Source organism: Raphanus sativus, chromosome 2 (genome assembly GCF_000801105.2).
Source record: "Raphanus sativus cultivar WK10039 chromosome 2, ASM80110v3, whole genome shotgun sequence".
NCBI lineage: Eukaryota > Viridiplantae > Streptophyta > Magnoliopsida > Brassicales > Brassicaceae > Raphanus > Raphanus sativus.
This window is the reverse complement of record NC_079512.1, coordinates 22,669,699-22,741,549: the sequence shown is the minus strand read 5'-3', so window position 1 is coordinate 22,741,549 and position 71,851 is coordinate 22,669,699. Positions and strand designations below refer to the sequence as shown.

The 71,851-nt window shown below is 30.3% G+C and overlaps 6 protein-coding genes, 1 long non-coding RNA gene, 4 other non-coding genes and 1 pseudogene across 15 annotated transcripts; 8 read left to right on the top strand and 4 right to left on the bottom strand.

The window, feature by feature from the left end:
- Window positions 1–11,737: 11,737 nt before the first annotated feature.
- Window positions 11,738–13,224, bottom strand: LOC130508634 (uncharacterized; annotated as a pseudogene).
- Window positions 13,225–14,751: 1,527 nt separating this feature from the next.
- On the bottom strand, window positions 14,752–16,416 carry LOC108831419 (putative 4-hydroxy-4-methyl-2-oxoglutarate aldolase 3). 2 transcript variants are annotated; one of them, XM_018604965.2, is made up of 3 exons: window positions 16,165–16,416; window positions 15,642–15,711; window positions 14,752–15,546 (listed from the first exon to the last, which is right to left on the bottom strand). In XM_018604965.2, the coding sequence occupies exon 3, from the start codon at window positions 15,514–15,516 to the stop codon at window positions 15,016–15,018; it is 501 nt and encodes a 166-aa protein (XP_018460467.1). In that variant the 5' UTR covers window positions 15,517–15,546; window positions 15,642–15,711; window positions 16,165–16,416; the 3' UTR covers window positions 14,752–15,015. The 2 variants fall into 2 exon arrangements, with proteins under 2 accessions (XP_018460467.1, XP_018460464.1); XM_018604962.2 differs by lacking the exon at window positions 15,642–15,711 and having other exon boundaries at window positions 16,165–16,414.
- An 8,654-nt stretch (window positions 16,417–25,070) lies between these two features.
- LOC108836284 (putative cysteine-rich receptor-like protein kinase 30) lies at window positions 25,071–27,273 on the top strand. The gene is made up of 4 exons (XM_018609460.2): window positions 25,071–26,234; window positions 26,321–26,558; window positions 26,649–26,802; window positions 26,892–27,273. Exons 1-4 carry the CDS (start codon window positions 25,256–25,258, stop codon window positions 27,222–27,224), a joined length of 1,704 nt encoding a protein of 567 aa, XP_018464962.1. The 5' UTR covers window positions 25,071–25,255; the 3' UTR covers window positions 27,225–27,273.
- Window positions 27,274–37,716: 10,443 nt separating this feature from the next.
- LOC108828791 (expansin-A14) lies at window positions 37,717–39,591 on the top strand. 3 transcript variants are annotated; one of them, XM_018602528.2, is made up of 4 exons: window positions 37,717–37,804; window positions 37,929–38,081; window positions 38,407–38,719; window positions 38,815–39,591. In XM_018602528.2, exons 2-4 carry the CDS (start codon window positions 37,943–37,945, stop codon window positions 39,122–39,124), a joined length of 762 nt encoding a protein of 253 aa, XP_018458030.1. In that variant the 5' UTR covers window positions 37,717–37,804; window positions 37,929–37,942; the 3' UTR covers window positions 39,125–39,591. The 3 variants fall into 3 exon arrangements, with proteins under 3 accessions (XP_018458030.1, XP_018458031.1, XP_056858622.1); XM_018602529.2 differs by having other exon boundaries at window positions 37,723–37,804; window positions 37,916–38,081; XM_057002642.1 differs by lacking the exon at window positions 37,717–37,804 and having other exon boundaries at window positions 37,813–38,081.
- A 1,374-nt stretch (window positions 39,592–40,965) lies between these two features.
- Window positions 40,966–50,828, top strand: LOC108837811 (alpha carbonic anhydrase 8-like). The gene is made up of 7 exons (XM_018610826.2): window positions 40,966–41,160; window positions 41,443–41,660; window positions 42,280–42,392; window positions 42,694–42,796; window positions 42,886–43,053; window positions 43,440–43,493; window positions 50,565–50,828. The coding sequence occupies exons 1-7, from the start codon at window positions 40,977–40,979 to the stop codon at window positions 50,646–50,648; spliced, it is 924 nt and encodes a 307-aa protein (XP_018466328.2). The 5' UTR covers window positions 40,966–40,976; the 3' UTR covers window positions 50,649–50,828.
- On the top strand, window positions 46,463–47,554 carry LOC130507898 (uncharacterized). The gene is made up of 3 exons (XM_057002641.1): window positions 46,463–46,635; window positions 46,735–46,844; window positions 47,029–47,554. The coding sequence occupies exons 1-3, from the start codon at window positions 46,580–46,582 to the stop codon at window positions 47,481–47,483; spliced, it is 621 nt and encodes a 206-aa protein (XP_056858621.1). The 5' UTR covers window positions 46,463–46,579; the 3' UTR covers window positions 47,484–47,554.
- Window positions 50,829–51,708: 880 nt separating the features above from the next.
- LOC130508860 (small nucleolar RNA R12) lies at window positions 51,709–51,785 on the top strand. The gene has a single exon (XR_008943044.1). It is a non-coding gene; the product is annotated as a small nucleolar RNA R12 (small nucleolar RNA).
- Window positions 51,786–51,859: 74 nt separating this feature from the next.
- On the top strand, window positions 51,860–51,943 carry LOC130508927 (small nucleolar RNA SNORD24). Its single transcript, XR_008943111.1, has one exon. It is a non-coding gene; the product is annotated as a small nucleolar RNA SNORD24 (small nucleolar RNA).
- A 1,545-nt stretch (window positions 51,944–53,488) lies between these two features.
- LOC130508861 (small nucleolar RNA R12) lies at window positions 53,489–53,562 on the top strand. Its single transcript, XR_008943045.1, has one exon. It is a non-coding gene; the product is annotated as a small nucleolar RNA R12 (small nucleolar RNA).
- Window positions 53,563–53,633: 71 nt separating this feature from the next.
- Window positions 53,634–53,717, top strand: LOC130508928 (small nucleolar RNA SNORD24). Its single transcript, XR_008943112.1, has one exon. It is a non-coding gene; the product is annotated as a small nucleolar RNA SNORD24 (small nucleolar RNA).
- Window positions 53,718–55,921: 2,204 nt separating this feature from the next.
- Window positions 55,922–57,879, bottom strand: LOC108841507 (FBD-associated F-box protein At5g56370-like). Its single transcript, XM_018614266.2, has 3 exons — window positions 56,650–57,879; window positions 56,426–56,557; window positions 55,922–56,345 (listed from the first exon to the last, which is right to left on the bottom strand). The coding sequence occupies exons 1-3, from the start codon at window positions 57,484–57,486 to the stop codon at window positions 56,067–56,069; spliced, it is 1,248 nt and encodes a 415-aa protein (XP_018469768.1). The 5' UTR covers window positions 57,487–57,879; the 3' UTR covers window positions 55,922–56,066.
- A 10,358-nt stretch (window positions 57,880–68,237) lies between these two features.
- LOC108840606 (uncharacterized) lies at window positions 68,238–70,109 on the bottom strand. Of its 2 annotated transcripts, none has more exons than XR_008937647.1 (7): window positions 69,844–70,109; window positions 69,542–69,678; window positions 69,324–69,454; window positions 69,121–69,198; window positions 68,953–69,028; window positions 68,457–68,804; window positions 68,238–68,365 (listed from the first exon to the last, which is right to left on the bottom strand). It is a non-coding gene; the product is annotated as an uncharacterized LOC108840606 (long non-coding RNA). The 2 variants fall into 2 exon arrangements; XR_008937648.1 differs by having other exon boundaries at window positions 68,630–68,804.
- Window positions 70,110–71,851: the final 1,742 nt, after the last annotated feature.

Here is a 71,851-nt window from a genome sequence, read left to right as displayed (position 1 = left end):
GAATACTCTCTATCCTCCTGAAGCGAAGCCACAAACACCACCAAGTCACAGCCGGAAACCGGAATCCAACAAGAGCTGCCGTCGACGTCGGAGAGACCGTGCGACGCAGAAACAGAGAGCCGACCGCTCACCCTCATCGACAAGGTACAGCGCCGGAGACGAAGCCGACCGTCCACCATGCAAAAAGTGCAACGCCGGAGACAAAAACAAACGAAAATCCGAAAAAAGAAAAGAAAAGAAACGAGAAGAAATAAAGAGGCCGGACCGACGGTGGCTTTCGGAGCCCACCCGTCGGCCGGAGACAGCAAGATTCGCGGCGGAGCTCTAGAGAGAAGGGAGAAAAGCTTTGGTAGAGAGAAGTTGCTATCCCTAGGAGGACTTTTGCATTTGTACATATACTATGTATGATACATATTTTTATGTGGAGATCTAAACCAATATCTGATTCGGATTTAGCCTATGTTTTGCGGATCTCAATCTTTTTTTTTATCTCAATCTTAATGTATACTAAATTCTGATCCGTTCTTAGAAAGGGCGGATATATTTTTTTTTAGATTTTCTAATTATTTCAAGAAATTTAATTTTTATATGTTGTTAATATTAATTAAATTTATCATGTGTATTGTTCTGGAAAAATTGTCGTCGTCATTATTTTTGTTAGAAATAAAATAAAAAGTGATAAACACAAAATAAAAAATTCTTGGAAAGAGAAGATGGAAAATGTTTTTGGTAGAGAAAATATAAAGTGGTTAGAGTTGAATAATAATAGTTAAATACAATTATAAAAAGTCGGTTGAAATAGGTAATATTCCAAATGATAATAGGCAATAATTTTTTAAGTTTATTATAGTTAGCGAAAATGTAGGTGATAGTTTGGATATGTTTATTCACAAGATCTCATCTATACTATTATTTGCGAAGTGATTTTTCGCAACGGAGCTCCCACGTTAAAAGTTGGAGTGGTTAAAGTCTATCTTACCCTTAATGAATATTTAAACCAAATTTATTCAATATAATTATTTTAAAATAATATAATAACATATATATATCTATATTAGTATATATTAATTTTGGTTTCTTTAGCTCAGGTTTTCTATATAGCTAGGTTTTATTATTTAAAGGTTTCCGTACAATTTATTATGACTGTATCTTTGGCTGATAAGTAAGATGGAGGAAGAAGAGGTACTAGACTGACAATAAAAAAGAAAAAGGAAACGATCAGTTTCTTTTTTTCTGAAAGAGCATAGTCTGATCAACTTTGTGTCATCTCTTGCTTAAGTTATTTTCTCGAAAAAAGTCTCTTGCTTAAGTTATTATATGTTTGTTTGTAAATTGTAGGTAGTTCATGCATTCTAATTCTGAATTTTTGTTCACATATTCATAGAACAAAAAGGGGTTTTCTTTATTGACAATCATCTCACTCAGTTTTCCTTTTCATTATTTTAGGTTATCGTAAAATTTATGTATTACTATGATTATGGGTAATAAGTAAGATAGAGACAGTTACAGAAGGAAAAAAAGTAGTATGGAGAAGTGGTATTAAAAGACAATAGAAAGAAGAAAGGATATATAGGACTAATAAGATGAAGGTAACTATCTAATCGTTTGATCAACTTCGTATCATCCCTTTCTTAAATTATGTTTAAAGGTATAATTCATGTGCTGTATAATGTTTTCTATTTTTTTGCATCTTCATGGCACAAAAAAGAAAAGATAAAGAGAAAAGAAAAAAAGATTTTGAATTCTATTGAAATCATGATGCTGAGTAATAAGATTAATCCATTCTATATTCGATTATTAAACATAATAAACAATTGAGCAAGATTATGCCCCTTTTTCCAAAAAAAGAAAAAAAACCAAGATTTGGGTGGTTTTGACATATGCTTCGTAGTTATCTTGGAAACATATATATTACCCGCACATGCGCACAACATTTAGGTGGTTTTATGTTTTGCAAAGTGACTTTTTACTATAGAGCTCCACGTTAAACGTTAGAATGGCTAATAATATCGATAGTATTTTTAATAAATTTTTATATATAATTAAAAACAAATTTATTAATTCGATTACCTTTTTAATAAAATAGTTTAACTTATATATTTTTTTGTTATATTAAAATAATTATTTATGTTATAAAGGTTAAAAAATAAGATATAGAACAATTTATCTATATCTTTACTATTATTTGTGAATTTATTATATAGCTAAAATGAATATATATTAATAATGTTTTAAAATAAGATAATATGTATATATTGTGTTGTTATTTTAAAATAATTCTTATAATAATTTTTTTGCGCTCACATTTAAATTTAGAGCGTTAAAAATCTTTATTATTCTTAATAAATAATTAAGTTATATTTGTTAATATATAATTACCCATAAATTTAAAAAATTCATTAGTTTGGTATTCAACATTAATTAAAAGATTCTATATTATATTATCTAAAATATTTTACATCATATATTTATAAATAAATATAATTTATGTATATATGGATATTTTAAGTTTATTTTATGTAACAGAAGATATTTTATTAAAATAAAAGATATTGAATATAAAAATTAAGATTTAGTTAATTATAAAAAATATTTCAAAAACGTGAGAATAATTTTATTCTAAGGTTTTTCAATTTATAGTATATTTATTTAAAATTTTTTAAAACTATTAAGCCCGCAAGTGCGGGCAAAACACATAGTTTAATATATAGCTTAGGAATAAAAGAAGATAAATTATTAGAAAATATTAAAAGAAATATTCTTGGTTACATTGTACTTTTACAAAAAAAATATTGGTATGATACAAATATTTGAATGACAATCGAATTTACTTTGGTAACTGTTTTGAGTATTTAAAGTTTAGTTTTAAATTAAGGAAACTCATTTTCTACATGGACAGTTAGCGGCAATTTAGTTAGGTTTGGTTAATTTAGGAAAACATTTAATTGCTGGAAAAAGATAATATTTCTAAACAATAAATTAATTAAATTCTAAGTGACATCCCCTAGTCTATATTTGAGAAGTGATTTGCCACATGTCTTCTCTACAATCGTTTTCACAAAAAAATTGTGACGTGTCTATTAAGATTGATGACATGTCATATGGTTAAATATGACATGGACAATTACATTTAATGCTAATATATATTTTTGGAAATCTTTTTAAAATATGGCAATAACTCATATATTACATTTAATATTGATTTATATTTTTGGTAAACTTTGTAGAATATGGTAATAACTCATAAATCATCACTAAAATAAATATATTCAAATATGATATTTTGAATTTCGAAATATTATATACTTTTACTTTTATAATAATAAAAAAATTTATTATCTAAAAGTTTCTAAATTTTCTGAATTAAAATAAAATCGTAATATCATTAGTTTCTTTTAGATATCTACAAATTATATAAATTTTATTTAGTTTTAAATTTTGATAACTATACAATTTTATAAGATTTTAGTAATTTTGTACAAGTTGATTTAATAATTTAACCAAATGAAATAAATAATTTTTTTTATCTAAGATTTTAACTTTATATATATATATATACATATATATTCTTAAATATAATTTAAAATAAAAAAATATTTTCTCTTAATTTTATGCTTAATTAATGATATTTATATTAATTATTAGTCAAAATAATGAAATATATAATATTAATAAATTACATTTTAAAATATAAAATTTAACTTTTAAGAAATTCATCAATACACATGGTGCATAAAAACACCTTGATTAATAATTGTGACATAACTACTAAAATTGATGACATGTCTTATAGATTAATATGAAATGGACAATTATATTTAATGTTAATTTATATTTTTGATAAAAATTTTAAAATATGGTAATAACTCATATATTATATTTATTATCGATTTATATTTTTGAACTTTTTAAAAATATGGCAATAACGCATAAATCATCATTAAAATAAATATATTCAATTATGGCATTTCAAATTTTGAAATATCATTTAAATTAAAAATATTTCAAAAATATATACATATTTTAGAAAATTATAAAATTAAATCATAAAATCAAATTAAATCGTAAAATCATAAGTTTCTTATATATTTACAGATTTTATAAATATTGTTTAATTTTAATTTTTGACAATTCTGAAATTTTACATATTTATTTAATATATTTAATTAAAATAAATAGATAGAAAAATCTACCTAAGATTATAATTTTAAACTAGACCATGACCCGCCCGACCGGGCGGGTGTTTATTTTATTTTTTAATTTTTGATTTACACTAAATGATGTATTTGTTAATAGTTACTTGTGATACATTGAGTTCTTTTTGAGTTTTTAGAAAACAATCAAATGTGTGAAAAATATTTTTTTATTATATAAAGAAAGCTTAAAATGAAACAATGATAGATTATATATGAAATATATAAATCAATTTAGTTAATTTAAAATACGTTGAAATAAATGACTTTGAGTCATATATAAATCAATTTAATCGGCTCATTGTTATTACATTTTTGTTAGGGCCATAGTGTTTTAGATCAAATTAAGTTGGTCTAGTGGCTCATGACCGCTCTCTTATTCTAACCAACAATTTTGTTTTGTAACCATTCGGTGTTTAGAAAAAAATTGTGAAGAATGAAAAAAAGAAATATCTCGACTTCGGTGTTCTCCCATGGCGATGACGATTTCAAAACTCATTAATCGAAGGTCTAATGTTTTATCTTTGTGAATCTGATGTTTTTTCTTTACGAATCAAGGTATGGAGTAATTAAATCTCTTTTGAAATAATTGGTTTATTTTTCATTTTGTTTCAAAGTTGTATATTGTTTGCATGTCTAGTTACACCTAGTTAATTAATAAATGTCCATAACATTTATAAAGCAAATCAATTGTTTCCTAAAAATAATGTAGTTAGCAAGAATATAGGCAATTGCCTCATTCTTAACCATTTACTTAATCTTATATTTAATATTGAGTACTCTGCAAGTTCAGTTAAACAGATTTTACTGGGAAAAAACATATATAATTTATTATTTATTAGCTAAATATAGATAGTTAGCAAAAATCATGTCACTATATTAAAGTTAATTAATATTTGATATTGATTATAGATTTGATAGAGTAATAAAGATATTTTGTTTGTGTTCTAAAATGATTGATTTGGTTTGTTGTGAAAGCATAAGAAAAATCGATTTGATTTGTTTTTTTTTTTTGAGAAAGGTTAACAACAGTCGATTTGTGTAGTTGGTTGGAAGCGTAAACATAGATAAATATATATGTAGATCGGTAATATTTTACATAGATTAATGATTTACACTGATTTTTATACAGGTACATCTTAATGTTATATATGAGAAAAAGTTGAAACTATACATATAACATTAAGGTAGAAAATTTATTCATATGATAATTTTTTAGACTTATTAAGACCTAGCTCTATGTGAGGTGAATAAACATTGGTTTAGATGAAAAGGAAAATTCAATTTTATCTTGAAATTATTTTAATAGAGAATGGAAGTTAAATTTTATTTTACGACAATAAATAATTTCGAAATTAATATCTTAGATTTTTTTTTATGATAACAAATATATAATTTCGAAATTTATTTAATATAAGAGAAGTTAAATTTTGTTTTAGGACAACACATTAACTAAACTGAAAAAGACAAACATTAAAATAGAAACTATCTATAAAAAAATAATGTGATAAATACACATTTAATAAACTGGTTAAGACAAATATTTTTATAGAAAGTTTAATTAATATTCTCAGTGGCATGCCATTGTAAATAACTTGAAAAACTAAGGGACATTTTTAAAGTTTACTTCTCTTTTAATAATATAGATAGATATATACATGCACATTCTTAAATATAATTCAAAATAAACAAAACTGGTTTTATCTTAATTTTAATGTTCAGTTAAATCAAATTTATATTAAAATATTGATAAGAAAAAAGAAAATTTATAATATTAATAAAATATAAATATAATTTATATTTATCTTTTAAAAAATATTTTAAAATTCTTTTACTGCACATGGTGCAGGAAAATACCTAGTTGAGTAGTAAATATCCAGGGGTAAATATTGTGCAACTTTAAGGGTTATTTTTTATGTGTACTTCAATTTTAATAGATTAGATAGATTAGATACTTCTTCTTTAGTTGTGGCGACGTTCATGTAGGATAAAATGTCACAATATTTTATGCGCGCTCGCGGTGGAAAATGATTTATTGAGTCGGTGTCTGACTTATCTATCTTATTAAAACAGGAACATTACAACTTCTTCTAGGTGGATTTTTAAAGGTGGACCTCATATATTTAAACTAAATGTCTCATTCTTTATATATAATACGTACCATAGTCTAACTTTGCATTGCTGTATTTCCTTAAATACAATTCTTTTTTTTTGTCCATATTCCATATATGATTTTTACATTTATTACATGTCGATTTAAATAAGATATATACTAAGAATACTAAAAAATATTAATTGTTCTATAATTACCCTATACAATTCATTTTAAATTGATCAGTATATTTTCATTGGCCATATTAATTTTATTAGTACGAATATTAGGTAGATAAGTCATAGACACATACATAAAGATATGACTATTCTTATAACTACGTTGGGCCTAATCTACTTTCTAAAACAAATAACACATAGCTTCATATATTGTATAGAATATAGTAATATTGTATAGTATTATACTTATACAATAATACTAAAAACAAACCAAACTGAAATATAATATATATCGAAAATGCTTTGAACTATTACACACAAAATATATTAGACCTCAGAGATAAAATTCGCTTTGAAATTACGTAATAATTATTTTAAAAAATTAAATTTCGTAATCCCTATATACTAAAGCACAAGTCACTTGCCCAATTAAATTCTAACACATGGCACGTGTTTTGCAAATTAAAAAATAAAAATAAATGCAGAAAAAGAAAATGAAAAAGAACAGTTTCGAAATGTTTTCTTTTGCTTAAAAACAGTTTCGAAATGTTTATAACTGTCTTCCTATATAAAATAAAAGTTAATATTGCTCACACTATACCATGATCTCACGATTTTGGAACGGTTACTTTTTTTATAAGAGATTTTACTCACAGTGCTATAAATTCAAATTCATTTACGTGTGCATTCAGTGTAACTTCCTCAATTATTTACAATGTATCTACTAACTCTTTTTCTAAATGTAATGAAATTTCAGTTTTTCTGACGACCACTCTTGAGTTTACAGTTCTAGATCGACATAGTCTCTGGTTAAACAGTTGCGCAACAATTAGGTTTAGAGAGAACCCATCAAGCGTGATCTATGGAGAAGCTTGCTGAAAAGTTGATAGATGAAAGTTGAAATCCAGGTTAGTATTCCTTTGCTTAATGTTAATTGTTTTCATCAACCTTTGCGTAATGCTAATTTTTATCAACCTTTTTTCTTCTAGACTCTGACAAATTAATTGTTTTTCATTTCTTTCGCTCTTCTAAATATTAGCAAAGTCTATGTATTGTAATGTCAATGTCGTTTTAAATGAAATAAATTAATTCTCGATTTTCTTGAACATGTTTATTTTTTGTGGTGGTGACAATACAAAGTACGGAGCTTAAAAGCACACTTACAAGTAACAGAGGTTTGAGAAGCACCACAAGAAAAAAAAAACAAAGAAAGGAAAATGTGGTGATAACTTGAAAGTAAAAATGGGACCTAAGAAACTCGTGTGGAGAGAAAACCAGAAGGGCTTATGTCTACTAATCAAGACTTAACCTTAGGTTGGTCTTCCTTTGTCTGTATTCCTTTTTCTGTATATGTTTTCCTAATCTTATAGGAACGTGGTGATACTAGAGTTGTTAACTTGTGGATCAGTATACACTTTTGATTTTATTTTTCTTATCAGTGTTATCAAATTTTGTAGATTTACTCAGAAACAAAATTTTTGAGTAAATACAGCATTGAAAATGATAAAAGACGAAAAGAATATTAACATAAGAGAATAGCGGAAAGACTAGATGAGATATTGGCATCAATTATCTACAGAAGTAAGATTGGTATTTTAGTTATGTTCTGCCAGAGATTGCTTTCCCTTAATTTTCATGTACAATTACTTCTATTTTGTTTATTCTGGACAAGAAAATCACTATTTTACCTGCATTTTGGGTCCATATTGGACTGGTACAATATAATTTTTAGGTAGTTTATAGATTTGCCAAAAATGGGTAGTTTATAGCTTATTATTGCTGTTAGATGTTGTAATTTTCTAGGTTTATTGTCCATAATTTCTAGAATTATTTTCCCGTACGTAGTACGGGTACAACACTAGTGTACAAAAAAACATAAGTTTTATATAAAATTTTGTGTTATAATAAAAAGACATAACTCGTGCTTGCAAAATGTTATTTTTACATACGAAAGACAGTTTTGATATTGTTCTTTAAACACAAAATTGAATTATACAAACACGATACTACATAAAACTAAACAATATAGAATACATTTTAAAAATAAAACCCGTGCGGATGTGCATATGTTGAAAATACAAAATATATAGTACTATATATTTTAAATAATACAGAAAAAATCTACTTTACGTTATTATAAAATTTAAAAATCAAATTTAGTAATTAAACACATTGCTTACTTAAACACATTAGTACACATTGTTATTTATCAAAATTTTATATTAATACACATTGGCAATCATGTATAACATTTAGTAAAAACAAAGATAAAAAAAAATGACTCCCACTCGGTCGAGCTATATAATTACCAAAACTATATAGGGTCATGATCTAGTTAGTCTATATAGTTCAATTATCACCAACCAAACTAAACCAGACATCCTTTATATATGTACATATATATTTGGGGGTGTCTATGCTATATATGGTACCAAAACAAGATGTTTCACCTATTGTCATCAGTTAATCAACACACATGGAAGAAAGCCCATCATAATATCTCAAAATATATGGCCCTAGTATCATGCCATCCCGGCCGACCCTGAACGAAGCTTAATAAAACATTGGTCTCCTATTTTTTTTTTGAAAAAAAAGTTACATAGAAAAAAATCTCAAAATAATTTTTAGGTCCCAAAATTTATTCAAACAATTTTTAACTGAAATTTTCAAAATACCACCTACATTCCCATAAATCTCAGGGTCGGCCTTGATGCCATCGATATAACTTATGTGCTTTAATGTATGGAATAATCAATATTTGTGTAATATTTATATTATCTAGCTCTCCCAAAGATGACATCTACCTAATATATATAATTTTTGACTTAGTAACAAACTCAAAAAATTAAACTGTAAAATACTCATCTAACTAATTATATCGACTGTAAATACTAAATATGTCGAAGGAGTTTTGGTTCTAAGTTTATTATTCCCCTTGTTTCTAAATAAGTATCAGTTTGATATTTTTCACATAGATTAAGAAAGTAACGGAAATATATGTAAGTTGTTATTAATTATATCTTTCTGACCAATATTACTTAAGATAAATAAAATTATTTATAAAATTATTATAATGCAGTTGTCAATTAATTTCCAGCTGAAAGTAAGTATAATTTATATTGAAATTTTAAAATGACATTTTTGTAACAAAAAATAAAATAAAATGACACTTATAGTGAAACAGAAGGAGTTCATATTAGCAATGATCGATGGCGATGAGCAGGAACGTCTCTGAGATGTTGGAAACCATAAATATTTTATTAAGATTTTAATAAAATATTTTTTTTACAAATTTGGAGATCTTTTTCAGGGTACATTTTAAGGTTTGAAGATGCCCCTTCTTCTGGTTTGTCACTGCTAAGCTATTGTCTATATTTTTTGTCCAAGTCATCTTCTCTTTTATTTTTGGTCATCTTTGCTCTTTAAGTCCTTTGTGTTAGTTTAAAATTATGCATTATCTGCTACTAATGAGTCTTTTAAAAGTTTAAAATTTTAATTTAACGTTTAACATGTTTTTTATAAATGGCCTAATGTTAGTCACAAATAAATTGTAATTATAGTAGTATTCTAAAATATTCTAAAGTATTCTATATTTCCTCTAATTAGTCTATAATTTGTCTCTATAATAGCATTTAGAAAAAAAAAATATACTTCAGCACATTTCTATTTATTTTTCAAAAATAGGAAATTTTATATTTTGCTCTATGTTTAGAGAGAAAATAGCATTTCATTTTTATTATTCTAAAATTTTGAAAATGTTATTCTATAGAAATATACATAAAATAGATTCCACCTATGTTATAAAATTATTCTTGTAAAAAAACAAAATGGAAATAATCTTTGGACCAATATTGCTTTTCAATATGAGTGGATATGTACCTCTCTTTTTTTAACACTGAATCAATTCATTACTTGGAAACAAAGGTTCAAAACAGAGTTGAAACAAAAGAGACATAACGGAAAAGAGACATTAAACACCAGTAGGTGCTAGGGTAAACAAAGGAAAATGAGATTGTAAGGGAGGAGTTAAACAGCAGCTTCTGTGTTCAGAAGAGTACGAAGCCATGATGGGCCATTACGAGCAACGTAAGAGTGGAGCCTCGAGTCTCTGATGATACTCGTAGCAATTTCCGTCGCAGCCTTATTTTCCGATGTAGGGGCTAGTCTCAGGCACCAAGAATCTAGTCTCTGCAGACATACGTGTATTGCATCGAGCAACCAACGATATGCAGGATATGTACCTCTTTTGATCTGAGATCCTCTTACTCAGGAAAAAATATAAACTGAATTTTTACTCAATTGGTTTGTGGCTAGCCATTATTCTACACCAAGAGAGTGCTTAAATTTCAAACTTGGCGATAAATCTGTAAGTTACAAATTAGGTAGTTTTCTGATTCAAACTTTGATACATCGAGTTGTCAAAATTTTAGATTTTAGAAAAACCGAACATTAAACCGAATTTGAATTTAAATTTAATATGTATTTTGTTTTTTTTTGTTCAAAATATGTATTTTGTTATTATACAAATTGGCTTTAAAATTTTAATGTCTAATCAATGACTTCACTTTGCTTGCGTGCAGGTCATGCATGGTTGGCAAAACTTCGTTTATTTATCCACGCTATTTATATCACGTCCAAACATTTTCTTTATACCACCAAGAAAAACAATTTATTGGAATACCACCATATATCTATATGCATATATTATATTTGTAAATGTGTGAATACATAATACACACATGTAACATGTGATCAACTAAAATGCAAAACAAAAGAAGACCTGGAATGATCAGAAGCCTATGATAATGAGCAAATGGTTTTGAAAATGGGCATGCAATAAATATTTATCCGTTGTGGTTGTCCTCATATATAAACATATGATCATTTTTCACAAATATATATTCTCCTTATTTTATTTTGAAATTGCTTGCAACAAGAAAACAGCTCATCATGGCCAAATGCAACTCGCTTTTTAGTTGTTATTGTTTACACTCAACAGAAGTTTATTAGGTGTATAATAAAGTATTATGTTTTCACTCTATAATAAGGAATAAGGGAGACAAAAGAAAATGAATTGCGTATACATAATGTTATATATCATGACGGTGGCTACGCTCTTGACTACCTCACATGATTTCAACCATATATAAATACATATCCATATATACCTCACATGATTTCAACCATATATAAATACATATCCATATATATAGAAAGAAGATTCATGATGTTAACTCATACATACTTTATTTAAATTCAGTATTCATAACACTATAATATCTTTTGAAGTTTATATTTCACAATCTTTAAAACTAGTTAGACCAAAAGTGAGGGTCGTCTCTTTACCTTTATCAGTGGAGTTCTCAGCATCCTATGAATGTAGGTACTAGGTAGATTCATAGAGACTTCATATCACCATTACTTCAGAGCAGCCTCTTGACATTCTTCTCAACATCTTTATAAGAGAATCATGAAATCTTGAGGTTGAGAATGGTTGATGAGAAAACTTGTTAAAATCTTTCAAACATATGAAGTTTTGCTGGAGAGGAGCAGAATTGTCATGGATTAATGTTGTAAAAGCTTGTGCTGATGTTTTAGACTTGACTCTCCATGTGAGGCCTCTTCTCTTTGGTTAATAACCATCAAATCCTTACCCATTAGCCGCAACACCGGGTTGGAAACTGAAGGAGTCTTTGGCACAGACTTACTCAAGAGATCAAAATCTTGTGTTATCATGTGTGGTGCTGGTCTCCCAAATGTTGATGTATCTTAAAAAACATTTGCTTTTCTTTGGCAACCGGACTTGTCAGTGGTGATGATGTTATGAAGACTAAATGGTTCAGGAGCTGCAAAGTTTGAAAATGCTGAAACAGGTGATTCAAACGAGTTTCTGTCAGTGAGATCATGGGAAGATTGGGCCTGGCTTGTGATAACTGAAGAGTTCACATGGTTTTCAGTTGCATCAGTTTCCATATCCCAAGGACTCGGTAGAAATGAGCCTGGAGGTCCTGGAGTGGGAATGAGATCAACCTCCATGAATGAGCTTCCTCCTCCTGCAGTTTTCTCGTGAATCATGCTTTCATACTCAGCATCTGGATCATTGGTCTTGTCCAACATACTATCATCTCCTATGTTATTATTACTAGTCTCTTCCCAGCCTTCATAATCATTGTCTTCACCAGTACTAACTGAAGGATTTGAGCTTAGAAACACCTCATCTGTTTATTCATTCTCATCCCAATCATCATAATCTGTTGCCAGTTCACGTTCTTGAGTCATTTCAGACTCCCATCTCCCTGAATCTTCTTCCTCTTGATTCTCAGAGAGATCCAACCGAGCTTTCTTTAACTTCAAAAGGCCCTTAGGAGCGGATGTATCCACAGCCATTGAACATCTCAAGGGACTTTTAGTGCTCTTTCCAGAGACTTGGCTCTCCCCAAAACTTCTCCAGAGTTTTGACTGTTTAATTAATGAAGTTAAAACTCTCTCAGATAAATCAACACTCGCATGACTTGAACCTCTTAACACAAGAGGATCTGCTGACAACGATCAAGAATCTGTTACACAAGTGACTTTCTTAAACAATCTTGTGTTACTTCAAGAATCAAGAATGGATCATGCAAATGCATAAAGTTACCAAAAAAACTATGAGAAGACATACCTCTGAAGCATTGGTTTTACAAACAGTGAGTTTCTTGCTTTGAAGAACTACTTTGCAATGCTTGTAATGTTTTTCCCCAAAGTCTTTTCCCTTGAACATTCGTTAGAAAACTTCTTCTCACTGACATCTTCTACATGCTCTCCTAATGAACCAGAAGCTTTCACATTAAACTCAGATAATATCCGCAGGAATGCTTAAAATTTGGAGAATTTGCTAAGCAAAACGGTATTAAGTAGCTGAGTATAATGTTTTAATAACGTTTTTGTGATTATATACTATGGGAACGGTATAATTTACCTCAGCATCGCAAAGTTATAATCAAATACAGTAAACATCCCCTAGACTATATTTGAGAAGTGATTTTGCCACATGTCTTCTCTACAATCATTCTCACAAAAATAATATGACATGGCTACTAAAATTGATAACATGTCTTATAAATTAATATGACATGGACAATTATATTTAATGTTAATTTATATTTTTGGTAAACTTTTTAAAATATGGTAATAACTCATATATTACATTAATTTTCGATTTATATTTTTGGACTTTTTTTAAATATGGTAATAAATCATAAATCATCATTAAAATAAATATATTCAATTATGGTATTTCAAATTTCGAAAAATCATTTAAATTAAAAATATTTCAAGAATATATTCATATTTTTAGAAAATTATAAAAATTAAATCATAAAATTAAATTAAATCGTAAAATCATTAGTTTCTTATATATATCTACAGATTTTATAAATATTTTTTCATTTTAATTTTTGAAAATTTGCAATTTTACATCCTCTAGACTATATTTGAGAAGTGATTTTGCTACATGTCTTTTCTACAATCATTTTCACAAAATAATATGACATGGCTACTAAAATTGATGACATATCTTATAGATTAATATGACGTGGACAATTATATTTAATGTTAATTTATATTTCTGGTAAACTTTTTAAAATATGGTAATAACTCACATATTACATTTATATTGTCGATTTATATTTTTGGACTTTTTAAAAATATGGTAATAACGCATAAATCATCATTAAAGTAAATATATTCAATTATGACATTTCAAATATCATTTAAATTAAAAATATTCCAAAAGTATATACATATTTTAAGAAAATTATAAAAATTAAATCATAAAATCAAATTAATTCATAAAATCATTAGTTTCTTATATATATCTACAGATTTTATAGATATTGTTTAATTTTAATTTTTGAAAATTATGCAATTTTACATATTTATTCAATATATTTAATTAAAATAAATAGATAGAAAAATATACCTAAGATTATAATTTTAAATATATATATGCACATTCTTAAATATAGTTCAAAATAAACAAAATTATTTTTATCTTAATTTTAATGTTCAGTTAAATAAAATTTATACTAAAATATTGATAAAAAATAAAATTTATAATACTAATAAAAAAATTAAATATAATTTATATTTATCTGTTACAAAATATTTTAAATTTTTTTTACTACACATGGTGCAGGAAAACACCTAGTATATACAAGTTTGACTAACCGAACATTGGGAGTGTTTGACTTATAACATTGGTCTTTTTCAATTGAGAGTACTTAATATCAAATTTTCATTTACCAAATCCACCACATGAATCCCCTCTTTTCAAAATTAAAGAAATAAAAAAACAGAGGAGCATCCAAACAAAAAAAATTATTTAGCTCGTCTATAATAAAATAGATGATTAACATTTTTGTTTTTTTTTATTATGATAGAGTACCCAAATCGCTTAAACGATTTCATGTGAATACCAAACCAATTATTAAGAATTCGAAATAAAGCCAGCTTGCTCCAAGAAACAGCAGTAGACTAGTCTCCCTTTTACCACTCATGAAATCATTCTGAATCAAACGGAGAGTTCGGTCCTGGAGATCAAGACACCATCACTATCAGCATAAAGCCACTCTCCATCTCTAATCAAAGTTCCTCCAATATAAACCGGCACATTCTTCTCACCATGACCTTTCTTACTAGACTTGAGTGGGTTAGAGCCCAATGCCCTAACCCCGACATCGCAGTCATTGATCTCATCCACATCTCTAACGCATCCATTCACCACAATCCCTGCCCACCCGTTGTTCTGAGCTAACTGCCCGAGGTTTCCTCCAACAAGCGCGCATCTCATGCTTCCACCACCGTCTATAACCAAGACTCCACCTTCTCCTTTGGTCTCTAGTTGGTTTCTGACCAGGACATTGTCTTCAAAGACCTTGAGTGTCACGATTGGTCCTGAGAAGCATCTTCTTTGGCCATACATCTTGAAGATTGGGTGGAGAGCGCGTAGGTCTCCGTTTGATATTAGTTCTGCGTTGCTGTCACACGCTTCTGCTGTTGCAAATGCAGCCATGGAAGATTGTGCGTGCCGAGCGTGTGTATTCTGCATTTGGAAAACAATTCAAATAAATAAAGGTATTATTGTTACCAGAAAACATATGACAATATTTAACCCCAAAAAAAGTGAAAACCCCATACAAGTTCAAGAGAAGCGGCTGATCAAATCCTCAAGCTCAAGTAAACAGAGCAAGACTCCAACTGCAAACAGCTAAAGAAGTACAATGCTCTGAAGACTCCTAACAACTAAGACTTCTAGGATCAATTGCATTTCATGAATTGATGGCAGTTTGCTTGAATCGCAAGTCTAATCTAGGTTAGATAACACATGCTTTGCGGATTGTTTACGAGGCGAACCAGAAACTATGTAACAACAATAGTTTAAGATTATTTTAACACATATTTTAAGATTATCATCATAAACTAGATACTAAACGTAGCAGATATGTACATAACTTCACTTAGGAAAGAAAACAAGAAATCTAAAAAGTCAAACCCGTTTTTTTGGATCTTCTAACATGAACTGTTTCTGTTTTTGTCCGAAAGACAAAGCTCCAAGTTAACATATACGGCATGTATATAACTAGATTTCACTATACAACAGCTAAATCCAAACGATCACTTAAGCAAGCGAAGGGAGAAGATAAAGATGTAAAAGTTTTACCAGTGAGAGAGAGAAGAGGTCCAAAGCTTTCAACTTTCTGCTACGGATGATTGATTCTTTAACGACGATGTATATAATACAAGCAAAGGATAACGTCAGCGCGCTTCCTCGTGTCAGGCTTTCTGGTTCATTGAAATCCTCATAGAACACTGTGCCACCAGAGCCACTTGGGTCTTTATCGTGAACTTGTCGGTGCGGGTATTTTCAATCGGGTCGGGCCATTGACATTTTTCAATAATTGACTTTTGGTTCGTTCGTCGGATTGTCAAAACGAAGTTCGTTGCGTCAATCTCATATATTTTATACATTTATTTATATTTAATGGGCCTAATGGGCAGAGTGCTGTAAAATTTTAAACCCAAGTTTGTTCCTTTCCATTCGGCTTTCGATTATTAAGTAGCCTAATGCATTAGGCTTTCGATTTGGTTTCAATAAGATCTAAATCGAAACCAAAATCTCATTTTTAGTCTGGTCCAGTTCGGTTTTTTTAGTTCTGGATAAATGTGTCCAAACGGAATATTGAATTACAATCCTATAAAAAAATTAGCTTTTTTTTTAAAATACAAACTTATTTTTATTCGTACTTAATCTTCTTCAACACAATAAAAAGAGAGAATTATTCATCCTCTTCGACAATAAATATAAAAGTGTTCTAATCCTAGTGTTCTTGTCTTAGAATAGATCGAACTAGAGAGAGAGAGAGAGTCGTATGACTTAGAGAGGAATGAATTGTTATTATTCCATGAGTAATGAGTTCCTTATATAGGATTACATAGCTTGGAGACAAAGTCTAATAACTTGGAGTAGGGAACAAGTAATTCTAGAACATTCCATAATAGACATCACACAATATTCATAACACTTCCCCTTGATGTCCATTATGCGTGTAAGATGCTATCTCGTTAAAAACCGAGATTGTAATGTCATAACCGTCTAGAGTTTGTAATGCGTTTGGAATGCTGCCTCGTTAAAACCTTTCCATGGTAAACCCAAAAACCCAAGGTGGTAAAAACGGGAAGCCATAGATAGGAAAAAGAGTACAGCCGCATTACTTCCCCTGAAGTGAACATCACTGAAGGCTTCTCAGTGATCGCATACCAATCTGCTGCATAAGCTTCCTGAGCGTGCATGTTGGTAATGCCTTAGTGAAGAGGTCGGCTGAGTTCTCGCTGGATCTGACTTGGAGTACCTTGACCTCTCCTTCTTTCTGAAGATCGTGGGTGAAGAAGAACTTGGGGAGAACATGCTTAGTCTTGTCACCCTTGATGTAACCATCTTTGAGCTGAGCTATGCAGGCCGCATTGTCTTCGTAAAGAACGGTCGGCTCGTCTTTACCATCCGTGATCCCACATGCTGTCCGAATATGGTGTGCCATGAGTCTCAACCAGACACACTCTCTGTTTGCTTCATGGATCGCCAATATCTCCGAGTGATTGGATGATGTGGCTGATATAGTCTGCTTGACTGATCTCCATGAAATGGTCGTGCCTCCATATGTGAAAACATAGCCGGTTTGGGACTTAGCACTGTGTGGATCGGACTGGTAACCTGCATCAGCAAAATGCTTTCATGATATTCATGGTCCATTCGGATCATATGGTTTATCTCACTTAGATAAATTCGACCATGAATGTCTTTGTATGTCCATGATCTGTCCGGATCATGACATCATCCATAATCCATCCGGATTATGTTCTTGTCCACTATATATCTTATTCATATCTTTTGACCAAAACTCTTTATGAACTTTTAGTATATGTCCACGGTCTGTTCATGAAGTGGCTATTGTGTTATAGTTTGAAGTTTAATCAAAACTAAACCACTTTTTGGTCAATAGGACGTTCCTCTCACTTGGATGGTTTAGGTCGGATTTAAGACCTAGAGGAACTGGTCGGAACAAGTTGGACGGGATGGATTGGTCGGGAACAATGATGATTAAGGTTGAACTAGGTCGAACATGATCCTAGTCGGTCTGGTTCCCTTTGGTCGTGAATCTGATGGATTCTCAGACCATTTGATCAATCTATTCTTGGTACGTTGGATCATAGATCCCAACATTCATATACGGCTAATGATCTCTACTATAGATCATCGTAGTCTCTTCATAGCCTTTCCAAGAATCTATCATCTTAATCATCCTTTCTTTAAGTATAAACACAAGGAATATATTGACTACTATATGGACTGATCTGAAACGTTCTTATAGAACTTTCTACTAAGCATCACTTAGTCTTATCATTTCGTGTGTATATACACGCATGCAGCTGCATTTCAGTCCATGAACAACGCAGGAACGATGTTGTTCTATGAGAACTTCTTTCTCATTTCTCAAGGTATCTTATGTTACCTTTATATCCAGTGATATATCCAATGTCTACTACATCTTTCTTAGATGTCCAGATCTTTATTATTTGGGTAGTAGCATTCACCACATAGGAATTTATTTCCTTGTTCCTTAGTCCCTGTGAGTATCCTTGTGTGATTTAGCCATTCTATTGAATGCTTCATGTAGCAACATGTACGACCACTTGTCTGTATTTTCATGTTCTACTGCTCACGATTTTCTTTTCCTCACAAGACTCATCTGTTCACTGGTTAGATGGCGTCTATCTTATGTATTTGGCCAATACGCCCATCTCATACATTCTTTGGGTTTAACTCCACGTCCCATTTTATTCTCTATGAGTACTCTTACGTGGGTTAGTGATCCTCGCATATCTCTTATGCTCAAGTGCTTTCTCTTTATCACTTATGAGTGTGTGTATGTGTCGACACTTTATATATTATGTTCCCTCGCGTTCTTTCGCGTTCTAGACATGATACAATCGATTGAGATTTTATTATTATCAGGATCATTGAATACTTTGTAGTTTGCAAGGCTACATTGTATGATACATGTACCTTAGGACCGGCCGGTCTTATCTCATTGTCTAGTATGGTTTCTCTTTCATGAACCCGGATCTATCATTATGAGCACCTTAACTTTTTCTATCCGTGGTTCCTTATATATGGAACATACTGGTATATCTTGTATAGACTTCTACAGCAACTTGATTATGTCTCTACTAGGACATTTATATAGTGGTGCTAAGCTGGTATGACTTAGTCATTCTTTCGGGTCTGTCTGGCTATCATTCTTTCTTTGTTTATGGACATCCAATACATATATATCTGGTCCGAGGATCTTTGCCAAGACTTGGATGGTTAAAACCATTCCACTTTCACTTTCTATTTACCAGCTTATAGCTTTCTCCATGATGTTGGATAGTCGGATTCATCTTGTATGTAATCCGTGTACCTTGGCCACAATTTGATCACCTTTGTTTGGCTCATGGTCTCATTGAATTCGTGGGAGAAAGATCATGTTCTCTTATCCAACATATATTCCCGATTTTCATCTCATTCTTAGATGAGGTATTCCATCCTAGATGGCACATAGGTATGTGGTGGTTTATTCATAAAGTCTTAGGATGGTCTATATCTGGACTATGACCCTTTATCATCTTTAGACGGGAATATCTATGTTCACTTTATATGGCCTGATGTATCTTATCTTTCATACATGTATTCTTGTGGTGTACCCAAGCTTATAGACTTTTGAAGTCTCAACCTTATAGGTTATGCCTTATACGACCAAGCTATAATGCCTTATGGCCTTCGGCCATGCTTATCATGTTCGGGTTTTATAGTATGGTCATAGACTACACGGAGTGTTTATTCTCCCCCTCATGAACATGCTATAAAATACGTTTGTTTGTCCTCACTTAAACGTAATGCTTGGACGGCCATCATGGTTTTAGACCATGATACATGAATTTGTGGTCTGGTCATGATCACGGGTTTTGTCCTCACTACCCTCATGATCAGATTATACTTTCGTGTTGCTTGGAACAATGAAGCCTACTGAGTTTCCCTTGTGTACATGTTTCACAACGTGAGATCTTATGGAATAACTCTTTGTGCCTTATTAATCAAGTTCGGACCAGGATGGCTAATCCGGTCATGCCATAAAGTGTATAAATTTGTTGGTGAACCTTACTGGTTACCTAGGCTTTTATGCCTTATCACACTGATCCTTAGCATAGTATTAGATCAGTAGGGAGAATGTAGTCTCGACCTCTTTTATATGTATGCCTTTGGCGATTTTCATAAGCTAAAGGAACATTTCCTTTTTCTTTGCTTTGCCTATTGGTTTATTATTGAAACCATTTTGATGTGGCTTGAAATGCCATTTCGACCTTTACTCCCTCCTCGGCCATGATTGGATCTACAACCACGGTTATTGTGGTATCCTTGTCCACGGCCAGTGGGGATTTTGGGTCTCTCTCAATGGGTCTTAGGTGATAAATTTCGTGCCTCTTAAGGCCATGCCTTAGGCGTGGTGGTCTAGACATACTCTTCTCGAGTTTTCATTCTCATTTGTCAATCAAAAATATTTTTCAAGCAAATCAATCAAGATAAAAGAAAAACTTTTATTAATGCTATGAAATTTGAATGACAAATTATATTTAAAAGAAAACACCAAATCATAAGTATGAAATCAGAATGTCAAAAGGCTTAAACAATAGCCGGCCAGTCCATAATAACATCTTGGACGTAGCTCACATTTGGTTCTCTATTCAATGAATAAACCAATCTCATCATCTATATGAGTCCACCCGAATTTTCTTTTCTTAGCTTCTTCAGCATCACCGTATATCATCTCACATTGATACTCGGCACTTATCTCCATAACATAGTCGAGTTTGTCGAGGTTGACTTTCCTTTTCTGCTTCTTTTCCTCAAGAGCTGAAAGGTATGAGAGAAGGTCGTAATAGGTTGTGAAACCTTTAGCCTTCTGTGATAACAACACTTCCTTTGAATGGATCGTGTCACGAGTCTTGCTTAGCAAGTCATAGTTTGTTATCACTTCACCACATAGTTTAAGACTATAGGTGATTCTCATAAGATCAAAGTGATAGTCATCCACGGATTCATAATCCTGGAACCTCAGAGCCTTCCATTCTTTCATGGACTCATCTAGTAATGGCTCGAAGAACATGGTGTTCAATCTCGACCAGAGATCGTAAGGATCGTTGATGTAACTGCACTCATCATACAGATCCTTCACGAGATGCTTTCTCATTATCAAAACAGCTCTACGCCTTTCATATGCAAGGGTATCATTGCCGTATTTGATACACTTCCCAAGTCCTTTAGACTTTAAATCGGCTGAAGTGTTCATCGCCCAATCAAGGTAATTGTCTCCATTGAGATCAAGGGCTGGGTAATCCGAGTGATGGAGTCTCGACATCTGAATCATATCAAAATGATTTGTGTTAGTACATACAATTTCTGATGCCATTGGCTATCCAAGAAATAAAAGGCACTCGGCCAGTATGTAAACAATAAAGCCATATGGCTTGTGTGACCAATGCCATTCGGCTATTACACAATTAAATCATACTGCTAGCAAACAAATAAGAGGGCCATACGGCCAGTTTGCATTTTTTTAGAAATTTACTTTCTCATAACTCATCCATCTCTTAATCAACTTGTTTGATTTATAAATCACTTGAAAATAGTGGGATGGAAGAGTGCATGGTTTAGCCATACCATATGGTATGCTACATCGACCCATGCGGTTTAATGGTCTAGTAGTACCATTCGGTACACATCCTCGACCAAATAAAACGGATCGTGATTTAGCTGCACTGTGGTGCGCGTCATCCATCACCGGTGATTGTGGATCACCGTGGATCACTGATCATCGTAGATCATTGCGGATCATCGAGGATCATCATGGATCATAGATCAACGCGGATCATCGTGGGTGATCACCGTGAATCACGGGTGAAAAATCTAGTTGCACCTGAGGGTGAACATCATCGACCATTGATTTTGTTTTATGGTCTAATCGTACTTAAGAGTACATATCATCGACCTTTACTTCATAAGGTCTAGTCATACCTATTGGTATGCATCATTGACCTAAAAGAAAAATCATGGTCTAGCCACACTATGGTGTGCATCATCGACCAAAAGATGTGGAAAACATTAACCTTATGTTTTGTTTGGACATATAGCGTGTCATCCTTAAAGGGGTATCACTTGTTGTCCATACAAAACGAAAGTCATGTAATCACATGCTTTATATTTTAGGGTTTAGGGTTTCTTAAAATCGGACTTAAACTTTAAGGATTAGGGTTTAAAATTCAAATCTGATTTTAGGATTAGGTTAAAAATTGACCTTAAATTTTGTTTGGACATATAGCGTGTCGTCCTTAAAGGGGTATCACTTGTTGTCCATACAAAACTAAAGTCATGTAAAACTATCAAGGGTTTAGGGTTTTGATTTTAAAATAAAACAAGAACTAAAATCAACCAAATCAAATCGCAAAACCTTTTAAATCGGATTTAAGATGAAGAGAAGTTTGAAATCCGAATTGCTTGAACCACAAGTAATGATTAGGGTTCTTGAGATCTTACCTTAATCTTTGCCGATCTTTTCTCCTTGGTTTCTCTTTTAGAAACCTTGAATAATCAACAATGAAAGTTTCAAAGTTGGATTAGTATGAGATCTAAGAACAATAGATATCGAAATTAAAAGAGATAAGGAGTTGGCGGCTATTAGGGTTTTGGATGATCTTTGACGGCGCGGCTTGCACTGGGAGGTGACGGCGCGTCTGAAGTCGGATTGCTGCGTGGTCTGCGGCGCTGGATTCCTCTCGTCAAGAGCTTCAGTTTGATATATTACTCGCCGTCTGGATCCTTACGGTTAGGGAGATATGGCGGTTTGAAGTTGCGGCTGAAATTAGGGTTTTTGTGATCGCCGAATTTTAGCTAGGGTTTAGAGTCTCGTGCTGATAACGTGTTCTAATCCTAGTGTTCTTGTCTTAGAATAGATCGAACTAGAGAGAGAGAGAGAGAGAGTCGTATGACTTAGAGAGGAATGAATTGTTATTATTCCATGAGTAATGAGTTCCTTATATAGGATTACATAGCTTGGAGACAAAGTCTAATAACTTGGAGTAGGGAACAAGTAATTCTAGAACATTCCATAATAGACATCACACAATATTCATAACAAAAAGACAATAAATAAATAAGTTAGAGAAGATATCTTCAACCGAGTACGATGACCTCATTGACAAAACTTGTTAAAGATCAAACAAAAGGTTTTCACAGAGAACTTCTCATAGATAGAATACAACCATATACAGAGGAGGATAAATTTCACTTCCTCAGCTTGCTTGGCCTCTGAAACCAGGGACGGCCCTCAGATTTTGGGACATGTGACTATGTTTAGGTAAAGAAATTATTTTACACATTTTAAGGTCTAAAAATAAATTCTGAAAATTTATATCTATATAATTTTTTTCAAAAATTTTGGGGACATGTAATAAATGTTTCATTTAGCATGGTTCAGAGCCGATCTTACTGAAACTGTGTATATAACTCTATGTATTAAGATTAGTTAGTGTAGTTTTGATATCATTCCACACTTATACCCATGCACTATCCTACTGTATATGTAGTTAGAAATTCCCATTACAAAATATATATTATTTTTTTATAAAACATTTATTTAGTATATATTTTTACTTTAATTTTAGTAGATATTTAAATAAATAAAAATAATTCATTTATCATTAACAAATCTTATCATTTGAAACATTTATATAAAATTTGTTGAATGACAAATATCACATAACTCACAGATTTCAGTTTTCAAAATAGAAAATAAAGTAGAATATCCTATTTTTGTCTTGTACAAAAAGTTAAAATAAAAGTGTTGGTGGAGCCTAAAAATGAGTGTGGTGTACATATCTATTACTCCATTTTTAGTGTTTTTTGGAGATGATCTTACTACAAAATGGAGAAAACATATTTCAGCATGAACTTTATGTGATATGTTTATTTTTTTCACGAACTTTGTAGTATTGCATATTCCACACTGAACTAAACATGAATTTAAAAATATTACATGAACTTTACGCGTTGTGTCTTTTCATTCTCGAACTTTATAGTAGTACATATTCCATATTAAATTAAAAAAAAAAATCAAAAATACTATATGGACTCTCAAAATTGTGCTTATATATACATTGACCGTCAAAGATTTTAGTCATTCGTTAATTTATCAAAACGTCGTCATTTTGAATAAATTCTGTAAAGTTATTATTTTTTTAAAAAATACAACATACACTCTCAAAATCGTGGTTATATATATTGACTATCAAAGGTGTTCGACATCCTTTAATTAACGTCATTTTGGATAAATTCTATAAAACTAGTCGTCGTTTGTAATTTTTGACGGTCAAAAAATTACAGCTCTTCTGTATAAATAATTTTTTAATCAAATTCTTGCAGTTTTAGTTTAGTCGTTTGTCTAAAAGTTTATTAATGATTCTACACAAGAGCTGTGAGTTTTAAATCATAGAGAATGCGGAAATATGAAAAATAGTTAAGAAAAAACTTATAAAAGATTTGCAACATGGCATATGTAATTGTGGATGTAAAATTATCAGTAAATTTTATTATAATTTGTAATATCATGTTATCCAGGGTCAAAAAAAATATTTTTGGATTTTCTCATGAGTAATGCGTATCTTTCTGGCTCAGTTGAGCGTTTGAAGAAACATGATCTGAACCAAAAAGTTTAGGTCAAACGAAAAAAGTTCATGAAAAATTTTAAGAACTTCTTGGCTTTCTATTAAGTTTCCATTTCTACTATGCACCTTTACTCTTTACGCAGTGTGTAAAAAATGCAAGAAATTGTACAATTAAGACTTGTCATGGTGATCATCAATTTTAATATGACCCCAGAGAGTCGCTTTAAGAGCTAGTAATGGATTGGTCCTAAAGAAGATGAAAATCATTATGACAAAACAACTAGACGATAGATAATTCACCACAATTATTCATCAAGTCTTTCCATCAACTAGCTGTACAGCACTTTGAGCGGTCCAGTTCTCAAACTTGTTCTTCGTCTTATTCAGACAAGTTGTCATTGTTTATTTTATTCTCCATTCATATATTTAGCCTATTCTCAAGTCATTCATCTTGTTGTTCAGACACAAAAGCAACTTATTCTCTATCCTTTTCAAAAATGCGTCTAACCAATCTTCTCTCATTGGTCTTCTTGCTTCTCCCCGTGAGCGCAACTGTTGTCTCTGCGCAGATTTGCTTGGAAAACTTTGGAACTTTTAGACCAGGTGGTACTTTTGACAGGAACCGTCAACTTATCCTCTCGTCTCTTGCATCTGAGGTCACAGCTCATGATGGTTTCTTCAACGGTTCCACTGGGAAAGATCCTGACCAAGTCTATGCCATGGGGATGTGCATCCCAGGCGCTAAACAGGAGCTTTGTTCAGAGTGTATCAAGGCCTCGTCTGACCAGTTAAGACTGAGTTGTCCCAACCAAACAGCATCATTTTATTGGTCAGGTGGAGGTAAAACTCTATGTATGGCACGCTACTCTAACAGGCCATCTTTTAGTCAGTTTTATACTGATCCACCTTCTATTGGTTACAATACTGGAGATCTCAGGACAAATTTAACAGCTTTTGATAAGTTATTGGCACGATTATTAGTTCGTATGGTGTCTGAAACTTCGTCATCATCAGGAAAGGATTTATCAGTTTCTAACAGTAGATTCTACGTAGCTGATGTAGCAGCCTTGACAAGTTATCAAATGATATATGCCTTGATGCAATGTACCCCAGACGTCTCTCCCTCCAGCTGTAACACATGTTTACGGCAGAGTATTGATAATTATGTGGATTGCTGTCGTGGGAAACAAGGCGGCTATGTGTATCGGCCTAATTGCATTTTGCGGTGGGATCTGTACCCCTTCGACGGCGCCTTTGATCTTCTTTCGAAAGCACCTTCTTACGAACCTGAGCTGCAACCCCCACCTCCCCTCCTGGCCAACAAAGGTGAAATGGAGTTCAAAAACGAGGTGCTTCTTGTGGCAAAGCTTCAGCACCGAAATCTCGTTAGGCTTCTTGGGTTTTCTCTGCATGGAGAAGAAAAGATACTCGTCTATGAGTTTGTTCCCAACAAGAGCCTCGACTATTTCCTTTTTGGTAACTAACAACACACCAAGGCTACTTTTCCTCTTTATCCAGTGTTCTTGAAGTCTTAGTCTAATGAGTTACAAATGGATGTTTAGACCCAACAAAGAAGTGTCAGCTAGATTGGATAAGAAGGTACAACATCATTGGAGGGATTACGCGAGGGATTCTCTATCTTCATCAAGACTCAAGGCTAACCATTATACACCGTGACATTAAAGCAAGTAACATTCTATTAGATGCCGATATGAATCCCAAAATAGCCGATTTTGGAATGGCTAGAAATTTCAGAGATCATCAAACCGAAGCCAATACAGGAAGAGTGGTTGGAACCTTGTTAGTATAGTCCATAGTCTTTAAATGAATCTTCTTGAACCCCTTTTTGTTGCTGAATTGTATAACAAAGTATATATACATTTCCTGCAGCGGTTACATGTCTCCAGAATATGTGACGCATGGCCAATTCTCTACCAAGTCTGATGTCTATAGCTTTGGAGTATTGGTTCTAGAGATTGTTAGCGGCAAAAAGAATAGCAGCTTCTATCAGAGGAATGGTTCAGTTTACAACTTGGTAACATATGTGAGAAAAATCAAACTTTTTTTCTTAAAATTTGACTGTTTGTTTTTCCCTAACTGTGATCATGATTCTGAATATGAATTTCTTGGCAGGTTTGGAGGCTTTGGAATAGTGATTCACTTTTAGAACTCATTGACCCCACGATGGGGGAAAGTTATGAAAAAGATGAGGTTATTAGATGCATCCATATTGGACTATTATGTGTTCAAGAAGCTCCTTCAGATCGTCCAGCCATGTCAACAGTTTTTCAGATGCTTACCAATAGCTCCATAATTCTACCTGTGCCTCGGTCACCTGGATTTTTCTTTAGGAACAAACCCAATTTAGACCCTTTAACATATTTATCTGAGCCGGGCGAATCAAGCAGTAAGTCTGTTCCTTGTTCTATCAACAATGCAACTATCACAGCTGTCACTCCTCGTTGAAACTCTTTGCATTTTCACTCTGTAATATAACCACAGCAAGTTATCACCCTTCATTTTACTTGTGGCACACGCAACTCCAGTTTGTTAGTATAGTCCATATAAGAAATCAATGATTCAGCTCTATAAATAGTATTAAGTTACGAAACTTTTTTTTTTTTTTTTTAAGTTACGAAACTTTACTTTCATAAATTGCTAAGAATTTTCTTATATATCAGGTTGACTAATAATAATATATTAGTCTATATATTTGATTAGCTTTTCATATTTAAAATTTAATTACAATAATAAAATATATTAAATGTACACCGAGGGATGAACGTTAAGCAGTTTCTTTGAACAATTGTTCATCGATATGTATGCGAAATGAGAGAACGTAACAAAGGCACTGGAGGAGTTTGAATGTTTGAGAGTGTTAACGAGAGGAATGTGTTTAGTTGGACGACTATAATCCATGAATTGGCTACGCACGGGCTCGGAGCTGAAGCCTACCCAAACCATGCATATAGTTAAAGCTGGAGAGCGAAACCAAACGATGTTACTTTAATTGCAATACTTTCAGCTTGCAGGGTTGCAGCCATGTCGGTTTGGTTGATCTTGGAAAACGTTTGTTTGCTTAGCTCGATAAGATCGTGCGGGACTCAGCCAAACATAGAGCATTATGAATGCATGGTTGATTTGCTAGGACGAGCAGGTATACTCCGAGAAGCGGAAGAAGTTTAAAAAATCATGCCTTTTGAGGCTAATGCTATAAATAAAGGATCTCTTCTTGCTGCTTCAAATTGTCATCATGATCTTGGGCTTGGAGAAAGAGCTTTGAACCAGCTGATTAAGTTAGAACCGAAACTATATTATTTCGCCAAAGAAAACGTACGACCCAATTCGGTAAATAGCTCGTCACACAACCAAAAATAGAAACAAATTAGAACCAACGTGTGAAGCCCATCAGGTTAATAAGATACTGGACCTAACCTCGACAGAATCTTATTTTCTGTAGTCGTTAATCCAAAAGTAAAGATGTTTGTTTTTTTGCTATAAAGTTTATATGAGTAAATAAAAAGTGAGTAAAAATAAAGAGAAATGAGTAATTTTATACAGTAGAGTGAAATAAAGTTATGGATCCGAAATATACGGGGTCATTTAAGGTAATACGTGGGGTGGGTTTGTCCAAACTGGGGCACATTTAATGTCCAAACCCCAAAATAAAACTCTAATTATTTAGCTTCATACATTGGTATAATCAAAAACGAAATATAAAAAAGTTAAAACTTATTATTTACTCATATTTATTTTATTTTTGTCGGAGAAAAAAATTGCTCAGGAAGAGAGGGGGGAGAGAGATGCGGAGCGCGGTAAACGATAAGTGGCCACGTGGTTATATTTGATTCATAAGAAGATTTGGTTTTGTAACTTCATGCTACTTTCCCGGCAAGAAATCATGCAAAAACAGAGTATTATACTATTATTATATCTTCAATTCATTCAAGAAAATTATCATTTTAAATCCAACAAAAAAATCAGATCGTACCAAACGAGTTGATTCTGTAAGATATGTACGATTACCTCTGTTTATCCTACTATTATTAAATAGTCAATACAATTATTAATAATCATTAACTTTACCAAAAATATATTAATAATCATTATTAGTTTGGTTTAAACATGTTAAAACATCAATATAATACTAATGGTATGCGATTATATTTATAAGATACATATGTGAGACATGTTAGACTATCTGGCTATAAGCGACCCATTCAACACTTGGTGATAATATGTGCAGAACTAACTTTTTTTTCTGAGGAGGACTTGTATTCTAGTGGTCTCTTTTCTCAGACTACCAGAGATCACGAATTCAATTCTCTAACATGATTCTCCAAAAAAAAATTTAGGAGTTTTCTTGGATTTGGGACACCGTACACCGTTTACAGTGGAGTCTATTCACTATAAAAAATTTACCCAAAACAGCAGAACTAATTTCTTACGGACATTCACTCCGCGGCTCATTATTAGTATTGGAAAATAGTGCTCCTGCATGAAGATTATCGATTTATTTATTTACACACCTGAAAATTCTCAAACTAATACATTTGTATCTTTCAAAACCGATGTAAAATAAAAATATATGACCTAGTCGCTAGCTATCTTATGTATTTAAACTTTTTCTGAACTAGCTCATGATAACTAACAAATGTTACATTCGTGTGGGACTAAAAGCAACTTTTCTAGCTTCTCTTTATCAAGACACAATTATAGAGAACCAAAAGAACCGTAAAGAGATTATATCCTTACAAGTTGACAACCAATAAGAAAGCAATCATTTTTTTTTTTTGATCAACGAAAGCAATCATTTCATTTCCATTAATCTTTTGGTTGTTATATAAAGAATAAAATTATCATGAATTGAGTTTAGTTTTGTCTTCAAGATGTGATATTGAAGCTGTAAAGTACTGAGCTTTTGATGATTTGTGCTGTAAAGGGAAGAACTGTTGAATGATTAATACCTTGCTTCACTTTATATATAATTAGTTACTGTCTGCAACAATATCTTTTGTATATATTGACAAAATAACATGAAGTATTTGTAATAGTTTTGCAACAGAAAGATTTGATCATTAGTTAACTATACACTATCCTAAATGATCTTCAAAAAAAAATTGCGTATGTAACTCATTTACAAGATTAATATGCTTTTGTTACAAGAAAAACTTAAAATAGCTACAAATATTTTTGTGGCAATTAACTTATTTTTGTAGCTATTTCACCTGTAGCTACAATTAGCCACAAATAATTTTCGTTTACTATGGGCTTGTGGCAATCGGTAAAATGTTGTTATTTGTGGCTGTCGTTCTACGGCTTAGCCACAGATTATTTTTGTAGCTAAAATCCACAAACAGCCGGAAACAATATTTGTGGATATTTTAGCCACAAAAAGTCACATTATAAATTGTGGCTAGTCATATTTATTTCAAAAGAATATAAAAATATGTATCACAAAATTTAAGAAAATATATACATATATAGAAAATTAGCTTACAAAAAAAATTACCAATAAAATTTTTGTTTTATAAATTAGATTTGGTTTACAGACTAAACAAGTTTACAAATTAAATTGGTTTACAAAAATAAACAAAATTAAAGAAAAATTTACAAAAACAAACAAAATTAAAGAAAAAACTAATCCTAAAATAAACAAAATAAACTATCTTCCTTGCATCTTCTCCGCCGCCTCTTCAGTTGGACTTCCAATGAAGGTGACGGCGACGGTAACGACCGCGACCTCCACCCCGTGACTGCAAGTACCACCACTGCACTGTGACTGTGGAGAGAAGTCCAAACGTCACGCTTCCACGACGTGATTCTCTTAACCATGTCTCATCGTCCTCAGGTCAAAGTGATTCGCTTTATCCGGATTCAGAGCAGGCCGTAATGGTCAACAATCAACAAAGATCCGGGAGAGAGAGAAATGGATTGGCGCTCAGCCACAAGGTTCCTCTTCACCAACAAACATCATCTTCTTTTGCCTCATTCACCAATAACAAATAAATCATAATCAACAGAGAAAGGGAGAGAGAGAGAGAGACAAACCATAAGAGAGAAAGAGAGAGAGAAGCCATAGCTGTTTCTTCATTTCTTCTCCCGCCAGTACACCACCGATTCCCAACATGTCTCCCGGAAAGGGTTTCACTGCAGATGAGACGGCATCTTAAAATATGAGATGGGAAGCTTTGCATATACAAATTAAGAAATTTGATTCTGTATTCGAAGAAAAAGAAAAGCAATTGTTAGGATTAGTGACAGAGGAAAGAGAGAAAATGAAAGATTGAAAATAAGATAAGGGAATAAAGAAACACACTATGGAGAAGATCTGAGCGTTGGATCAAAAGTTATCTACGGTGGAAAAGAGTGATCCATGTGTTTAAGAATTCAACCAATGACAATATCTCATTTTTTTGACCTTTTCAGTCATTTCTTGTCACTTTTAATAATTAATCTAATTGATTCTTTTTTGTTCACATGTTTTAATTAGGAATTAGAGTTTCATGATTTAGAGTTTTGGATTATATGGTTGGAGATTTAAGTTAACATTTAAGATTAAAATTTAAATAATTTATATTTGTAACTTATTTAAAAATATGATATTTGGTGTTTAGTTTCTAATTTAGGGTGTGAGTTATACTTTAGGGTTTAGAGTATAGTATTTAGGGTTTGGGATAAGATTTACATGTTAGGCTTAATGTTTTGGATTAATTAGGTTTGGAAAATAGATTTGGAAATTTATCTTAGTGAATAACTTTAAGGTTTATTTTTGAGTTTCGTTAGTATGTTTGGAGATAGGTATAGTGAGGTTAGGTTTAAGGTTTGTAACTTTGGGAAAATATTTTTTACCAAAAAGAAAAAAAAACTTTGGGAAAATACACTAATATATAAATGTTTGATTTTCTTGATTATAACTGATTTTAAATTTCTTACAAATGATGCGTCTTGACATACTCTTTATTGTTCATATTTTATAGTTTATATATAAATATTCACATTTTATAGTTAATATATATAATCAAGGTGTTAGAGTATGCTTAGTGTTTAAAATACGGAAAATTCTATTATATTTACTTTTGAAAAAATTTGTTACTGCTGTTGGATTTTCTTTTTAGTGCATTATTTGTTGTTTCATCTTTAAAAGTTTATGGTTAAACGTAAACAATTTTAAGATAAAAGCCTAGACATTTCGTGTATCGGTTCGGTTTGGTATTGCGGGTATCAGGTAGTTTGGATAGGGAGCTAAATGATCGAATAGTAAAACTAAAAACCGTAAATTACTCAAAAAAAAAAATTGGTTCTCATTCGGTTATGATTCTAGTTCGATTATTTTGGGTAGTTCAGATAATCCATATTAAATATCAGATATTAAAATATCGAATAATTAAGATGATTTAGACAAAACTTAAGGATATTTGTAGTTACTTTGGATATTTCAAATAAAAATATTTGGTTACTTTTAGATAGTTAGGATACTTCGTGATAATTTAGTTTCTTTCAAACATTTTAAGATACATTTATAGATTTTAAAATTATAAGATATATATACTTGTGTTATATGTATATATAATATTTTTTAAAAAAAATATATGGATACTTGTTCGGGTTTTCGAGAGTTCTGACTCGGTTTCAGTATCAGATATTTTGGTTCGGTTCTTTGGTTAATGTTTTTTTTGTCCAAGCCAAGATAAAAGTATGATTAGGATTTTAAACTTTGAAAATTCCGTTTCTTTGAATAGCCACAGTTTTTGGTTGTGGCTAAATATTCTACAAATTATGTCGTGGATAATTGAAGATATTTTTGTCTACATATTATTCTGTAGCTAATCGTGGTTTACATTCTTCAAATAGCCACAAAAGGAATTTTGTAGCTAATTAGCTACAAAAAATTATGTAATAGCCACAAATTTGTGATTGTGGATATTTTGTGTCTATTTTAGGTGCTGACTGGTTTTCCAGCTACCACCCGCAAACGCAGCTTTTGCGGTTCATAGCGGTTGTTGGCGTTTTGAAACAATCACAGAAAACGCTACAAATCGCTTCAAACCGCTCTGAACCTCTTAAAATCAAAAGCTGGTTCCAGCTAGCTTTTGCGGTTGCGGGCGGTTGCGGGAGGGTAAATTTTTTTCTTTAAAAACAGAATAAATAAAAATAATACTAAAAATATCCAATAAAAATTTTCAATTGAAATAATAGAAATTGTAAAATGTATTCATATTATATTTCAATTTATATTATAAAAATTCAAAACTAAAATATTTTCTATAAATTTTTTAAATTGAATAATATGATTTTATAAATATAAATTTAATATTTATCATATTATTATGATTTTTAATATTTTTATAATTACATAAAATGTAAATATTGTTAAACTATTATTGAACAAATGTTGTGTTTGGTAGTTTACCAGTCATAAGAGTCCCGCAAACGCAACAATTTCTAACAGCTGTACCAGTCGTACAAATCTCTAGAAAACGTTTAAAACCGCAACCACCCGCACCCGCAAACTCCCGCAACCGCAACCGCAACCACTGCGGTTACACCAGTCAGGCCCTTATTCTTTCTACGAAATTTTTGTGGCTAAATTGTAGCTAATAACAGTTCTTCTTGTAGTGTATATTGACTATAACGGGTATAAATCATATTATAAACTCGAAGTTCAACTGTCACTTGAAAATTGAATTTTTTTTTTGGTTAGCAATGCAATTGATAAAAATGACTCATTCCATTTTGAAATCATCTTTTGTCAAGTTTCAATCTAGACCCGGATATTTCGATATCAGTTAGGTTCGGTTCGCGTATTTCGAATATCAAATCGTTTGAATAAGGATTAATAGGACCCAATTAGTATCTTAGCTATTTTCGATTTACTTCGGTTCAGATTCAACTCAGTTTGGATATTTAATTTAATATTCAGAAAATACTCGAGAATAGTCTGGTATCTTAGTGTTCAAGTATACTATTTGGGTTTGGGTTATCCAAAACCAACCAAAATACCGAAAATTTTATATTATTTTAAGTTTATCTGATAAAAATATCCGGATATTTTCAGATAGTTAGATATTTTTTGATGATTTATATTTTTGAATATTTTAGATATTTGTAATAGATTTAAATTATATACATTTGGTTATATTATATGTATATAAATATAACTAATATTTTCATATATTAGGGTAATTTTCGATTTTTAGTTTGTTTCGCTTACTTTGGATATAAAACAGTAAATCAAAAACCACAGATTCTCATGAAATACTTAACAAACTAATACAAAATATCTCAGCAAATTGCATCTTCTATATTGGTTGTTTTAACAAGATCTAAAATTCCACAAAAAAATTTTTTGTGTAATTTCATTTTATTATAACGTGGGAACTAATTTATTTGCTAGTGATGGTTTAATAATAGATGGTCAGTGCAAATCTTAAGTTAGACGATTTGTGTGTTGTGTCACATGAATGTCATTGTAGATCCTGAAATTGAGGTGGTCAATTTTTCATGTGTATTTTTGTTTATAATTAGTTTTTGTACTGAAAAATATAATTTCTTGTTGGACGGAACAGTCGCCGAAAGTCAGGCACTGATTCCATTTTATGATAACAAATACAAGTGCCATATAGTATACTATTATAAGTATTTCGAATGGTAAGAATAGGAGAATGTATTACTCTATTTGCATTCTGGAGCACCGCAGGATAAGTTTTCTGCAGACAATAAATTTTCTTGTGACGAAACCAAAAGTTTATTTAAAAAACATAAATATATAACGAAGGTTAATTCAATTAAATAGTTTTTCCTTTTAATTTTATATTACATAGTTTTAGACTATTATTTCAAGAGAATGATATTTACTGGATATTCATTTTTGTACATCATGAATAGTTGTAATTAAATTGATACATTGGATGAAAAAATTCGTGAACTAAAGATCAATTTGTAAAATACTGAAAAAATAGTCTTAGTAGGTTCTTTAAACTTTTTGCTTTATTTGTTGAACCTGTATTTCTTTGTAATTTACTACCTGTAAAGTAATATGCGAATGCTTTGCTCTTCATTTCTTTTCTGTTTACTTTGGAAAAGGTAGTTGAATGTGATGCAAAAAGCATATGTTCTGTTCCTGCGGTTTTCAGTTAATAACTTTAAACGAAAATAGAAACAACCAGTCGAAGTCTCGAACCTAGTTTTTGAAGCAAGACATTTTCTTATAGGGTTTAGTCAACTTTTGCAATATGCAAATTTAATCGAACATATTATATACGTTGTTAATTATATTAAACAATTTTGATATTGGTTAGATGCACATGTGATAAGGAAGATGCATTTCGCAATATGTGTCGGTCAAATATAATGTATGCATTCTAACATGATCGTTATCATTAATTTGAGCATCCTTCCTTAAGCTTTTAATTGATGGTCCAATAACAATTAGCAAAGAGTCAGTACACTATAGCTATGATTGTATTGTAGTTTTAGCGCAATTTATTACACTAGAAATTTTGTTACTCCTATTAACGTTCGAGTTTTGCCAATCAGGTAAAATTTTATTTTCTCTCACTTACGCTATTCAGTATTGAAAGTTGAAAGTTGAAACAAAGGTAAAGCCGTAAGGACATCCACGACCGTGTTACTTATCGCTCCATATCCTAGATAGGTTTTTATATTATTTTATTATTTTTAATTTTTCAATTTTTTTTAAAAAGGATAAATCACGGGTTTCCATACGGCGATGGAAACCGCGCGCAGTCATAAACCTGGCAGCCAAATAATCTTTACCAAAGGATTGCAAGAGCTTTTGTTGACACCAAATCCAAAAATGTAGGATCTACATCATTTTATAATAATTTTTTGTGTGCTAAGGATTCTTATTTTTTTACCATTGCATTGCAGATGCTCTAAATACACACTGACCACTACTTTAGGTTACCCGAAATAAATTTTTGTTTTTTCCTTTTACTCCATTGTTCTCCTTTTCACTTATTTTTATGTTTTCTTTTATTTTCACTTATTATATTTGTTTACCTGATATCAGTTTTTTGTTTAGAAAATAGAATTTTCTAAATCAGAGTAGGCCACTGATATTATTATCACAGCATGGTTAAGATTTAATCTGATAGAGTCCATGCTTGGGGCTGGCTTAAAATTTTAGAAGGCTAAACTTATTTAAATTAAGTTATAATTGAAAAGTTAGCATAAATTGGAGATTTCTATATAGTAGTTCTCTTTATAATCTGGAGATTAATGTGATTGTTTTATTACTCTCTGCCAAATGTTTATCCATACTAATAAGAATAGTATTTATGATATCTATTCTATTAAAATAGAGTTATTATTTTAACCCACTGTTAACCAGTCATTGTAGAACCATTTATTATTACATAATATGAAATATTTAATTAATAACATTAATCAATCAAATATATAACATTTCTAGAAAATCTTAATAATCAATAAATATTTTAATAATAAATTAATTTTAACTATAAATTTTGAATTTTGGTTTTAGTTATAATTTTTTTTTGTTGAGAAAATACCTAATAAATTGAATATTTTATTAAATAATGCATTAATTAATTTCGTAATTAGTAATATAATATTATTATCAATTAATTTAATTAAAATTTATTATAAACCAAAAATATATACTATTTCTTATAAATTCTATAAGTATGGTCTATTGTATTGAAATAGAAGTATTATATGAATTAAATATGAAAAGTATATTAAATTAGTAAATTAACCTATTTTATTTTAAAATTCTTTTATTTAATAATTATCATTCACTATTAAAAATGGTTTTATACAAAAAATTAAATTATGAACATATTTTAATTTTCTATTTCTAGCTATGTATCTTCAAAAACATATTCTAAAAGAGATTCTCTATTTAGTTATTTCAGACTATGAATTTACTGTAGCGAACTTGAAAAAGTAATAAGAATTAATAAAAAAAGTAAAATGTAAAAAATAAATCACTATAAACTAATAATGTAACAAGAAACTAAACAGTAAAATTAAAGAGTTACTCAATATGCAAAATGTAAATTATATACTTAAAAAGTATATGATAATATATATTTATAAAATAAAACTAATAGCATGGATGTGCTAGTTAAACTCTATTATATAATTACTGATTGATAACAGAAAGCAGCAAACTATATATACAGAAAAGTGAGTATATATTTGACAAAAAAAAAGAGTATATATAAAAATATCAGTTAATTAAATAGTGATATCGCTTGAGCACCAATAATTCTTTCCGTTTTTTGCCTTTTATGAATAGTAACAACCTTACCGTCAAAAATCATACTACATTTTATCTCTACAGGAACATATCACTAAGACATTGTTTAACATAAGTTCTAGTCTCAGAGCAATTTTCTTCTGAGAGATATGTCAACTTTTTTTTCTTAATTGGATAAGTCGATCTTTATTAGCAATGTCACAAAAATAGACATAATTTCAATGCGCAATATGTCTATTGAGCATCACTAAACTATGGATGCATTTAGTAATTGGTATAAGATTTTATGTCCAATAATATGTCATAAACTATTTATACTTATTTTATTAAATATACTTTATCAAATAGAGAGGAGCAGAGAATTATCTGGGAACGGTGTACAATAAAACCTAAGTAGAAAGTAATATTTAAAATACTCACTGGAACTTAATCCCTTTATATTTTAGTTCTGCTTGTGCTGCCTAAGTGCTTTATTTTAGTCAAATTGGGTCACACTCATAAATACTCCCCCATTGTTAAAAGGGGAATTTTCAAAAATAAAGTGGATAAAAAACAAAGTGGTTTAAAACTTTAAATAGTTAGCTGACAAAAATCAATGGCAAGTGTTATACAAGAACAAAATCAAAAGTAACAAATATTAATATAGTTACTTCTAGGGTCGAAGAAATTTCTATATATAACCACCTAACCATTCCATCTCCTCAGAACCATACCTACCACATTAAAAACAATTTCCTCTCCTGTAACCTCACTACAGTTTTTTTGTGGTTCCTTCTTTTTTTTTCTCCAAGCTATTGTAAGCTCTAATCTTCCACATCTTCTTCTCCTCAATTTTCTTACGTGCGCACGCACACTCACTCGCACACATATATTTTTGTTTCTATTTAACTTATCAATTATCATTAAGTTTTCTTGTGCAGAAAAAGGCGAAGATATGGAGATTTTTGTGAAAATGATGTTATTGATGAGTCTGATGATGATGGTGATGTGCAAGAGTGTGGATGGTTATAGTAGCGGTTGGGTCAATGCTCGAGCCACTTTCTATGGAGGTGCTGATGCTTCTGGCACCATGGGTAACGTTACTTACTCTGTTCTCCAACTTACTTCAAAGTTGGAACAACACTTTTTCTAACTTTAGACCCTCTAAAGTATTTTTTTTAATTGACTTAGTATAATATTTTGAATAGTTAATTTTTTTTTTTTGAAAAAGTTAAAATGTTTTTTGTTTCATAATAATTTGAACGTGTGGAAACTAAATAGACTACTACTACCTACTCTTATATGACAAAAAGCTTTGTAATACCAATTATTTTTTTAATTTACATAAATTAGGAATTCTTAAACGTTTCAACTCTTAAGAATCATTTTGTATTAATGATATTTTTTTCGGGGAATCAGGCGGTGCTTGTGGGTACGGTAACTTATACAGTCAAGGATACAACACTAACACAGCGGCACTAAGCACGGCTCTATTCAACGGCGGCCAAAGCTGCGGCGCTTGTTTCCAGATAAAATGTGTAAATGATCCAAAATGGTGTCTCCGGGGAACAATCACCGTCACCGGAACGAACTTTTGTCCACCTAACTTTGCTCAAGCCAACGACGCCGGAGGTTGGTGTAATCCTCCCCAACATCACTTTGACTTGGCTCAGCCCATCTTCCTTCGTATCGCTAAATATAAAGCCGGTGTCGTCCCGGTCCAATACCGGAGGTACGCTCTCGGTTTAGCTCGGTTCAGTGAAACCAAAACATTAGTGTGTTTTATTATTCATCTTCTTATGCTCTATTTCTACTGGATGGAAACAGAGTGGCTTGCAGGAGAAAAGGAGGGATGAGATTCACGATCAACGGCCATTCATACTTCAACCTCGTACTCATAACCAACGTCGCGGGTGCTGGAGATGTAGTTTCCGTCTCCATTAAAGGGACAAGGACAGGTTGGCAAAGCATGTCGAGAAACTGGGGACAGAACTGGCAAAGCAACGCAGATCTTGACGATCAAGCTCTTTCCTTCAAAGTAACGACTAGTGATGGCCGTACAGTGGTTTCTAACAACGCTACTCCTAGTAACTGGAGCTTCGGGCAGACTTATACAGGAAAACAGTTCCGAGCTTAGACGTGATGACGTGGACTGAACACTTTATGAAGAAAAAAAAAAACGTTTTTACTTTTTACTGATTTTGAAATTTCTTAGAGTTTGCATAGTTTTTCTAAAAAGATGTTTTGGAATTTATCTAATTAACCCAAAAGAGAAACTAAAATGAATAATTAAATGGGGCAAAACAAGTTTTTTTTTCCACCGGCAGCTTTTGTAATTTGCCGGTGAGGCTGAGGTGAACAGAAAGGGAGAAAGAGCTTTGTGTTTTCACCCGCCGCCTGAGCATTTGAGGTTTCTTTTTTTTCTATATGTTTTTTTTTGTATTTTCTTTGGCTTTAAGATGTTCGATGGTATTGAACCTTGGTTCCTTTCCTTTCATCAATGAAGTTGTTAAAAAAAAAGATGTTCGATGGTATGTTTCTGTAAAAGGCATTGTCTATTGAACTAAAAATAATTTTATAGTTTTGTATGCTTACTTTTTCTTGTTCTTCTTTAATCATTGAGAGATCAACTTCATTATCACAGATTACGACGCTAGACTATATTATAGTCATATCCTTTATTTATTTGGTTTGCTGTTTTTAAGTCACGATATATAAATGTAATAATTTGTTTTGATGATCTAATATGAAATTTTACGCCTAGAAAATGCTATGTTTCAAAAGAGAGGTTGTTCATCAAATTTACGTTTTAGAATCTTTTTTTCCATGGCCATGGGTAAATAATTGTGTAGCAATACACTCAGTTAGAGGGCCTTGATTATCTCGACACACTTTCTCCGGTTGCAAAGCTAGGCACATTTTGTCTTCTTATAGCTGTTGCAGCGGCTAAGGGATGGTCTATTCAACATCTGGATATTAGTAACTCATTTTTCAATAGTAATTTGGATGAAGAGATTTCCTCAGGAATATGAAGAACTCACTGGAAAAATGTATCCTTCTAACTCAGTTTGTCGACTGCATAAGTCCCTCTATGGCCTCAAATAGGCATCTTGATAGTGGAATCACAAGTTATCCAGTGTGATCTTAGGTGATGGCTTTGTACAGACACACTCGGATCATTCTCTTTTCATCAAACATACTGATAAGGCCTTCCTCGCAGTGTTAACTTGAGCAATATACTTTCTTTTCTCATCGTAAGAAACTCTCTCCATTAATTCAAAGTTCGAGTTCTTATACGCAAGTTTTTTTTCAAAAAACAATAAACATTTTAACTGATTTCTGGCAATTATGAAACTTTTGTGTTTGTTGAAAATCAGTACTTCTCGGTCCAATAATTTTTAAAATTGCTTAATTTGTTGAGAATTGGTCAGAAATTCTCAACATTTTATTCTTTACAAATTTATCAAATGTCTACAAAGTTTCAACAAAGAAAAATGAGAAATTTTAAAAATCTTGTTCTAAAATTTTATAAGTAAGTTTCTACTAATTTAGTCAATTTAATACGATATATTAAAATTAGTTATTATTTATAACATTTCATAAGAAATTGATCAAAATTTTCACTAAATTCTAAGTAATATATATATATATATATATATAATATAATATTTAACAAATTCTTCAAAAATGTTTTTTTTTATGAAATCTGATCAATTTAATCTAACTAATCAAAAGTTATTTTTTTTGTTGAGTACGGTTGTGCCGATTCCTTCCTTTCTTCTCATCTCTTGAATTCCCCTCTCTCTTTTTCGCCATCAATCTCCAATATTCTTTTCCTTTTCTCAGTTATCATCCTTCTTAGTTCTTTCATTGTCCTTGACAACCACCACGAAATAAATTGTATTTAAGTACATGTATAATTATGTTAATATTGATTTTTCACACGCTACTTGAATTAATGAAATCACATCATATGCATTGAGTTTGTTATGTATACAACTCTATTTTCTTCATCTAGAACACTTTTAATATTTAAGATATTTAACTTATTTTCATCTCTTTTATCAAGACATAGGCAAAAGAAAATGAAGATATCATCAACTGGTTGCATCTTTCTCCTTATCATCATCTCCATTGCCGTTGTTTTGAGTGCACCACCAGGGGGAGAAGTTGGTAAGCTATATAAATTGTTGTTTTTATAAGTTTATCTCTAAATGCTGATATATCTACATTAGTTTCACGTTGAAAAGTTTAGTTAAAGATAAGATTAGAAAAAACCTAAGTTTATAACGTATTGTCATTCCATTTAACTGCCAATTGGCTTTGAATAAAATTCAATTAAACTTTACGTGTGTGCACCTTAGAAGACTTGTTGAATCAAAGTTAGGCTACAAGAAACATGTGTTTACTGTATTTGTGTATAACAAAAAAATACAATTGAATGGGTTCGAATAGAGGACGAAACCGAGTTTAGCTACGAGGCAAAAGGACCCAAGGGGCCAGCGAAATGGGGGACACTAAAGAAAGAGTGGAAGTTGTGTGGAATTGGAAAACTGCAATCTCCGATTAATCTTACGGACGAAAATGTCAAAGTTACTAGTAAACTTGGATCTCTCCGAAGCCGGTATTTACCTTCCAATGCCACTATTAAGAACAGAGGACATGATATCATGGTAAATCAACTATTAAACTTTTCGATATATATATATATATATATATATATATTGAAGCATTCCTATTTTTTTAAACAATAAAATTAGAGTAGTTCGTGGATCTTTATTGTTAAGACTATCTTGATCTACAACCCCACTTCAAATTTTACTGTGAAATAGAGTAGGAAATAGAATAATGTATAAACAAAAAATCATTAATCTATAAATAGAGTAATCATTTTTTGGTTGTACATTACTTCATTTCCTAATCTATTTTAAAGTAAAATTTGGAGTGGGGTTAGAAATACTCTTAACAACTCCGAAATATAGTTAACTTTATATTTTGGAGTTAGAGAAGAATTATTCTAGAATAGAGTCCAGAGCGAAAATTAAAATAGAGTTTTCTTTCCAGATAAAATAAAATAGAGTTGCATGGGAAAGCTGAGTTTCTATTGTTATTTTAAGCATATTTGCAGTGACTACTGAACAGTCTAAAATGGAAGGTTGATAGTTTGTGGGATTTCAATCCATGGCTCTAAACCCACCGAGGAATTCTTCATCGTTTAAACCACCACTTCGTGGTCATTGCACTTTTGGTCACAATGATGTACTTTTTTGTTATTTTTTGTTAATATGGCAGTTGGAATTTAAAGGAGGGAATAAAGGTATTGGTATCACTATTCGTGGTATAAAATACAAACTTCAGCAGCTTCATTGGCATTCTCCTTCCGAACACTCAATCAATGGCAAAAGGTATCTATTCGAACATTTGTATTCTACCATATCTAATAACGTAAAGATTGCTATCTCACTGTTAAACAGAACACAAATTAAACAGTCTAAGAAATGGCTACCCTAGCCTCCTCCAACCCTCACGAACATTTGTATTCTACTGTCAAATAAATACATTTAAACAAAAATGTTTGTTATATTGGTCAAGACCAATGATTTTGAGTGTAAGAGACCCAACAAAAAAACTTTTTAGTTATGCTTGTATGTATTAATTAATACATATGTATTTGACTAGAATGCAAAATGTGACATAACTAAATAGGTATGCTCTTGAGGAACACATGGTTCATCAGAGCAAAAGTGGACGTTTCGCTGTTGTCGCGTTTTTATACAATATTGGGGAACCTGATCCTTTTCTTCTTTCGGTATTTCCATTCTTATCTCAACCTAATTCCTAACTATTTTTTTTCATCAATCATCGCAAAGTTCAGCATTTTATTTTCGTTTTGATTAGTTGGAAGAACATTTGAACAAGATAACTGATACACACGAGTCCGAGGATTATGTCGGGATGATTGATCCCAAAAAACTCACTTTCGAATCAAAACAACACTATAGATATCTTGGATCACTTACAACTCCTCCATGTTCTGAACCTGTTATTTGGTCTGTTTCCAGAAAGGTAATTTACTAATTATTTGCTTTAAGAACTAATTATTTATTTTGATAAAAAAAAGAACTAATTATTTCTAAGAGCTATAGCTTTCCGGATTTGATATAGTAATTTTCTAATATTACCTTCTGCTGTTTTAGTTTCTGGATTTTGATAACCAACTTATTTTCGCTATTCATATAATGGTTCATGGTCATGGATGAGGACAGTGAATATAATTAAAGCAACTGTAGATGCTTTGCGTGTCTAGCTATAATTTAGTATCTATCTTCACTTCATCTTTTATCATGTTATTTTGATTAGTAATGTCTTAACATCACAGTGTCGGTCGGTAACCTTGTTACTTCGATGGAAACCCTTTCACCAAAATGTCCAATCCTTTTATACACTTTCAGATTAGGACCGTAACAAGTCAGCAAGTGGAGCTTCTCCACGTGGCTGTACATGATGTAAGTTTTTCTCTTTTGTTTAGTTTTCTCATCAGTCATCAGATTCCCACTTATTATACATACCACAGCATAGCTTCTTTAACATAATTTTGACTATCATATTATAAATTTATGATATACGTATATGCATATCTGAAATGTATATTCCTCAACATAAAAACTGTGTGAACATTCGATTACTTATTGTATATATATAATAAGGGAATGTCAAAATGTTTTAGATATAATTAATAGATTTATTCTTGGATTCACCATATATGGTGAACCTTTAGATTCACAAACCAATAGTATGTTATTATTTTATATTTAATATATTTTTAAAAAATAAACAAATATTATGAAATTATATTATGTTTTTTAAATAAAAATAAACTAGAAAGTAGTAGTTACAAAAAATATTATATTTTAACACCCTCAGCAAAATAAATCATAAACTCTAAATTCTAAACCCCAAACCCTTTGGATAAATCCTAAATTTTAAATTAAAAACACTAAACCTTAATACTAACTCTTAAATTCTTAGATAAAATAAATATAAAACAATAGTAGTTGCAAAAAAGAGAGATTTTTTTAAAAAAATATTTTTAACGCCGACAGTAAAACACTAAATCTTTGATACTAAATATTAAACTCTAAACCCTTAGATAAACCATAAATCCAAGGCTTTAAGATTAGAATTAAGGGTTTAATGTTTTTAAAATTTAGTTTTTAGTATTTTTGATTTATGGGTTAATATTTATCCAAGGGTTCATGGTTTACCCAAAGGTTTATGGTTTAGGATTTAGGGTTTAGTGCTTTGCTAACGGCGTTAAAAATATTAGATTTTTTTTTTGCAAATACTACTATTTTTATTTAATTTTACCATTTTATTTTAAAAACATAATATAACTTGATAATTTTTTAAGTTACTAAATATAAAATAACAACATACTATTGATTGTGAATCTACATGTTCATCCTATGAAGTGAACCCAAAGATAACTCTAATTAATATGCAAAGTAAAACCAAGAATAACTCTAATTAATATGGAAGTTAATATGGAAGGTAAAACCAAAATAGATCATTCAACTGATAATTCCATTATATATTAATTGAGAAGTCACTTAAGTATTTTTTTCCTGTGTCGATCATAGATGAACTCTTAAAAAAATTGTTATAATTTGATTGGTCGACGATTTTTAATTTTTATTTATTTTAATTAAATCTAAAAAGAAAAGGTAAGTCTATAACCAATTAATATCACTTGCCAAATAATATACATAATGTTACAAATAATGATTTATGGTAGCTAATTTTTGAAATTATAGAAAGAGTATTAATGTTGATCAATTTTTTTTATTTATAAAATACATAAATAGTAAAAGACAAACAATTATATAAATCGATATAATGATTTATATTCTTATTTGAAATATTATATTTGTACATAAATTATTATAATAAATATTAATATCTTTTAATTTCTTATATGCTTTACAAATCATTTATAAAAATTATAAATACATTTATAAAATTGTTTATCTTGACTTATCATATATGTAAAATTATTATAAGAGGTTGTGAGTCATTTGTCTAAGCTTATAAATTAGTTTATAAAAATATTTTTGAAACCTCATCCCACTATCCACTACATATTAGTTGAGAAGTCACTTAATTGATTTTTGCTTATGTGTTGATCATAGGCGAACTTTTAAAAATTGATATAATTTGATTGTTCGCCGATTTTTAATTTTTATTTATTTTAATTAGCTCTAAAAAAGGTAAGTCTATAACCAATTAATATCAATTGTCAAATAATCTACATAATATTACTAATAATAATTTATTGTAACTAAGTTTTGAAATTAGAGAAATAATATGAATGTTGATCAATTATAATATTTATAAAATACATAAAATAACAAACGACAAACAATCCCACTATATATTAATTACGAAGTCATTTAAGTGATTTTTGCTTACGTGTCGATCATAGGTGAACTCTTAAAAAATTGTTATAATTTGATTGGTCGACGATTTTTAATTTTTATTTATTTTATTTAGATCTAAAAAGAAAATGTAACTCTATAACCAATTAATATCACTTTTCAAATAATTAAATAATATTACAAATACTGATTTATGATAACTAAATTTTGAAATTATAGAAAGAGTATTAATGTTGATCAATTTTTATATTTATAAAATACATAAAATACTTAAAGACAAACAATTTATATAAATCAATATAATGCTTTTATATTCTTGTTTAAAACATTATATTTGTATATAAATTATTATAGTAAATATTAATGTCTTTTAGTTTCATATATGCTTTACAAATCATTTATAAAAACTATAAATACATTTATTAAATTTTTTATTTTGTCTGATCATATATTTAAAATTATTATAAGAGGTTTTGAATCATTTATATAAGCTTATAAATTAGTTTATAAAATATATTTTTAAATCTCATTCCACTATCCTACTATCCCACTATACATTAATTGAGAAGTCACTTAATCGATTTTTTCTTACGTGTTGATCATAGACGAACTCTTAAAAATTGATATAATTTGATTGCTGGACGATTTTTAATTTTATTTATTTTAATTAGCTCTAAAAAAGACAAGTCTATGGTAACTAAGTTTTGAAATTATAGAAAGAATATTAATGTTGATCAATTATCATATTTATAAAATACATAAAATAACAAACGACCAAAAATCTATATAAATCGATATAATGTTTTAAATCTATTATTATAAAGAAAAGGAGACTCTCTTCTTAGAGTGCCACCTCATCAAATAATGCTGGGATAAGGCGACGCGTGTCCTCTTTTTTAAAACGCAGCGTGTTTGTAATTTTGAAACTTCGACTTATTCTTTCCTGTATTGGGCCATTTTCCTGTCAAGCCCATGTTGTGTTTGATCGACTTATAGTATTAGACATTCATGAAGAAACGGTGCGTTTTTCATTAGGATTATTGAGAGTCTTTCTCGCGTACTCGAGAATATTGGCGATTCGATTTCGTCTGGCAGCCGATCTCCGTTTCCCTTCTATCAATCATCTTAACTCTACCCTCATTAATCAATCACACACGATGTTGATTAAATGTGATATTTTGATGTGCAAGTCGGTAGAGTCGACTATAAGAAGGTTGTTTATCTCTTTCAGAATTCTCTTCTCATTCATTGTAAACTCATCCGGAAAATCAAAGATATGGCTAACGTTTTGGTCCTTCTCTCTTATCTACAGAGCGGCCGCTCCTCCGCCACCGTTGAAGTCGCTTACTCCGCTTCTGGGAGGCAGAAACTTCCGCCGTGGTGGAGAGCTCATGGGCGTCGACATGCTCTTGGTTGATTCAGGTTATGTTTTAGATCGACTTTTTGTTTTAGATTCACCGATTGTATTCACACAAATATATGCGCCATATAGAATCTTAATCGTAATTGTCATTTTGTGTTTTTAAAAATCTGTTATCTATTTCACACCGGTTGATTTACTTTTTGCTGATTGTTTTGTAATTGCAAACAAAACAAATCCATCTAGGTGGTTTTGTTTCTTTACGGAGAAAACTCAGCAAGAAGCATTTCATCAGAAGAAGCATAAACATGGTGGCAGAGCTGAAAAATGGGTCCAAAATCTCGGCTACAATGCCCAATAAATACAACAGTTTGTTCGGATCAGTGTCTTCTGTGTGCTCAGGTCGGGGAGACAACACAACAATTTGTTTTCCGATTGCACTTACAGTACTCAGAATTCCAAGCTGCAATGTATTTATCTGGAAAGAGAAGGATGCTAGACTTGATAACAATACTTCTGGACCGGCCAGTGCTCTAATTGAAGACATCTCTCGACAGCTTAGAGCAAAATTTGACATTCTCTCTCGACGTGTTCTGTTCCTGTTTCCTTTTTTTCCACTTGAATTTATTTATTCTAGAACTTCGGTTTGTTCATGTTTGAAGCTAGGAAGCTATTTTTGTGTGCAGATACATAGGGACTAAGAATTTGTATTTAATCATGTATAGATGTTGGTGGAAATGAAATGAAGTACTTAAAAAAAGCTTCATCAAAAGAGTGAAGAATAAGCAAGATTACGCATGTAATAGTTAGTTTGGGTTTACAAAATAAAGAAAAGAAAGTGGGAGAAAAAAGTCTCGGGTTTTGCCGTGAAATGCTATGGGGTTAACCAAACAAATAAGGGAACTCCAAAAAGAGAAAGCTTGAAAGCAATTGAAGAAAAGGATCTATTGTCCTGTATATTAACTACTAATGGTTTACTTAATCGGAGATTACCATCTCCAATTAGATGAGCATTGTGTGGTGACAAAACATTCTGATAACAAAGTAATCTATAAAAGAAGTACAAAAAAAAGTGCACTAGAACACACATTAAGGACTTACACATTCGAGAAAGACGAAGAAGCTATATTTTTTTTTGAAACTTTGAAGAAGACATATTGTAAGTAGAAATTCTAAAGTGTCTATGATTCAGAGATCTAAGAGCGTCTTCATAACGTCTGCTTAAATTACTCATGCATTCTGTGTCCATGGAGGACCAGAAGAAGAACGTTTGGTTATGGAATAAAATAATTTTTATTTTTCTAAATAATAAAGCTTAATATTGGATTTTCATAATGTCTAACCAACTCAATATACTTTTTACCGTAGTAACTAAATATTTATTCTTCACATTGTTTAAATAAATAATTATGAAAACAATAAATTCAATGACATACAAAATTGAAAAATAATATATATTCGGCTTTTTAACATAATGCTTGCATTTTTTAAAATAATATTATACTCACTATCATAATTAAACTACAAAATTTTTTAAATAATTATCTTTGCATAATTATTAAAAATTGAGATATACTTATGATATTTAAGAAAAACAAAAGAAAAGGGTAAAAGTCGATATCACTAAAGTACACTTATATTATAAACACATTAAAATTTAAGATGTTCATATATTGTATATTCATTTACTTATACCTTTTGATATTCCAGTACCTATGTTTAATATTAACAACGGATCTTTTACTTGGTTATCAAAAATCATTTGGTCATATATACTCAAACCTTGGTCATACTATCATTTCTTCCAGTGCAAGTTTACATCGTAGCAACACATGTCCACACCTTTTTCTCAAAAAAGAAAACACATGTCCACACCAACGAACATAATAAGCCCATGTATGCACCACAATCGACAATCGTAACCAATAAACATCAAGCCTACTAACCAAACATCTAATCTCTAAACATAGTGTACAACAACTCCTTACTCAAATTCGAGATAAACACCGAATAAACAATTATTAAGAATTTGTAACACATAATAATTCAATAAATGAATGTATCTTGATCCAAAATTACAGCGCACGATACAATTTTAACTAATACATATATCATGTTATGTTTTTTATTCCATAATAACTAATAGTAAAATTTAAAATAAAATATTCTCTCCATTTCATAATACTTGATGTTTTACCTTAGTACACAAAGATTAAGAAAATTAAATTTCTTTAATAAATAATATTTTAAAGATATAATTTAAAATCATTAACCAATAATAAAAAAGACTGTGAAATCTAATTGGTTGAACAGTTTCCAATAAAGTTAAAATAACTTTAAAATCTCAAAACTTCATCTAATTTGAAACAAAATTATCCTTCTAAAACATCATCTATTATGAAACGGAGGGAGTAATATATTAATCGGTAACAAATGAAAGCAATACGGGAGGTAATAGAATAATTAGACAGACACTAATTATACCCTAAAACTGAATACTAAAATTATATAGAATATACAAGTACATTCAATATATACAAAATATAAATTAATCAATGTTTTGAGTATTATACCTAACCACAACAATAAAAACTCGAATCTACTTACTATATATATAAAAAATTGAGCATACATTCAAGAAAATGTAAAATGATTCCAACAATTAAAAGTGTATCATTCTAATACAATCTTATAATCTCTTACAATAACAAAAAAAAAAGAATTTTAGTTAGACATATGCAAAACTGATATAAAATGTGTTCTCATTACAAAAAAAAACATAACAAATAAGAAATATAATAACTAAAATATTATAATGTCATAAAATATATTTGACAAAAAAAATCAAATGACGAAATATACAAACGTTAAAATCAAGTGACGAAATATGCAAACGTCAAACGTTCATTAAAATGGATATATCCTTAATCACTTAAAATTTTCCAATATACAATAAACACTATTATTATACACATTTCTTGAAAATACATACTTAAAACACAAACCACCAATTATACAAGAAAATAAAAATCGAGATCACAAGTACACTATATCACGCCCGTAGGGCGGGCCTATCCTAGTATGAATATAAAATCATTTTGTATCAATATACAAACGATCTAAATATATTGCATGAAATAATTTATGGTAATTAACTATGTGATTTATATTAAAATTGTATAATGCTCGTAAAATCATTTTTAGTAATCAAGTATTTATAACCTATATAGTATATTTCAGAAGTAATTTATAGAATTGATATAGTAGTTTTATATTCCTATGCAAATGGATATGAATATGTAGAGAATCTGTAACACTTATATTGTTTTAATTTTTAATCTTATTAAACACATAAAACTTTAGTTACAAATTATTTTGAAAAAAAATCAAAACTATATTCCTTCAAAACTTAAGTAATTTTATTAGAAACTGAATTATGAATATTATATAACCAATATTACAAAATTTTATGAGTCTGTAATGTTGCTGACAAAAAAAATTTACAAAATTTTAAATACAAAATATCCACATATATTTTAAAATAGTCATATTCATTTTTTTCAAAAACATTTTTTCTTAGAATGATATTTAACAGAAAACATATATTTAATTTTTTATGATAAGAATATATTTTAATTTGACAAATTATAATAGATATATTTTTACAATATATTCAAACCCGCAAAATCGCGGGCATCCACCTAGTTCCATTTATTTATCCAAAAAAACTGATAATTTCATTTCCATTATTTTAAATAATGTTTTAAAATGATATTTAACAGGCTTCTGATACAAATGCTAGGCCGCTTCAGCCAATCAATAAGCGCGTGGTGCATTTATACATACCACCAACGGAGAACAAATAAGTCTGTATTAATTTGATGTCAACAGAAAACGAGTCTGTCAAATTTAAGCAAAAAAAAAAACAGAAAACGAGTCTGTATTAACCTATACGCCATTCGCTATGTTGCACCAAAAAACTATATTATTTTCTCATATAATGTAAAACGGGTCTGACATTACATGTAGTTTATCGATTTGCGCTAGTGTCGTCATTTGATCACTATCCAATTCAAACTCACAATGCATATTTAAAAAAATAAAATCATTGGACACGTTTTCATAAGAATTTGACATCTAACTCTAATATGTTTGTTAATATTGATACCTATATAATCTGTAGTCAACCCTGACGTCTTCCTCCTCTACACTGTAATACTGATCAACGCTACAATTACGACTAGAAGTAGCCTCCAAAAAGATATCGAATCATTCACTGTAATACTGATCAACGATACAATTACGACTAGAAGTAGCCTCAACGATACAATTTGTTACGGTCTTTATTGCAACGTCGTCGGATCCTATATCGATAGAGATGTCAATTGGGCCCACGTCGATGTCCACGGTGATACAAAGCTACACAACTCATCTTTTCCCTGATTAATGGGCTCATAACAGAATAAGCCCATACCTAACAATTAAGTCGCTTTGTCGCGATTAAAGGTCTAGGGTTTATCGCTTCGCCACTGTATATAAATACTCGTAGTCTTTTGCTCTGTTACATAATACAATCAAATTGTTTCTTCTCCGGCGCATCTATTTTGAATTTATTCGTCTTGTTTAATCAAAATTTTCGAAAGAAAAGCCTGATTTGCAATTACTTGATTCATGTGAATGGGTCAAGGAATCTATCGTTAGGCTAAATAGATGTTGGATAGCTTCTCTATCCTGTAAGCTTACGTGTACCTCCGTAAGCTTGCTCTGCCTCTTATTCACCGAAGCTTCTTTGTTTCTGTTGCAAAGGATCTTTGGTGACTACGCAGATACATCTATCTATCAATCTCCCTGTTGAATTTTTATTTATTCGTAGATTATTAGTTCGGTTATTAATATTGCGAAAATAACGTTAATTGTTTGATGATGGTGAGGGTGATGAAAAAAATCATTCGGATTCCCAATGAATAAAAAATGTGATTATTTACCAGCTACTTTTGACTCATCTATCATCAATCAATTCTTTTTTTTTTCTTGATTTGTGTTTAATTTAAAAGTTTTATAACTTGTTTTTGGATTTGGCCAGTGATGTAATCAAAATATTTGCTACTCTTGATGAAGAAATTCATTTGATGATTCTTTAACCACCAAGATCTCTGAGGCCTTTCTTATCCTTTTTCGATATTATTTTATTTTGAAAGTTATCAGAAAGCCTTATTCCTATAATGATTTTGTAGTTGACATATTCATGCTTACAAATCTATGTCAAGGCATTCAATTATTCGGTTTATATGTTTTTTTCGGTTTTCTATGTTCGTTCTGTTTATATTTTTTAATGTTATTGCTGAATGGTATTTTTGGAACAATTTAATGTCCGTATTTTGTATGCATTGCCTAGCAAAATTCGAGTGGCAGGATGTGTAATAAGAATCAAACAGGACAGAACATAACTCTCAGAGAGAGAACTGATTTGAATTTTACTTTACTTGTCTATCAAAATAAGCATCGATTAAAAATTATAGAGTTTCCAGCATACTTGCTTCGGGAGGATGAGTACCATACCACAGACAATATAACTTTCTTTCAAGAATGGTGCGGACAATAGAACTTTCTGTTTGGAAGTTTAAGTACAGCTCGTCAGTTGAAGTACGGCACAATCTCATAAATGTCGTTAAATTTGTAATACTTATCTACATGATTACATATCAACGGTTATGAAACCAACCAAAAGGCAGAGAAGGTAAACTTTGTGAATAATCGCCGAGAATCAGATTGTTGGATGGAGAAGAGCTCGATTTGATGGCAGAAGCAAGGGGAGGAAAGGATAGTTGCAATTTGCAAGAGAGGGAGACACAAGAAGATGATGGTACTCTCATCTTCTTGAGTTTTAAATCGGTGAATAATGGAGAACAGATTTGGCTACGGGGAAGAACAATCGAGTGTACTGGCTGAGAGAAAAAGATCGTCTGCAGTCTTAGCTTTACATCCGTCCACAAGTATAACCTCTGTTTACAGTATTTATGTTTTGGCATTATCTTGCTAATAATGAGATGGTCGCATGTTTAAAACCTGTATCCACTATTACTTTTTGTTGCAGTCGTTTATCTAAACGTCGTCCGATCGGTCTTCATATCTGCACTTTATAATTTTAGTGGCACTAAGCACTACTAACCATCTACTGATTTACTTTATCATAATGGGCTTTTTATAATGGGCTTTATCACAGTATCCAATTACTAAGGCTTATCGTTAACGCTTTCAGAAGTAAGGTTTTCGAGATCTCATTATGTCTTCATCACCGTGTTTATTTATACTCAACTTGTCTACTCTGTTCTGTAATATCAAATAGAAATTGTTTATTACACGGCGCATGTTTTTACCGGTCTTTTGATCTATTATTGTAAATTGCTTTTCTTCTTGTTTTCTTCACCTTCTTATCGTAATTCGGTTGGATACAATTACTTTATCCACGTGAATGGATCAAGAAATCTTTCATTAATCTACAAAGATTATTGATTTGTTTTGTATTCTGCATGCAGCATGCTTATTACGTACCTTCGTAAGCTTTTCTGCATCTCAACCTCCGAAGATTCTTTGTTTTCTTTTATACATAATCTTCATTCAATACCACTCTCCCAATCGTTTTTTGTAATTCGTCTTTTCTAATTTTTCGATTATTAATATCTCTTAAAACTTGTTAATTGTTTGGATGATGGTGAGGGAAAAATCATTCGGGTTCCAAATGCTAAAAATGTGATTGTTTACCATCTACTTTTGATTCATTCATCATCAAACAATCATTTTCTTTTTTTTGATTAATTAACTTTTCAGAATTTGTTTTTCTTTTGGGTTTTGGCCAGTGATGTTATAAATATATTTGCTACTTCTTGATGAAGAAATTCATTTGATTACTCTGTACCACCAAAATCTCTGAGGCCTGGTTATATTTTTTCCCGATATTACATCTTTTACAGACCTCACATTACAAAGTTCAGTTTACCACATGTAAACTAGAATTTTTAAAAAAGAAAAACTAGAACAAAATGAAATTAAAGTCAATAAATTATAAAATCAAAATTGTAACGAAACAAAAAAAAAAAAAAAAAAAACGAAACAAACAAAAATTGTTTCGACAGCCCCAGTCCGTCCAGACATTTATCTAAGTAATTTTGGACAGGCTGGTGTTTTTGAAGTGATTTTGGTTTCGTGTTTGTTTATGGAAAACAAAACGCTTGCGCAAATATATTAAATATATATTAAGCAAAAACTATTAAATATACGGTGAAACATCGCTATTATTAATGCCACGAACGTCGGACCTACGTGATTGTACGACAATCACTTTTGCCGTCCAAAGAACTGTTTAAGCAACATTGACGCGGAACACATGATGTCATCGCTGAAACATTCTAACGATGCGTGTGGACCATTTTTTAGTGTCTATAGATCCTCAATACAGAACACATATTTTAAATACCAATACTAGATAGGGCGGTATATTTTATTATTTTACATTTTTGGTTTGAAATTTAGTTTTCATAAATTACGTAAGAGTGATATACATAACACATATTTTATCTTTATATAAAAAATAGTTTGACTAAACCTATATCATTAGGTTATGTTTTTAGTTTAATAGAATAGATTATTTTGAAACATTTGGAACTTAACTTTTGGATACATGTTTCATTTTTTTTATCAAGATAACCATCAACTAAAAATTAATCAAGTAAAACTTGAAAATCATCTGGTTTAGTTCAAGATGAATCTTATTTTTATTTTAATGATTTTCAAGTTTTACTTGATTCAAATCAAGGTTTTGAAAATCATCTGGTTTCATTTTTTTTTGATGAATCTTATTTTTATTTTAATTTAATCCTTGATAGTTAAATTTTTAACCGAGCAAACGGTTTAGGATTTTCGACATTTATTTTGCTTAGGAGAACTTAGATAAGTAAGGTTCAAATAAAAACAATGTACTCTGTTTCTTTTTCCTACTTTTCTGATTTCTTTTAGTTTTTTAATCATTAAATGTTGGGTGAAAAACTCCTCACTAATTAATGATGCTCTAAAAAACATTCTACACAAACTCAGTACACACATCATGAGTGGGCATATCTAGATCACATATTAACTTTTGTAACGAATGAACTTTCGTAGAAAGCATTTTACATCCACCTAAGACCCAATGTTTGGAGGAGCTGAAAACTAACGAGGAAGTTAACATCCACGTTTGATACACTAGGTAATTTAAGTACCACGAAGAGGTATTTGAGGCAATCGGCCAGGCTCATCAAGTTAAGACCAACATAATTGAAATTTAGCCACGAAAACCTCGTTCCACTACAAATATCATCCCAAAAAACGGTACATTTCTCGCTGCAATTCCTACCAAACTTGAAATGCAAACTCCACAAGAATTGTGCTTAATAGCAAAGATCTGTCAGCAAGCCGCACAAAGCGTCCATGATCAGCATTCTTATCACAATCGATGCACTAAAGTTTAGACACTAACTAACTTCGAAAGATTCCGCCATCCTTTTGACATAACACTCGTGGTGAAGATTGTAAGGAAATGTAAAAGTTTCCGCAGGAAGAATAAATCACCAGGCTACAACCTTATAGCCAAGATATCCTTTCATTGGCCACGACTTTTGATTCTTCAGCTATTCAGTTTAATCCCCATCTCGTTAATAGGCAAGCAGATTGCGTGGTACAACAAAAAGTATGGTTCTGTGATTGATTGTGTTCCATGTTGGTTACGGTCCATTGTAGAGCCAATAAACCGTAGATTTGGTGTATTTTTTTTCAAATAAATGTTCAATTTATTCGATTCAGAATCATTTTTACAATGAATGCATCACAAATTCAAGAGTTAGTCAACTAGGAACTAGTAAATCAAAACTGAGATAACATGTGCATTGGTCATCACATTTTTTAGAAGCAAATCATACTGTCATTGCTTTCTCGTATCCATCCCGTAACATTGTTTGGCTTGTCGAGAAAAACTTCCATCAGAGCAGGGTTCAAACCTGCGCGGGCGAAGCCCAACAGATTTCAAATTCGTCTCTTTAGCCACTTGGACATATTGACTGTTGTATTATTGGTGTAACCAAATCATTGTCAAATGTCAAGTCAAAAAGAATAAAAAAAAACTTCAGTAAAAACTCAAGGAATGTCGACTAATCATTCTAACTATGAAATATAGAGAAGACAAATGAGATAAACAGAGCAAATAGTTTAAGAGATGCAACAAAACTGCTTCAGAATGAGATGGTTTCAGACTTTCAGACAAACACAAGCTGACATGTCGTTGAACCTCTAGACAAAAGTGCCAATTCCGTGAGCATTCGATGTTTCTCCTCCAGACTGGTGGGTTTTGGTGAGATAGTCGCTGTCTTTAGACGCCTTGCATGTTTCAAGATAAACGTTGCGAGTTCTTTCTCCACCTCCCATCCTCTGTAAGTTGTCCACTCGAAAGTTTCAAGACTGGACATCAATGATTCAGGAACAGAACTTGGCTCATCCCAATGATCTATTCGTGCTCCAAAAATACCACCAGATCTCTGAATATACAATAAACCAACCACTATATACTATGAGATGAAAAAAAAACCAGAGAGTTATAAGGGTTAAGTTTCTTTACATCGTTGAGTCTGAGAGCTCGCAGTTTCGGAGAATGTTTGAGAAAATACATAAGTAAATCCCACTCCGTATCACACGTGCAAAACTCCAAGTCCACAAGCTGGTGGAAGATTTCACCAGTAGGAAATGGAGACTACAAAAAATATAATAAACCAACTATAAAAGAAAAGCTGCGTATATTGTTACACTTTTTATATTTCTACTTTCGAATAAAAGTAAGTTTACCTCTTCGCCTAAACATAACGAGAGACGTTTAAGTGATGTGAAAGATCTGAGTATATTGTCGGTATTCCAATAGATAGCTTCAAGATTTGCAGCCACGAGCTCAGGCATTTTCTCTACCATACATTCGTTACTCCAATCATTGATCTCTAGGAACTTCATAGAAGGAGCATTCATCACAAACTCAGAAATGCCGTCATGAGTACCGAATCTTCCATCGAAGACTAGCTTTTGTAACGAAGGCACCATAATAGAATATACTGTCACATTGTCATTCTTTACCCGGTGCACGACCAACTCTTGAAGAATTTTGCAGCTTGATAAAAGATTTTTAGGAGTTTCATCGTCTAGGTAAATCAGACAACTAAGGTGCAATGTCTTGAGGAGCTGAAAACACACTGGGAACGTAACATCCACAAGCGATACATTGTTGAGTTTAAGTACCACGAGTGTTCCACAAGTAAACAAACTCTGAGGCAATTTGCTAGGCTCATTAGTAGTATTACGAGCCCAATAATTGAAACTGAGTTCACGCAAACCTCGTTCCACTGCAGTTATAATCCAAAATCCGATATCTACGTCGCTGCATTTCCTACGGATATTGAACTGCAAACTCTCTAAGACGGGAGCTGTGCTTAACAGCAATGATCTGTCCACAAACCTCACAAATCTCCCATCGTCAGCGTTCCCGTCGCAATGGGTGTAGTCGAGTTTATGAACCAACTTCCAAAGATATCGCCATCGTTTAGACAAAACACTCGTGGTCAAGACGTCTTTTGTAGGAAGCAGTGAAAGGATCTGCAAAAGGAAATCATCGGGCAAAAAACTGATCGTGTCCATTAGAAGAACCCTAATTTTCTCAATTTCACCGTGAAGCCCTAAGTAACAAAGCAATCAAACTATAAACCATATCCACAAAAGAATGACTGAAACTACACGACAACAAAATGAATTGGTAGTCACTTTTTGAACAAGTAGTAAGAAACCCTATTTAGTTAAGGATGCAATCTTTTTTTTTTTCACTATTTTTTTGGCATATTAGATATTCAGATTTCACTTTAACCTCATCAACTTCTTTTTAATCAAATTGGACCTCTCAATTAGGGCTAAAAAGAGAGAGAAAAAAGCTTCCAATGGACTTAAGTTTTGAATCAAAATCACTTCCACATAATTAAAAAGTCACTTTGATAACTTTCACACAAATTAAGAAAGTTGTTTGTTATTAATTACACATCTTTGACCAATAGTATTTGAGATAACTAAAATTATTTATAAAATCAATGTAGTTTGCAATTAATTTTCAGCTGAAAAAAGTATAATTTGTATTGAAGATGTAAAGTGACATTTTTATGTAACAAGAAAAAATGTTATAATGACTCTTATTATAAAGTAGAGGGAGTATAATATAGCTCACATAATTCTTGTATAATATACGATAGTGTCCCTTAAAATACATACTAGGGGTTAACCCGGGCTACGCTCGGGATAATTTTGATTTTTCAAATATTTTGTATACAATTATTTCGTTGAATGTTGTATTCTAAACTATATATTTTTGTGAATTGATGAATATTTTATATTTATAGTATGCATAATAAAGAATTTGAATATTTTTTGAGTTCGAAATTATTTTATTTTACATTGATGTAAATATTTTTGTGATAGTTGAATTTTTTTGTTTATATTCTTTGTGATAATTTAACCTTTGAAAGTTTTGTATATATTTGAACTCTTATTTCTATTCTTTTATGGGATCTAATAAATATTTTTTCAACGGAACTTTATATTATATAATCAGAACATTTGATATTACATATGTTTTTTCTTTTGACTAAAAATATTTTTTTTTCCTATCATTTTGTTTTTGTTTCTGAAAATTGGCTTTCAAATTAACCAAATCAAATGTCAATTAAAAACCAAAAACATAAACCAGATCCCAATTCATATCCACATTAACCTAGCCAAATCAATTGTCAATAACCAAAAACATAAACCGGATCCTAATCTCATCTTCACGTTGACGGAAACGAATCTTGCCCGTAAATTAATTTTATATTTTTATCACGTCAAATTTGTCTATTATTTTACAAATCAAAAATAGAATCATATTTTTAAAGTTTGTTCTAATTTAGTTTCTAACATTATGTCAATTCAATTATTTTTAACAAAGAAACATATAACTAATAGTTTTTCAAATTTGTTTTTCACTTTTATACACAATCACATGCAAAAAGTAAAATAGTATTAAAAACTAAACTTGCCATCATTTGCATTTGTCATGGAAAGTCACCCTCTGTCGATGACTTGAAAACCCGTTTTTTATAACAGATCCTTTTATCTTCTCTTATGTGTTTGCTTTTTGAAATTTTCCGCGAAAAAATCACCAATTTCACACAGTCAAATTTTGAATTGTGAGATGTGTCAAAAAGGATCTCTCTGATTGAATTAGAGACTTAAGATTAAGGAAATATTGGTGTAGAGAATCGGTTTCAGCATAATTTGCTCTTCTCCTTGACTTCTCTTTTGTATAGCTAAAGATAGGATAATTATGTGAATCAGTTGATGTACAACTATAACAAATTGGATCCTTGTGTGTTTAGCGATGTCTAAAGTAGAAGTTTTTATCATCATTTGACTTTGTTTTTTGCATTTTTATATTTATACCATTGTAGCAGTTTCGTGCCGTGATTTTTCATGGTAGATTTCGCTGTGTGCTCCATCTGTGAAATCTTTTATGGCTATCACCTTTTCTCTTTGTTAGCATCATGTTATTTTGTAACTTTTAATGTTCTGGTTTGTTGCGGTGGGGTCTTTTTCATTATGTTTTGGAAACGCCACTACTTGTTGCTTTCAAGATCTTTCTCTGTGTACATCTTAAAGATCAATATAGTATACTCTTTAACTTGTAATATTAATTGCGGCTGTGTTTATGGATGGTGTGTTTGTTTATGATAGATGGTTGTGTCCCTCGCTCCTTGTGTTGCAATTGTTTATGATGAAAGATTTGGTTGTGTCTTACCATTGCTTGTTTGTGTTTATGGCTGGTGTGTTTGCTTATGATAGATCTCGACTTGGTTTCTTAGTCATTGTTCAATAATACTCACCATCATTCCAGAAAGTTGTAACTCGTTATGTTTTCTTTTCTTTTTGTTCTTAGGAAATAATTATGTGATGAGCTGAAAAGAGAAGACTGAAAACAGTCATGTGCATGATAAAAAAATCCATAAATTTCACTTGTCATTCTCTCCATCTTACTGGTTTGGAAACAATATATTTTTACTTTCAAAATGCAGTCTCTACTCTATATTTCCTTTGCAAACGCTATAACTGCAAAATTGAATGATGAGTATATTTTTTTGCATATTTACATTTTTCTAGAGAATGCGCAAGACACTTATACCTAGAAATGAAGAAATTATGTGTGATGAAGCCATATGAGAAATATTTCATGTAAGTTGATTCTTCACTATTTGCATGTGAACTTATCCTTTTTTGTAACACTTTTTTTTTGTAACACAAATGTGAACTTATCCAAACATATTTTTTTGTATAGAAGAGGCTTTTACTATATTTTATGTAATATTTCTATTTCTCTTTACGATAGAAGTTTAATGTAAATTTTTAATTTTGTATATTTACTTATTCTAATTTTTTTACTTTTATATCAAATGATAATATTATGATATATGTTTAATGTAGTATTTCTATTTCTTATATTGTATGCTTGTTTTTCTTATAATGTTTATTTACTTATAAAAATATTTGGAAACAATAAAATTGTACAACTATACATTTTCAGATAGATGTTAATGTAGTTTTTCCATTTCATATATTGTTTATTTAATTATTAGTTATTTTCTTATATTGTGTATTTACTTATTCTAACTGTTTGGCTTTTTATCAAATCGTAATATTCTATTTACGATAGGTGTTTTAGTAAAATATTTCTATTTCTTAATTGTATATTAATTTACTTATTTTTTATTTTTCTCATATTGTATATTTACTTATTATAATTTTCTTGCTTTATATTGTATGCTTATTTTTCTTATATTGTATATTACTTATAAAAATATTTGGAAATAATAAAAATATAAAAACTATTTCTTATATTGTATATTTACTTATAAAAATTATAATTTTCTTGCTTAAAAATGTATATTTTTAGTAAATATACATTTTTATATTGTATATTTACTTATTTTTACTTTTTCTTATATTGTATATTTACTTATTCTAGTTGTTTTGCTTTTATACAAATTTTAATATTATGATAGATGGTTAATGTAATATGTCTATTTCTTATATTTCATATTTAACTATTATTTATTTTACTACATATTTTCAGATATATGTTGGATGTAGTTTTTCTATTTCTTATATTGAAAATTTACTTATTTTTATTTTTATCTTGTATATGTACTTAATTTAATTTTATTTCTTTTAAATCAAATTTTAATATTACGATAGATGTTTATGTAATATTTATATTTCTTATATTTTATATTTAATTATTATTCATTTTCTTTATATTTCATATTTATTTATTATTTTTTTAATAATGTCAGGTGGCATCTTTTGGAAATATTACATTTAGTTTCTTTTGGAAATAATAAGAATGTAAACTAAATGTAAAAAATGTAATACTACCATTTCTTATATTGTATATATTTTATTCTAATTTTCAAATTTATTTATTCACATTTTAAATATAAAATGGTAATAATACATTATGGATATTTTAATGTAGTATTTCTTATATTATATTCTTTTTCAAAAAAATAATAATCGTGACATGTGGTATCTTTTGGAGAATTTAACCCTAATGTGGACGCTCTATGGAGCCTCAAAAGGTTTTTATATTTTGTATTTAATTATTAGATCACTCCTTTATTCAATTTCCAAAAAACTTCAGCAATTAAACAATAACATTTCCATAATTTCTTTACACGATTCCATAATTAAAATGTAAATAAATTAAAAAGGCAAATATGCCACTTGTCCTAAAAATGAGCTATCCCTGTACTTATTTTTTATTTTTATCTTGTATATGTACTTAATTTAATTTTATTTCTTTTATATCAAATTTTAATCTTACGATAGATGTTTATGTAATATTTATATTTCTTATATTTTATATTTAATTATTATTCATTTTCTTTATATTTCATATTTACTTATTATTTTTTTTAATAATGTCAGGTGGCATCTTTTGGGAAATATTTACATTCAGTTTCTTTTTGGAAATAATAAGAATGTAAACTAAATGTAAAAAAATGTAATACTACCATTTCTTATATTGTATATATTTTATTCTAATTTCAAATTTATTTATTCAAATTTTAAATATAAAATGGTAATAATACATTATGGATATTTTAATGTAGTATTTCTTATATTATATTCTTTTTCAAAAAAAAAATCGTGACATGTAGTATCTTTTGGAGAATTTAACCCTGATGTAAACGCTCTATGGAGCCTCAAAAGGTTTTTATATTTTGTATTTAATTATGTAAAATAAATTAAAAAGGCAAATATGCCACTTGTCCTAAAAATGAGCTATTATTAAACGATGATGTGGACGCTTCCTGGTGCTTCAAAACTGTACTTTTAATAGTAAAGATTTACATATTAAATAGAAGTAATAACTTTTTTGTGTGATTTTTAATATGTAGCTTCTAAGTTGGACCGTTCATTAAAAAATTATTAAATAAATTATTAAAAATATATGGATTATTTTTAATATATACATTAAATATAAATAACTAATGTAGTAATTTCATATTTAAATTTAATATTTAATATTTAAAGTCAACATATTAATTTTTATACTTTTCACAGCAAACTAATATTAACCCTAACATATCACACATATAATTTTCCAAATAAAAAATAGTTTTGTAATTTTCTAAATTGCTCTTAAATTAACAAATACAAAATTTCAATAAATATTCCAAATTCAAAATGATAAATTCCAAACTTTAGAAAATATAAAATCATAGATGATAAAGTATAAATTTTTGAAATGCGACACATAAAAGACAAATTATGTTATAACAATTAAATGTAAATAAAAATGGAAGTTGTATATTCAGTTACGTCGTTGCATAGTTGTATAAATATTATTCTTTTGAGTTTTTAGCATTGTTAACCAACTGTGTTGGATGTTAGACCATCTCAATACATTTCTATTTTCTTTTAAGAAAATAAGAAATTTCATCATAGATATAATTTTGTTCTAACTTCTAATGTATATATCTTTGTAATAGTTAAATGTTAAATACTTGCGATGGAGGTAAAATTCATCACTATGAAAAAGGTATTCGAAGAGAATTATGGAGATGAGTTTGGAGATGAGTTGAAAACTCTCCTAAAAACAATCTTTGAGCGTTACTCAAAATATATAGAACAAAAAATGAATGATCATATGATCACAAAGATATATAATAATAATCTAGAAAATAGCATATAGTTGTATATATTTATGTTTTATGTTTGTTGATTTCTTGTTCGTTTATATCTAAAATATCATATGGTTGTAGATATTAATGTTTCCGGTTTGTTGATTTCTATGGTTCATCTTCATAAACGGATAAAATAATGTATCATCTATTACAAACAGAATATGTTTGAATGTTAAGAAATATACAATGAGTAATATGTGAGACAAATTTTCTCTGTGCACTTTATTAGTTCTTATAATATATTATCTATAAAGCCATGCATGATTCAAAAAGAACTACAAAACGTTCAACACTCAGAAGCAAATAAGCAGGTATATATTATAAAAGTAATGAACACAATATATATATATATATATATATATATATATTATTCGAGAAAGGATTTTGCGAAGATACTGTACATCAACTAAGCTTCCATGAGTAATTCAAAATTGAATCCATCGTGGTATTTGTCCCACCAAAACCCAAAAATATCGCCAGTCTTGAAGTTTCTTTTGGCGAGGATGGAACCCCAACCATAAAACTTGAAATTTCCATCGTGTTCTTTTCTCAGGGTATGAGTTGTTATGATCTTTGAATTGTAATCGACTAATGATGTATTAGATTTATAGTCCCTATCTACTTACGACTTTCTCTTGTATAAATACTGGCCATTGCCTTCATAATAAACCAATACGACTTACTACAATATTTACTTCTAAACCAGTTCAACTCTCCTAAACAAACAATCTTTGAGCGTTACTCAAAATATATAGAACAGAAAACGAATAATCATATGATCACAAAGATAATACTCTAGAAATTTTTCAAAAGAAATAATAATATTCTAGAAAATATCATATAGTTATAATGAATGTTTCCGTTTGTTGATTTCTTTATGGTTCATCTTTATAAACGGATAAAATAATGTATCATATTACAAACGGAATATGTTTGAATGTTAGGAAATATACAATCAGTAATATGTGAGAAAAATTTATCTCTGCTCTTTATTAGTTCTTATTAATATATTATCTATAAAGCCGTGTATGATCTCTTAAAGAATATCTCAAAAAGAACTACAAAACCTTCAGATCTCAGAAGAAAATAAGCAGGTCTATATTATAAAAGTAATGAACACAATATATATTATTCGAGAAAGGATTTTGCGAAGATACGGTCCATCAACTAAGCTTCCGTTAGTAGTTCAAAATTGAGTCTATCGTGATGTTAGTCCCACCAAAACCCAACAATATCGCCAGTCTTGAAATTTCTTTTGGCGAAGATGGAATCCCAACCATAAAACTTGAAATTTCCATCACGTTCTCTTCTCAGGGTATTAGCTGTTGTGATCTTTGAATTGTAATCGAACAGATCAACGAACTCCACCGCCTCATGTTGTGAGAATGCTGTACGATGACTTTTATTCCACCAATGTAATAAGTCGGGTTCCACCAACTCTTTTGGCATCGTTATCGTACCACTCGAGCCGGTGTCTGATTCTTTCAACGTTATCAGGATGTCAATTGGTTGCTTGGATTAAACGGCATGTCTGGACACTCCACAAGTCTGGCCATGATTCTTTGTTCTTAATTTGCTCGTAAACTCTCTGTATGGTTTGTATGATGAATTTGTTTATGGGTATGTAGGGATATATATATATATATGTAATAATAATGATTTTTGTGGGTGATTGTAGTAAGAGTTTGTGACTTTACAATAGTTACAATGCTGTGATTTTCTTCCATATATTTTATTCACATTTATTGAACATTTTCTATTTTAAAATCAACTATTTGAACAAAAACTTATATTTCTGTATAGTATTTCAGTTAATGTTTTGACAGATACTAATGATATATATATATAGATATTTTCTTATTCAGTTCCCTAGTATGTGTAATAGCAAAGTATATTTTGGATTTTGGTAGATTATCATTTACATAGTATAATTGCTAAGGTGAAATATATAAATTATTTACTTGATTCTTTCAACAATATCCAAGAAAAATTGAAAAAAGCATTTTTTTGTTAGACATCTGTTGGTGACTTATTTTACTGTATTAAAACATATTTATTACCTTGATATAATTATAAAATATTAAAACTTATATAATAATTATATACTTTATTGTCAAAAATAGGAATCATTGAAAAAAACTAGTAACAAAATCTTGATTTTTTTTCTCAATTCACTGAATCAAATCAAATGAAAGAAATTAAGGGGATGTGGCTTTAAAGTTTATAGGTGATATGCTTTTTTAACAAAATTATTTTTGAAAACTGCAAGCGGTAAAAATAATTTTAGAAATTATAAACTGCAAGCAGTAATATTTGTAGAAGTTGATTCTCACAACCAATATACATCCAAAAATTCTAACCCAAAACTTAAGTAAACCAATATCACCAATCATATCACATATATCACTAATTAATCTTTTTTTTTTATGTTGATGTAAGTAGAGGTTTTTATATCTGATATGTTTGAGTTTTAAGAAATGTTTTTATATCTGATATAGATCCGCTGAACCGGTACACCCGTACCTTGTAGGTAATTCGGTTTGAATTTAATGAAAATTTGTTAATTAGAAATCTGATAAAACCTCATAAAAAAGATCATTATTAACCAGTGATCTGATACGAGTGATCTGATAAAACATAAATTATGTGATAGTATTTTTATTTTATTAAATTAATCATATACTTTTTAATATATACAAACATGTGATTTTAAAACTTTGATGATATTTTTTATTATGTCATCTAAATAAAAAATATAATGACAATATAAGAACTTATTAATATGATCATATTAGTTTATTTTTGTTATTAATAACCTTTATAAGTTGGTATTTTTATTTTATTTTAGATTTATAATTTAATTTTATAATACATAGATTTAAGAAAATAATATTATGATGTCATTATGTTTTTGACTAATTTGGTTTATGAATATAAATTTAAAATATTTAAATTAAATAAAAGTAGCATATTTTATAAATAGGTGTAAACCCATTATCTATTGATCCATTAAAATATATATATATGCATGTCCAAAACCAAATGAATCAAATGCCATTAATGAATTTTATTAATTCTTTGTAAAAATAAGAGTATTTTTGGAAAAAAAAAATGAAATTTTCATTAATGATATAAAATGGGAATGATCCTGTTTTAATGATATAGACTAGATCATGACCCGCTCGATCGAGCGGGAGTCAATTTTTTTTTTTTATCTTTGTTTGTACTAAATGCTATACATAATTGTAACGTGTATTAATATATAATATTATTTTATTTGGCTTAATGATTTTTTGGTTTGCTATATAATATTTTGGTAAAATTAAGTCTGTGCTAGTTCAAAATTAATATTTGGTCTTACATATTTACATATCTGTTGGTTTTTTAAGGCTCATATAAGTTGCTTCTTCTTAATAATTTATGTATTTTCCTTTTTTTGTGCCTAAATAGATCGTTGAATGATGAATATAATGATTAGTATTTATGGACGAATGATGAGGAAGAAAATGGAATATACTCATTAAATGGTCTCGTTACCAATTAAGCATGAATAATAAATATTAAATCAAGAGATATGATTGCAAGATAGAATTTATGGTTAAAAGAATTTACTTGGAGAAGGGATGATTCCATAACGTGGCATTATATGGAAACGCTTCAATCGTAGTTTCTGTTACTTGGAGAAGGGTTTATTCTATACTAGGGTCGGCCCGCCCTACGGGCGGAGTAATAATTTAAATAGTTAGAATAAATATTTTTGATTTTGTTTAATATTGGTTTTTTATTTTAAAAAGTTTTTTATATTAGTATGAATTATTATTTAAATTGATTTTTATTCTTGATTTTTATTCTTAATTTGAAGTTTTATTCTGTTTCTATTTTAATGGTATAGAATTTTTGATTTGTTTGTTTAATTGAAGTTATCTAGTTTTATTCATTCTCTTATATTATTTGATACCGTATGTCTCGTATTCGATTATATAACTATATTTTTTATTTTTTACACAGTTGTGGATCTATGTTTATAGTTTCTTAGAATTCTTGACATAAATATTTAAAATACATTCTACATCTATTTAGTTACAATAACTTAACATATCTCTTTTATATAAAAAAATACATTTTTATTTTTGTACTTTTCTGTATTTTATTCTATTTTTCGTAACGATTATTTTGATTTCTTATTATCTATTAAATTTTATTGTAATATTATTTTCGTAAAAAAAATAATCTATTATGTATTACTATTTGATTATATTTTCCTTTATTATTTTAATTTTCTAATTTTGAGCTTCTGATAAAATTTGTAATTATTTCATAAGCTTTACGCTTTTATTTGCATTTGATAAACCGCGTAGACACAAAATCACTAAAAATCGTTTTTATCATTTTCTGAAGTATATGTATTTTAAATGATATTATGTATTGTGTGCTAAAATAAATTTACATTGATGGATTTTTTTGTAGATTGTAATTAAACTATTGACTAAAACGAACTTTTGGGTTACTAAATATTTTATAAATAATTTTAGTTAATAGAATAAGATGTTAAGGAATATAAGAGTATTTAATAAATTTTTAAAAATTATAGTGTCAAATTTTTAGACAACTTATTTTGATGAGGTTAACATCAGTAAAAAGGGTTAACCCACATTCACATATTCACATATTATAATATCTATTGTGATTATGAATATACTTTTATGATTATGAATATATTTTTACTCTTAGTAGCTTGTCATGTACTTGGTGTGTCTGAGTATCACTCATTGTATAAACATCGAAAGAAAAGTTTCAGTCACCCGTATCAAAAGTGAAAAATATAGAATTGAGAACGTTCAAGAGGCCAACATACGCCTGATGTTTGTATCGTTGTCAAGACTCTAAAGAAGAAGAAAGCTATTAGGTTTATAAAGAATTAACAACACAGAGCTAGAACCATTACAAAAACATGTTCTAGCATTTCATTCTCCTATAGCTTCCCATGCATCAATGACATATTACTTTTCTTCCTCTTCTATAATCATAACTATTGCCACTGTGCTGAGAGAATAAGTAGTTCATTTTTCCCAGTCAAAACAGACCAATTATCTTATGTGGAGATGAAATGAGGACATGTACTATATACTGGCTCAAGAATTGGGAAGAAGACGACCATTGTACATTGTGTCGAGTAGCTCACTGCACCAGGCCTTCTAATGAGTCCTTTGTTGTTTGGTAAACCTGTACCTAAACTGACCAAGCAAACCTTCCACCTGTTTGCAAACAGGAGGCACCAAATAAAACAGTGTTTACCAAAACCAAACTACATTACAAATAAATGTTGGGAAAGAGGGAGTGACAAACCGTAACAGTTTACATTTTCCTGTACCCCCACACATATCACATAATCATATAAACACATAAGGCATCAATGTTATGCTCTTGAATCTTTTTGAAGCATATCAAACGGAAACAGAGAATCGTTTCACATACGCAGTTAATCCGAAAGCTTTGATTAACTTAAGAGGTAACATTACCGGAGAGAGCTAGAATTCTTCTTCAAGATCCAAATTGGATGTGTACCTTCACTTCTTTTCTCTCTTAAGAGTTTCTCAGACTTCCGTATTATTTTCTCTGAAGAGGCACTATATATTTTGACCATAGCCTAGACGTGATGAACTTAGCCAAAGCACGTTCCACTTCCTCACTCACCTACACCAAACAAATAGACATACCAAAGGCCTTAACAAAACAAAACTGATTCATACCTAAAAATAGCTTAAAAGAACAAAGAAAACCAAGAATACTTGGTAAAACAAAGCAATTAAGAGAAAAGCAAAGAAAAAAAAACAGAACATACAACTCTGCGGAGGATAGGTTCCAGAGAGGAGCAGAGCTTCTGCAAGCTGTCAACTTTCATCGCCTCAACAATCACACTGCACCAACAGAAAAAGAGGTAATCTGATAGAACATAATTTTTTCTATCTAAAAAAAATCAAAGAAGATGAATGAATGAATACTAACAAACCTAGCAAGAGCAGGGCGCTTTCGCTCAGGCTTCTTTTCATCGTTGCTGTCGTCTAAGTTACTCTTCATTCTTCAAAATCTGTTAAGAGGAACAACAAAAAAAAAGCCTTAATTTTTTTATTTGTAAAAAAAAAATAAAAATTTAAATCCCTCCGACGAAGACTTCGCGTAGACTCTCTCAAGCAAAGCGATTAAGAAGTTTACATTTATTTTCCAGTGAGAGTAATTCGCCGGCGACGGAAATGATTGTGTTGCTTTTTGATAGTCTCTCCCGACAGAGCCTCTCCAGTCCTATGTAGTAACCCTCGATCTTTGTAGGAAATCATGAGATTTAGCTGCAACACAAATTAAAAATAAAACAAACCATTAATTCCATAAGCACTGCAATATCTATTACACATAACACTACAAACCTACTTTACCTCTTCTTCTTAACTTCCGAGCTTCGTTGATCTCACATGATATAGTACTGAAACCACGGCTTCAGATGTCCACGACACCAACCCCCAAAACCCTAGAAACTCCTTTGATGAAATCGATGGCGGCGGAGCAGTCTCTCCTTTGATGATGAAAATCGACGACGGCGGAAGATGAGAGAGTTGGTAGAAAGGAAGCGAAGGGTCGCAAGTTTGAGAAAACAAAAGAAATCTTAAAATAAGGAAGAAGGAAGAATGGAATAAAATTTACGATTGGAGAAGAGGAAACAAAGAATCACAACGCATACTGTTACGGAAATTGTATCGTCTCGTCGCGATCGAAGTGAGCGAAGACGCGAAGACGACGAATGACCAAGTCTACAATGATTAGGGTTTCGCTGGACCGGAGAGTAACACGGGCCTCAAATACAATCTCGAGCCAGAGCCCAATACACCAATACGCGGAGTTTCATTTACACGGACGCGTGTCACGCTCTGAAAGTGGGTATTTCCAACGTGGAATCTGACGTGGACATAGCGGGAGAGATAGAAAGCTTCTTTTATATATAAAGATTTCATTATATAATACGATTAAATTGTAGTTTCTGTTTCCGAAATAGATATCAATTTTGTATTGACCTTAAGAATATGAAGATATTATTCGCAATTTATTGTGTATTTGGAAGGTGATTTCGGGTAAAGATTTAGGGGGTGTATTCAACCGAGAGTTTCAAGTGATTTGTATTAAAATGACAAATCCACTGTTATTCAAACATGAATTTTAAAATTTCATTTAAAATCTACTGTTATTGAACTTGACATTTCGTAAAGTACTCTGAAATCCACTGTTATTGAAAATATTTTAAGTTGTGGAGTTTTAGGGGGGTGTATTCAACCGAGAATTTTAGGTGATTTGTATTAAAATATCAAATCCACTGTTATTCAAACATGAATTTTAAAAACTCATTTAAAATCCACTGTTATTGAACTTGACATTTCGTAAAGTACTCTGAAATCCACTGTTATTGAAAAAAATTTAAGTTGTGGAGTTTTAAAGTTTTGAGGTGATTTTAGGGTGTTTGGGTGGAGTTTCTTAGTTAAAAAAATTAAACTCAAATCCCATGGTTTTAGGTGATATTCTAGAGTAGTTTAACAAAAATCACATAAATCTCTGCAACTTATTAAAATCATCTAAAACTCCATTAAAAATCAAATCATATCAAATGTTAAATTGAATACACTCATCTTAAAGTTCTGAGGTGATTTTTGGGTGTTTGGGTGGAGTTTCTTAGTTAAAAAAATTAAAACTCAAATCTCATTATTTTAGGTGATATTCTAGAGTACTTTAACTAAAATCACTTAAATCTCTGCAACTTATTAAAATCATCTAAAACTTCATTAAAAATCAAATCACATCAAATGTTAAATTGAATACATCCCTCTTAGATGATGAATCAATCTTACAATAAGTGCTCTTTATCCTAGCACTGTATTTATCCTAGCACTTTATCTTATGGTATTTCAGTAATCAATCTTATACTACATAATATGTTAGTGTAATATGTTAGTGGATGTAGGTAGTTTATAATATAATAATGTTATATTTTAGTCGTATTTATGTAGCTTATAATATATAAGTAATATAAGAATATGCAATAAGCAGTATAAGGAAACATGTTAGGGAAAACAATGATGATGATTGTTATAAAATCGGATCATAAAATTAAATCATCTATGAGAAGGGTTTAATTAAATGGGGTTACAAAAACCACATTTAATAATAGGTAGGTTACTTTAACATTAATAGATGAGGTCCAACTTAAAAATCCACCTAGAAAAAAATTGTAATGTTTCTGTTTTAATAAGATAGATAGGTGATATGTTTTTTTAACAAAATTATTTTTGAAAACTGCAAGCGGTAAAAATAATTTTAGAAATTATAAACTGCAAGCAGTATTATTTGTAGAACTTGATTCTCACGACCAATATACATCAAAAATTTCTAACCCAAAAATTAAGTAAACTTGTATGATCGATCACCAATCATATCACATATATCACTAATTAATCTTCTTCTTTTTTATATTGATGCAAGTAAAGGTAAAGCGTAGATTATCTCGGTATTATAAAGGGGGAGTACACCAACAAGATGACCGGCAAAATTCAGGATCAAGTTATGAAGGATGTTATACTGTAGGTGGAAAACCAGGTGAAAGAAGTTTGTGCTTTCCAGATCATCTCTGAAAATGATTCCTCGGCTTCTAACAACTTGTCTCAGTTCGCATAAAAGAAACTGTAGAAGAGATAATTTTTACA

Excerpts from the sequence above, each read along its gene's own strand:
- LOC108831419 (XM_018604965.2), bottom strand. The coding sequence starts at position 15,516 with ATGGCTGCATTTGCAACAGCAGAAGCGTGTGACAGCAACGCAGAACTA.
- LOC108836284 (XM_018609460.2), top strand. The coding sequence starts at position 25,256 with ATGCGTCTAACCAATCTTCTCTCATTGGTCTTCTTGCTTCTCCCCGTG. Across the intron at positions 26,235-26,320 it reads CCTCGACTATTTCCTTTTTG|ACCCAACAAAGAAGTGTCAG; the intron begins GTAACTAACAAC and ends ATGGATGTTTAG. Across the intron at positions 26,803-26,891 it reads TTTACAACTTGGTAACATAT|GTTTGGAGGCTTTGGAATAG; the intron begins GTGAGAAAAATC and ends ATTTCTTGGCAG.
- LOC108828791 (XM_018602528.2), top strand. The coding sequence starts at position 37,943 with ATGGAGATTTTTGTGAAAATGATGTTATTGATGAGTCTGATGATGATG. Across the intron at positions 38,082-38,406 it reads TGATGCTTCTGGCACCATGG|GCGGTGCTTGTGGGTACGGT; the intron begins GTAACGTTACTT and ends TCGGGGAATCAG. Across the intron at positions 38,720-38,814 it reads GTCCCGGTCCAATACCGGAG|AGTGGCTTGCAGGAGAAAAG; the intron begins GTACGCTCTCGG and ends GGATGGAAACAG.
- LOC108837811 (XM_018610826.2), top strand. The coding sequence starts at position 40,977 with ATGTATACAACTCTATTTTCTTCATCTAGAACACTTTTAATATTTAAG. Across the intron at positions 42,797-42,885 it reads CTGATCCTTTTCTTCTTTCG|TTGGAAGAACATTTGAACAA; the intron begins GTATTTCCATTC and ends CGTTTTGATTAG. Across the intron at positions 43,494-50,564 it reads TCCACGTGGCTGTACATGAT|GCTTCTGATACAAATGCTAG; the intron begins GTAAGTTTTTCT and ends GATATTTAACAG.
- LOC130507898 (XM_057002641.1), top strand. The coding sequence starts at position 46,580 with ATGTTGATTAAATGTGATATTTTGATGTGCAAGTCGGTAGAGTCGACT. Across the intron at positions 46,636-46,734 it reads GTAGAGTCGACTATAAGAAG|AGCGGCCGCTCCTCCGCCAC; the intron begins GTTGTTTATCTC and ends TCTTATCTACAG. Across the intron at positions 46,845-47,028 it reads CATGCTCTTGGTTGATTCAG|GTGGTTTTGTTTCTTTACGG; the intron begins GTTATGTTTTAG and ends AAATCCATCTAG.
- LOC108841507 (XM_018614266.2), bottom strand. The coding sequence starts at position 57,486 with ATGGACACGATCAGTTTTTTGCCCGATGATTTCCTTTTGCAGATCCTT. Across the intron at positions 56,558-56,649 it reads CGTTATGTTTAGGCGAAGAG|TCTCCATTTCCTACTGGTGA; the intron begins GTAAACTTACTT and ends TATTTTTTGTAG. Across the intron at positions 56,346-56,425 it reads GAGCTCTCAGACTCAACGAT|AGATCTGGTGGTATTTTTGG; the intron begins GTAAAGAAACTT and ends TTGTATATTCAG.